Raw genomic sequence first — 72,089 nt, forward strand, 5'->3', positions numbered from 1 at the left:
TTTTTCTTTTCTATTTTTTTTCTTTTTTTTTTCATTTGCTGCTTTTTTTTTTCCAACATGTTGTGCACTTTCCTATGCATCATCAACAATAGCTCAAATAAAAAGATAAATAGCATGGCTTACCTATGGTGATCAAGCATGGTTCACCTATACTTCTCCTAAATTCTACTAAGTTATTTTCCTCCCCCACACTTAAACTTTTGACCGTCCTGGGCAAAATACTCATTATGTACATCCAAAAATATCCACATCCCAAGAGAGAGTAAGAGAGTGAAATAAATGGAAGAGAGAAAAGAATGAAATGACAAATGATATGAATTTATTCAAAAAACATGTGATAACAAAAGGAATGAATAAAAGAAAGTGAGATAGCCTTCATAAAAATCATGCAAACCTATGATAATGTGGTCTCGAAAGAATTAAGCAAGTTCTAGAGTAGCATTAACCACAAGTGTATCACACATCAATAGGAATAATAGGCTCAAAAATATCCTCGCTAGGTATATTAAAAATTATCATCTTAATCTATCAACATGAAATCCATCATCAAGTTGTAATCACATGCAATCCAAGATAATAAATTATCAAATTCGACAATCAAATTTAACTAACTTTCACAATTTCTAAGATGATAAAAAGAACACATAGAGAATTTATTATAAAAACTGACAAGACAAACTAAAAATGAACTACTAAGCAAAAGCAAACCAATCAAACAAAGTAAAGAAATATATACAAACAGAAAGAAAAGTAAAAGTGAGATGAAACAGGCTCCTCTGAAATTCTGGTGGTCGGAGTAGATTCAGTTCCAGAAGCCATTCTGGAAGTGGGATGAATGTAGGTGAAGCTAGGGTTTCGATTGTGTAAAATTTTATAAGATTTTTCTTGTATTTGCTTCTTCATTTCTTCTTGCTGTATTGAGAGTTTGTACAAGGCTTCTCCGCATTCGGAAATTACCGAGAAAAAGTGTTTTTATAGTGGATGAGTGTGTGAGGGTCGGATCCTTGAATTAGTCACTTCTTCTTGAGGTGAATATCAAGTAAATCCTTCGTGTTAGCGTTGTAAGTGTTGCTTCAAGTTCATTCCGCTGCATATTATCATCACGAAGCAAGACAACGAGTACAACGAGCTATTCACCCCCTCTAGCTAAAAATTGACCCTAACAGGAACATCCATGGCCACTTAGTTGAACCTCTTAATATAGGCCCGCAATACTTCCTTGAGCCCTTGTTTGACTGCGAACAAGTTGATGTTCGTCTTCTAATAGCGACGGTTGCTTGCAAAATGCTAGAGGAACGTTGTTCAGAAGTCTTTAAAGTTTCATATGGATCCAATTGACAAGCGCTTGAACCACCTCTATGCTGATTTGGAGAGCGTGGTGAGAAATACTCGGCACTTGACTGTGTTGGTATACTGGCGGAGTGTGGCTATATTGTCGAACTTGATCAGATGATCCTTGGGATTGGTTGCCCCCGTGTACTCCACGATCATCAGTGGTCTTTAGTGAGGTGGCAGTTAGTCGTCCAGGATCTCTTAAGTGAATTGCCTATTGATCCACTTGAGAGAATTGTCGAGTCAGGGTGCTTTGCCTTTCCGCCCGTCCTGGACAGGCGTGTCCTCTGAAGAGGACCCTTGTGTCCTTTCCGCTCGACCTTGCTCTTCCGAGGGTGTGCAGAATAGCGCTCGGTGATATGAGATTGACGCTTTCAGCTCTTTCCAGAAGGTGCTAGTTAGCTTGTTATTCGACTTGCGGTCAGTGGGGTCTTCCTCTCAGGTTCTTGGGTCAACTTGTTGACCCATCGTTGATACTGTCGGGTTGTTCGACACTAGGTAGTCAACTGTTATTTCTTGCTGTTGTTGCATCATCTTTGCAGCTTGGGTGCTTATCAACATCTCCAAATCTTCTCGAGTTAGCATCACAGTGGTGAGTTGTCCAGTGTCTTCTATCCTCACGTTTCGGCTACAGGTGAAGTTTCCACAGACGGTACCAAATATAATCATTTTTGAAAGTGGAGAAGATGACAGACTGGGGATGTGACTCTAAGGTTGATGAGGCGAAGACTCCACGCGATCCTGCAACACAAGAGGTGTTATGCCGGGCCGGGAAGGGATTCCTGGCATTGATCCTCTGACGCTTAAGTCAGTCCTCAGCGGGGAATAGTAGAAAGTTGTAGTAGTGAGGGTGTTGAACAGTAAAATAACGCATACCTTCACCTATGGATGGAAACCTCCTTTCATAGTGTCACTGTAGTGTCTGTGCACGTATCTTAAAGCATGCACACGTTTTTCCAAGCATCCTAGGAAAAGAGGTCAAAAAATATCCCTGACACATTTCCTTAAGCGAGCATGTAAATCCTTTATGTGACAAGCTAGAAGCTTCTAAAGTACGATTTGCATGCTGAACATGTTCTGTTGTCAATGACACAAACCTCCAAAAAAGATACTATGAGATATGTAGGTGGGTCCCGTTATAAGCCAACCAGCGGTCGCTTGGCAGGGACGTCCCCGTTCGATCGTGCTGAACAGAGGTAGCTTCCTTCACTTGGCTTTTTGTTGTCGGAGGGTTGCCTTTCATCTGACCGACCATAAAGCCTAGTTGGATGGGATGGTAGTCCGGGAGATTTATGACTTATTTCTAAATCACAGTCACAGGTTCTCCACGGACGACCGTCCGGACCGCCATGTATGACCGACCCTCTAGCCCGTTCAGCTCACTACACCCGGTCGGTGGACTTTGGCTTTGACTGTCTTGACTTTGACTTTCACGTAAATTATTCTTCCCTGCTTTGACCCATCTTCGATAGGGCCCTCTTTATCACCATATCACACATAATAGAACCTTCCTTCGCCTAGAGGAAGGTTGTCATACATTCTCCACCACCTTACATATTCTGACACAAGACATTCTTTGTCGTCTCATTATTACGGAGGTTATAAGAGGTGGTATAAAAAAAGGTCCTCTCCATTGACCAAGTACGTGCGCACGCATACGCATCCACATTACTGTTCTACTATTCATTTTTTTACTATTTTCACAGAGCTACCATTTTAACTTGGTCCGTGGCTCTCAGCACAAAGTCTTTTCTCCTTCAACATTCTTGCCACCTTACCGGTTGCCTATCTACTCGACTTTCATAAGGGATCACTCATCGTGATAAGCAGTAGATATATAAAGGATGTATGCATACACCAGAAAGAGGATGGAAAAAATCAGTAACTAATTTCCCTAATTTTTTTTCTTGCAATTTGTTGTAGTATTCAAAGCACCATTTTTGGTACCTGAACTTGGAGTTACGAAGCTGCACTTCTTCTCTTCCTGGACGCTCACGACCATGCCGGACTCTCAAACGAACCCGTCATCTCCCCCAGCTTCGCTGGATAATAAAGAGTCTTTTTTTTTATCCAAAATTAACTATCGTACAATGTTAATTGTTGTACAAGGTTTATGCAAGATCTTATTTTTCCCTTCTTTATTGGGAAAAAAGGGAGCTTCTAAATCTAATTGCATGTGAAAGTTCTTGAGAGAAATTAAAACTAGAAAAGAGGCATCCATTTGAAAGTTGATTATTTTTAAATTTGGTGATTAATTGAATAAAGAGGGCCCCATTTTATTTTATTTTGCGCGTTGCTACTTCTCAATCGCACTGGTTTTGTTTGTCTGGCGGCCGTGTTCACGGTGGTCCTTTGGGATTCAAGCGCTTCTCGCTTCCAGGAATGCGTGGAATTCCTCGATCGCCTTCTGCATCGTCGGACTGATGGAAGCAGAGGACGGGGACGGAGGGCACGACCCCGGCGACGTCGAGAACTTGACGTGCCGGTCCGACTCCGAATCCGCCGACAGCTTCCTCAGCGCCGCCTTCCGGTCTCTCTCGAACACGAAGGCCGCCGTCACCGGCAAGTGGGTCGCGATCTGCCCGCTGCTCTTGATCAGCTCCAAGGGAAGGTCGAAGTACGACTGCGCCGCGCCCTCCTCGTCCCCGTCGAGTATTGCCGACGACGACCACGACTCGCACTCGAACCGCTCGAGCGAGGCCGCCCTCGACGCCGTCGTCGTGACGCTGCCCTCCATCGACGCTTCTTTCTCGTCTAAGTTAGCTTCCTCCGGAGGAGGCGGTGGGTGGTCGACGTTGACCAATGGCGAAGGCGGCGGTTTGACAGCCCCCTTCTCAGGAGCTGACACGTCCCCGGCCGCCGGGACGTAGAGGCAGCCGCAGTAGTTGAACATCTGCCTGCCGCGGCGCCGACGTTGCGCAATCCCCTGCTTGACGGGGTCGACTCCGGTGATCCCGTCGCCGCTAGCACAGCCGTAGCGAGGCTGCTGGCGGTTTTGGTCGTGGCGTTGCGGGCAGTCACAGAAGGCGAGGCACCTGGGGCGGGAAAGGAGCGGCAGGATGTGCCATTTGGTTGGCGCCATGGTCGCCGGAGATCACTCTGCTCTGATCAAATTCTTCTATAGATACAAACATGTAAACTTGCAGGCACGAAGTAGTCTATAGACACTGTAGTGGGGAACATGATGAGCTCTTTGTTGATGAGTATATATATATATATCCTGGAGCACAAATCTTACAGATACAAACACCCCATCTCTATTATTATTATTATTATTATTATTATATATATATATATATATATATATATATATATATATATATCCTGGAGCACAAATCTTACAGATACAAACAGCTCACTCCCATCTCTATTATATATCTTCGTTCATATTTAAACAAATTACAAAAATCATTTATATTTAAACAAATTACGAAAAGAAGGTTGAAGGCATGATCAAGATGCAACTCCTAACCTGAGCTATTTGGATCAGTTCAACCTACCTCACCTTTAGGTTGTTTGTGCGTGGCTGGCAGCCGAAGAAAGCCAAACCCTCTCTTCTTTCTATTCCCTCCTCTCCATTCCCTGCACGTGAGCATACCTTAGTGAGAAAACAATCAGATTTTAACAATCTACAAATCATCTCATGACAAATGCCAAACAAAGAGTTTGCTCTACATTGTTCATTCATTGGGAAGCAAGGTCCTACAGGATAATTAACAATCTTTAGAAGCAAACATGAAATTCCCAGTTTCTTACTCTTCACACAGTCAAAGAAAGTAGCTTTACTCACAAACTTGCAATTGTTCAGTACAAGAAGAAATCTGTACAGTTTGTGTTTTGGTATAAATTGTGTGATACATTAAGAAATGAGTGAATTGTCTTTCGGTTTCTTCATCAGCCTTTGCAATAGGCAGCTTCTCCAGAAAATAATTTAAGGCTTGAGAGGTACAAGTTGTGCCTAACAATGTGTTTCGACATAACTATATGATTCAGAGCAAGGGTCACGGTCAGATCAGGTCTATGCAGGGGGAAGAGCACGCCTGCATGTCGGGCATTCCATCTTTATATCCATCCATCTCTGTAAGCACACCGAGTGGAAGCAATGGTCACATGGTGTCACCTGCATGCCCAAGACACGATGGATATGTTCTTGATGAGAAAGAACGTTGATGTAGATGCTATGCACAAAATAAAATTTTGGTTGAACAATTATTATTACCATATAGCGATTTGAGTTCTCTGTGAAGTCAATTGTAGTCATGCAAATGACACAATCTGTCGCTTGAGATGCATAACTTTCAAACTTCCTGTAATAGCAATACTTTTCAGGGAGCATCTGCCAATAACCAGAGAACAATGAGAACTCAAGATGTTTAACTATCAATCGTTAGAATCATAATGTTCTGAAGATCCACACATTTTATATGCATCGTCATTCCAACATGAACGATAGGCAAACTAGTTTTTGTAATCCTTAAACTAAAGGCAACATGGTCAAATAACACATATCAGGCATGAAGCATTAAAATTACTCATTAAGAAGCAATAGAGTATAATGAGCAAAAAAGATTGGCTCCAAAAAGCACTTTAAATTCAAGGGAATTGGCAGTTTATATTATCATGCCCGAAAATTATGAAAAATCAGTGTTATCATATTTTGCTGACAATATGATAGAAAAGAAAGAAAGAACTCAAACCTGACGGGGAATGAACCAACGGGATCCAAAATAATGCTGAAGTAGGAGAATCAATGATTGCAATCCCAAAAATACTCCCAAACATATGCACCAATAGTTATCAACCTCTATTCGCAAAAAGTTGCTTGGGCAGCCAAATATGTAAAATGGTATGGCGAGGCGAGTAACAGACATTCCGATTATATAATATGGGTGCAAGGGCTTTCTTGTATCCCGAATGACATTAGTCACTATCTGGGGAATCCAAAATGAGTACATAATGAAAATTACTGGCCGCAAGAAATTGTGGAGATGGTATAGTAGCAGAATACCACCTAACAAAATCCCATCTGCAAAGTAGCATAACTCGATTAAGCAAGCAAAAAAACTAAATAGAGTAAATAGCAAATATCTGGAACAGTGGAAAACCTAGAGGATGAAAATTATTATATATAATTAATTAAGAGGATGTAGCTAATATTTGAAGGGGAGCCTTGGCGCAACGGTAAAGTTGTTACCATGTGACCAAAAGGTCACGGGTTCGAATCCTGGAAACGGCCTCTTGCAAAAAGCAGGATAAGACAATGTATAATGGATTCTTCCCCGGGACCCCGCATGGCGGGAGCTTCGTGCACCGGACTGCCTTTTTATGTAGCTAATATTTCAGGTCAAGAATAAAGGCACTAAACTTTTGAATTTGTAGTGTTAAAACCCAAGTAATTGACATCTCCCATAGAAAATACACTAAGACTGCGAATAATGGGATGAGCTGCTCAAGTAGCAACAAGGTGTCAAGCACACCTAGATGGCATAATACCTTCTCTTCCAACATTTTGCTCGCCTTTGTAACTGCCTTATTGCATCTGCAGCCTCCACAACTCCCTGTGATGGTATTGTTCACGTTATTGAATGAAGTCATGAGATTGGTGGGTGTCCTCATGGTTCATTTCCACCATGAGTTCACTTTGATCTGCCAACTATCCATCACAGCATTGTTCGGACAAGTTATGGTGACCTTCACTTCACAACCTATTGTTATTTCAAAATCTTCTAACTATGCTTCTGCATCTTCTATTATTACTATTAGTTAACCTAGATAAATAGTTTACGGTTTTACTTCAGAGATTTTCTGTCAGTACTTTCACATCAACTTGTGCTTTATGGTTAAGCACAAGGCTCCTGTGGTTGGTTGATTTTGGTGTCTTCTCATATGATAAGTTACCATGAGTTGTTTTACACTACTCAGCTTTCTTCTGTGCCACCTATCTCCATAATTGATGGATCACATATCCCTGGTAAAGGAAAAGGTTCTTTACAGATCTAGTTAGTCTTAGTTTTGATATATTATAAGGCTTGGGTAATACATGTATTTTATCTTGTTATTGATTGATAGTAGAAATCTTTAGTTTCAATTAAGTAATTGCAGCCATTCTCAATGAGTCACATCAAATATTTCTATGATAAAGTGAAAGATGAGTGCATCCTAACTTTTTTGTATGACAAGAGAAGTAAAATTGGTTGATATAACTTAGTATGCATGTCGTAAACACAAAGAAGAAAAAACTGAAGTATAGTTTAATTAGAACTAAATACTACATTCTAATACAGAGACATGCATACTAAACAATAAGCACTCACAGAAACGGCTATACAGAACAGATAACTCCCGCCTCATGATTTCCCAGCTTTCACCATTTTGCAAAGGTCTACTTGCTTTCCATATAGCAAGGAGATATCTCATCTCAAAAATTGAAAAAACAACAAACTTGAAGAAAGCTGCAGTGGCAAAAGCATTGAACAGGGACTCTGCAACAAAATACCATCCAAGTTACACAAATAAGTCTATCCATGGTAATATAGTTATGGCTTCAGAATTGATCAGCCAAGTTATTGAAGGAAGAGAGTAAATGGGGAAAAAAATAGATATTAACTAAATGAGAAGACAATTTGTCCAAGACTATAATGGTATGACTTCAATGATGTATTGTGCTGACACTCTGCAAACATTTTCCTACTCTTTTTCCTAGGTTTCATTTATTTAATTATCTATTGTGCAATCAATTGGTCTTCAATTCAAGTTATTTTGGCTTAATCACATACGATTGTTGAGCCATAAATTGACAAATTAGACCAACACTTCTTAGCTTTGGAGGTAAGACCAAGGTTTTTAAAAAATAATGTTATGTGCTTGAGTTTATGTCTCAAACTAGAATGGTATAATATCAGCACTATATTGTGCCAACACAACAAATACTTTGACATTTGTTAAAAAGTGCTCAAATGAATCAAAATACGTTTTACTCATTTAATTATCTTTCACTTAAATTTTTAGGTTTTAATAGTTACATAGTTAAATTAAAAATAATCTTTTACTTAATTTTACTACAATGTGTTTCAAGACGAATTCACAAAAATGCTTCTCCTATATATTTGTTTTCTTAACTTGTTGTTTACTTTAAAACAAACTAGATCAATTAGATTATAATTGAATTAGAATTTTGAATAAACAAATTATAAAGTACAATAATCATTACTTAAATTCATCTTGACACACATCAAAGCATGCCAAAATATGTCAACACAGGATGGTACTAATCTGGATTGACAGTGCATTAAAGATCACCCATGCTGATCTGTATTGGTTTTAATAACTTACCAAAATGATACATATCGACTGTGCCATTAAGCATGGCACAACATTTCAAACCCACCAAAACTTAATGAAAAATCAAAGACAAAAAGAGTTTAACAGCTCTTCATGTCAAATCTACCATGAATAAATTAACATCACAGAGTATAGTATTAGTCAAGGTTAAATCTAACATGAAGTCCAAATAATAGATGTAAAACCAAAGAATAAGATCTACATACCTACTAAAATTCCAGCAGTTAAATTCAAGAGGCATAGATATGCATCCATAATAGCTTGTTGGCCAATCATTAAAATAGAAACTTTAGCAGCACCCTATCAAGTAGAAGAAATAAAAAATAACCAGATTAAAAACATACGATTCTATGAATAATCGACAAGTGCAATAAGATGATTATAAAAAATGGAATAATGGATAAATAAAATACTCACAGATTGAGTATTGCTATGCTCCATTTGTCTAATCAACAAAAGAACTTGGAGAAATGACATCTATATGATAACAAATAAAGGATTCCAAGTGCAACAGAAGATTTATAAGATGAGAGCCACTTATTTGATGAAGGATACAAAAGTGACCATCAACGTATAGTTAACTGCTTTGTTGTAATAGGCCTCAGTATTCAAAGAAGTTGCATTCAACAAGATTGAAGGAAAGCACTCGCCATCACCATCCATTGCTGGACCCTCCATCAACCCCTCTAAATGGTAAAGCTCATGATTTCCATCTATTAATAAAATAATAGCTTAGCAAGTGGAAGCTGGTGTACAATGGAAGTTAGTGTACAATCTTAGTATTATTGGATAATAAGAGAAAAGAATGCCCTGATATTCAACTAAGATAGCAGGAGGCTGAGTCCTGGTTGCAATGGCAATGATTGAGTGCAACACATGCTTGAGAAGGACATAAAAACCATATTTCTACTTTCTTAAACATAACAAATTGGTTAAGATGATAAACCATGTCTGGAAAACGTTTTTAGTACATCAAACAGATTTTTTAAAAGACATGGAAATGGTTATTATACATATGAAGACACTTTTGATTTTTGGTTTAAGCTTAGTGAGGATGATATGCTCTAGTAAAATCAAAATTTAAAATGACCCAAACATCAATGAATTAGACTGTCTATATCCTCTGATATTTCAGTCTCCTTGAGATGTTCCAAGTGAATTTAATCATAGGAGGTTGCATCAAGAAGTTAACTTAAACTGAAATCACTTGGTGACCTCTTGATGGTCAAACGCATCAGTGGTTCAGATGCCTTCACAATTTTTAGTTTCCCCTATGACCAACTCTCCACTTCTAAATATGCTCTGGACAGGATTTTTTATCCATTTCAAAGATAAAAGAGGTACTGAAACATATACACATATTATAATTTAATAGATGCATAAGAAAATAACTTGCGCTCACAAATAATTCCAGAATATTAACTTTACAGCAAATAACTAGGCAAGACATTATCAGGAATTATATCATGGCTAATAAGAAGAAAGCTACGAAGTCAAGTACCATTTTGTCTAGATGAGATCTGTGAAACTTGAGCAGCAATCTCTATGTGACAATGTTTCTCAATATCGTTAGTCAGAGCTGACAAGATACATTAACAAAGTGAGAAAGAAACATAAATAAAAAAATAGAATCCAAATAGTAAAGGTTATCCTACATTTTTTTCTAGGGCGTTTATCTTGAATCGATTCCTGAAGAACTTGGGAGGAGAAAACTCCAATCTGTCAGCAAAAGAAATTTTCAAAAAACAAATAAAGCCAATTAATTTCACGTGAAAATAACTAGGTCCCATTTTTTTGGGGGCAACTGGCATATACAATTGTGTTCAGTCATTCAAATGATGGCAGTGAGCTCAACTTCATTTCTATACTTCCAGCAAGAACGTTTACATTAATTGTAATCTATGTTCCACTTCCATAGTGTGGCTTTCATTTATTATCATTTCATGTAATAGTCCCATGTCTCCTTATCCAGTCAGCATAAAGCAATAACAAAGAAACCATTGATCATACAAAAGAAAGATATTTATTAGAAAAATAAGTCTACAACTGCAATGCCAAAAGTAATCCAAAGAAATCATCCATTAATTATTTTGAAATGGGCAATCCCTTACCAAAAAAAATCCGCTATATATAATTATATCATCCAATTAATTATTTATGACTAGAACGATATGGTTTCAATACCGTATTGTATCATGCTGATATGGTTTCAATACTTTTTATATATAAATATATTAATTAAAAATATTTTTATTAATATTTGTAACTTACAGACGCTTTATTGAGTTATATTTGATATGTTGCTCAAAAAATGTTTGATGTTTATTGAGAAAAAATTAATTTAGGGATAGCTGATGTGTAACAAGTAGATATGATAGGATCAAGTAGGTCTTAATAATTTGTTTCTTCCATCTTAAAGCGATTATGTTCACCTAGTGACTAATAGATAGATGCAACAACAACCAAGTCTTATCCCACTAGGTAGGGTTGACTTGAACGATCTTTTAGGAGGTTTTTTTCCCCTTTATTAATCTTGTGGACGGATAAAGGAGGGCAATAATTAACCATCCTTAAAGAGATTTTTTTTCCTAACTATTTACTCGGGTAACTCCACAGTTGCCTCTACATCCTTATGAGGTCGCCATAAGGCTGTGTCTCCGTGTCGGTGACAATTGGCCACCAAAATAGTAAATTCCACCTATTCCAACCGGCACAACATCTATTTTATACAGTGAGGTGAAGTTGATTAACCTATTGTTTAATAAAGATTACTTATCTTAAAAATGCAAGGCTTGAGGAGTTCTATTCTTGTCTTGCCAGAAAAGCAAACATATGTATTGGGGAAGAACACAAGACCGCAACTAGTTACAAGGCAAAGGTGTTTGGAGGTTGAATAAAAACTCAAAAGGGGATATAAAAAGAAAAGAATTAATACAAGGGCATGCTATATAGAATCACCTTACTATTTTCTAGGGGCTTTGCACGACTTGTTGGTAGGATATACATGAAATTCTTAAAATGTCAATTGATCCGTTAGCTTGTTAGACCCATGTCCAACTACTTTTGCCAAAATTCGTAAGCTTGAGTTAGAAATAATAATGATAAATATAAAAATCATTGTGTCAATCTAACTCCTTCATTAGATCACAACTCTCTGTTTCAAAACTCCATTAGATCACAACTTTTCGTCTTCAACAAACAAAAGGGTGTGATGACCTTCCCCATTTAAGATTTGATGCCCCTATTAAGGTGGAAACTCCACCTAGGAATTGCAAGATCATCCTTCATTGACAATATAAGAAGTCCAGTGGTGGATTCCCTTAACACGGCTAACCTTTCCAATCATCTCATCGTGCTTAGGATTTTAACAAGGGCAACTTTGTTAACAATTGTAATAACTCATTTAATTGACTCATTAACATTTTGGAACGACCACTTGTCCAAAATGCTTAAGCCAAGTTAATAATGTCCCCTCGGGGCGGTACGGTAGTTAAGGCATGGGGTGTTGCCACATTAAATCATGGGGTCGCAACTCGGCACGTCTGAGTATGCCTTCCCCTATGCCTTGGCCACTACACTAATGGCTAGTAGCCATCTGTAATTTACCTCCTCCATGTTCGCCTAAGGACGGGTTGGCGGGGGCGCTCGGGACGAGTGAATCGTCTTTTGCCACATTAAGCCAAGTTAATAATAGTTCACTGATTTAACCCTATAAAATATCTCCAACCCACTACTGTCCATGTGGAACTAAAGTATGATGTCATATTACACATTTAAAAAATAACAAGATGTTGCATTGCATAGAAACTGTTATTTCCTATGGGCTTTACTTAATGCACCATAGAATCTATTTAATGTCAAATCATCTACCAAGGTTATTTAGATCTTGTAAATTATGTCAAGTGAAGCTTTCTTTAGTCTCTAATTAAATTAGACAAAAACAAAAACAAAAAAAAAACTAAAAATATTCTAGGGAAGAAATAATGCTATACCTAAAAAAGACTCGATCAAAATAGGAACTAGGAAAGATACTAAATCAAATTAAACTTACCAAAATTATCCAACATTCATAATAAGACTATTAACTTAAAAATTACATTAAACAACCTATCCTCCTGTACAAGAGGATCTACCAAATAAACTTCTCAAAATCTTAAACTTTTAAAACTTAAATTCCTAATTTACATTAGACACGTAATTAGAAAGTGAGATTAACAAGTATATGAGGGGTAATCAGAAAGTTAGACCAACAAGTATACAAGGGGTAACACCATGTTGTAGAAAAAAGTGCATACTACTGAAACGAAACAGGGTAATTAGTTCACTTAAACAGAATGCATAAACTGAGAAAACAAAAAACGTCTCAGATCTCTGAGCTGTGTATAGCATTCATTTAAATATGAAGCACTAACAAATAAGAGGTCTACACCTTATAATACTTAAAGAATGTAAGGTTTAGTTTCAGACTTTTTCATGGAAGGTTGGATTTATTGATTAATTATACATCTTTTACCTTCAATACAAATAGGCTGTTGATAAGATGAAATATCAGTCTTTCATGATGCATCAAACATCCAAATAGAAATATAGAAATCATTTTAAGGAATACAAAACAATCTATTTCGAAAGAAGTCGACTAAGGCTAACTATAAAGACTGCTAACTACTTACCAAATGATAGGGATTGGAGAAGTAATCCTGTTGAAGTGGCTCATTATTAGGAACACTACAGGGGGCAATGCAAAACAGAATCATCACTTACATGCACATATGAATGGGGAAAAAAGTCAAATAAATTAACATATATGTATGCTACCATAATAATTCATGTAACAATAAGAAGAAAACAGGAAGTTAAAGCCTGGAACAACTAACAGGTTGTGTATCTAATGTAATATAACTGAACTATGAATATGCTGGCATAAGTTTGTGTTGAATAATTACTGCACATAAGATATGTCACGTTGGCAAAAAGATAATCATCAAGCCATTCATCTTTCAGTTGGCATTTGGCAGTACAAATCTCATTTGTGAATCAAATTTTAGTTATTAAGATTTTATAAGATTTTCTTTCATTGGCAAGTGGTACAGTTCAAACAACTCAATGCTGTGTTAACCACAAAAAAGACTAGAAATGTGAATAAATCAAAGAAGTTATTCTGATATCTTCAACAAATAACTAGACTGCAGCGAATTTTAAGTCCATGGCACGAAAATTGAATTAATGCTCAACCAAGTCAACTAACTCCTCTAAACCAAGAAGAATAAGAAATAAACATGAAATCATTTCCACAACCAGTAGTATCTCTCACCACTTGGGAATTTGAAAAGGCTGCACATAGTTTACCTTGCAAATGCAGTGTCAGTAAAATGCATTGGACATGAAAAGGCAAGACAAGGAGTTAAAAAGATGTAAAGATAAAAAAGAAAGAAAATTAGACACAAATGACTGTACCAAGTACTAGCAATGCTGAAATTAGTTGTAGTTCAGTATGATACTAGACCGTCCACCGAGCAGCAGTGTGGTGTATGGAGTGATCAATATTTTTTGTGGGTAAATGAAATGGTGATATTAAGCCAAGCTTCCCATCATCAACCAAATAAAAGAATATATAAACTGCCACCAGAACTACAATGCTAAACTGGTACAAATTCTTGTTGGGCTGGTAGACAGTACATGTTAGTCTACCCACTATTCATATCCATCATTGGAACTATACATGAAGTCAGATAATGTGAGCCAAGATAGTCCACACAAGGAAATGCTAAAGGCAATAGGTATGTGTCAGTAAGTGTTAGATTTCTACTAATGCAAACATCGTTTCATGTTTGTATAACATTTGCATGTTGACTCAAGGAGAAGTGACACAACATCAAAATCGAACCCTCAACTCACCAGAAGATTGGGACAAAAATAGACAAAGTGAAGAGAATTAATATCTTACAAAGAGAGAACAAATCCTTACCCAGAGGAGAACTATCACCACTGAATAAGAAGATTTACATAGAAAATCAAAGGAAAATTTATTAATTAAAACTTGTATTAATACATGGAACCTAAACTTTTTTTATAAACTGATGACAATAATACATGGGATCCTATTTTTTTTTTATATAAATTGATGACAATAAGACTCTTCTTAGTAAATAACAACTTAGTTTACCATACTAAAAATCTTAATTAACTTTTTCAAAAATCTAAACAATGTTCACCAACTATTTTACTATAAATATAACAAACTACAAAAATTGTAAACTACTTCAAAATTTTCAACAATTTTAAATAGAATTTAAAAATTCCGCTTGCATTAGGAAGACTATGTCATATAATATCACTCTAGTCAGTTTTCATGTGATGGATGGAAATAATTGCCTCGCTCTAAAAAGGGATAGCACATATCATTGCACTAGCACATCAAACCAAAACCATTGTCAAGATAGAGGCACTACTCAAACACAAAATTACTATGCCTGATGGGAACTCTAGAGTGCAAATTGTGGTGGGGGCATCAAGAAAACAACAACAAGAAGTAGGAAGGCTAGTCGAGTGACCTCTAGCAAACAATAGAATCATAGACTTGTTATCTCTTCTTATTCTTTTTGTTCTTCATCTTCTTCTCCTTGTTATATTCCTCCTCTTCTTCCTCTTCCTCTTCCTCCTCTAATCTTAGTCGGTGTCAACCAACACCACCTTGTACCAATACATTATGATAAATAACAGTCTCTAATGCCATCTCATTTTGGCAAATTAATGAAATTTCAACACATAAGGAAAATTTAAACCATTATGAGTGATAAAGGCATGTTAACACTACATTGACTAGTAGTTATCATGAACATCATACTTATACATGTTGATAGGTTATTATCACTTCGTACACAAAAACAAAGGGAAAGGACCAAATTTCAAACACTTTATTATGGTAACCCTATATAAATGTAGTATGCAATGTCAAAAGCCAACCAAGATTCAAAATCTCAAGATGTGCCGAACTTTTGGCCTTTGAGTGTCGGTAATGGATTGGAGTTGAAGAAGGACAGATATGAAATATAGAAACGAGATATTGTCTGTGTTTGAGCATGGTTTTAAATATTATATCATGATTGGTAAAACGGTCGAAACATATCATTATGGTAAATTAGTGAAACTCGATACCACTTAGGATAGACAATATCTCCTTCCTTCACTTCATTGTCTTCAACCTCCAATATTGTATCGTTATATTATATATTTTTATTAGAGTTATTTGTTTATAACCTTTAGGGCAATTTAGTCTTTTACCTTTTTAGTTTAGGGTTTAGGATTTTTTAGCCATACAGTTTTGATTAAATTTCTTTTGTTTTTGCATTAACTTGGTTTTGTTTTTCGCTCGGTTATTTGTGAGCACAATGCATTCTGTCATCATGAAGGGTCGCACAGATGATTCGCTTCAATCAATTAGTATCTGATTCGATGGAAAAAATTATTCATATTGGGAATATGTTATGAAAAACTTTTTGCGGGGAAAATCTATGTGGGGATATATTTCAAGTGTGCAAGTTCGACCTATGGATAACAGCGCTGATGATTATGCAAAAGTCGTTGGATGTTTAGGAGGCTGATAATGTGAAGATTATTACATGGATAGATAATTTTGGTTCACACTCCATTAGTGCTCAGTTGGCCAAGTACAAGACAACCAAAGAGGTTTGGGATCATCCGACAATATTATACACGCAGTCTAAGTTTGTGAAACAATATCAATTGGAAGTAGATATCCGCGCACTTCGGCAGCAAGATCTGAGTGTCCAAGATTTTTATTCTGCCATGTTAAAACTATGGGGCCCGTTGACACTCATAGAATCCTCATAATTGCAAGCATTCCTAGCTTATTTCACTTGTAGAGAAGAAGAACATCTGATCCAATTCTTGATGGCTCTTCATAATGACTTTAAAAGATCACGCGGAACAATTTTACATCGTAGTCCTCTTCCTTCAGTTGATTCAGTAGTACATGAATTGCTAGCTAAGAAGATTCGCCCTAAGTCTCAGGTTGATAAGAATGCATCTGTTTTTTCAACGCCATAGCAGTCTACACCTCATAATCAAAGTAGGTCGACTTCAAATGTTTCTAGTGATGAGTGTGCTTATTGCAAAGAGGGGCATTAGAAGTCTTAGTGTCCATTATTGTTTAATAAAGGTAACCTACCGCAGTAGAAGAAACAACCACTGCAGCAGTATCAACAACCACCACCATTACTACATCAGAATGTTTCACATAAATTTGATAATTAATCACAACAGTTGTCATATGAACTACCTCAGTCTAGTAATGAAGTAGCTATCACCTCTTTAGATCCACATACACTTGAGCAGTTTCAACAGTTCCTTACTTCACAGCTCTCTGCCATGTCTAATTCTTCTCATATAAGTTTGTCATCCTCTAGTACATCAGATATATCTTCCTCTTTATAGATCTTGGATTTTGGAGCCTCTCATCATATGTCACTTGACTTGTCATCTTTTATCTCCTTGTCTTCTAATTCATCTTTATCAATTGTGACTACTAATGGTACTCCGATATCATTAATAGGTGTTGGTTTTGTTGTTAGAACTTGCTTATCTCTTCCTGATGTTTATTATATTCCTAGTCTTACACTTAATCTTGTTTTTGTTAGTCAATTGTCTCGAGTCTGGATATTCAATTTTTTTTTCTTCATTAAATTGTTATGTGTATAACCCACGATCTCAAAAGGTGATTAGGGCATGTTGTAGGCAAGGGGACTCTATGTCTTGGATAAGATTTAAGTACCAGATGTTGCAGCTTCTAGTGTTGATTGCCATCTTTCATTCTTCTTCTAATTTTTATTTGTAGCATACTTGTCTAGGTCATATTTCAACGTCTCGTTTACAATTTTAGCTTCATCTGGGGTATTAGGAACTCTGATTGTAGTAGTTGTAAACTGGCGAAATTTTCTAGTTACCTTTCAATAAAAGTCTGTCTTTTTCTCATAGTCTTTTTTATCTTGTTCATTCTGATGTGTGGGACGTTCTCCTGTTACTACTAAAGGGGATCAAGATATTATAGTTTTTTATTAATGATTGCACTCGTTATACTTGGATTTATCTTATAAAACACATATTTGATTATCCTACCATCTTTAAAACTCTTGTCAAAACTTAACATTCGGCTATTATCAAGTATTTTCATTGTGATTTAGGGGGCAAGTACACTTCCAATGTTTTTTCTCGTTAACTTGCATAAAAAGGTACTATACATCAAACCTCGTGTCGAGAAACATCTGAATATAATGGGGTTGCGGAGAGAAAACATAGACATCTTGTTGAGACACCTCGTTCGTTCTTATTGTATGTGGATGGTCCTAGTGTATTTTTTTTGGAGAAGCAGTTCTTACTCATACTCATGTAATTAATAGGATTTCAACTTCTCACAATTCAAATTTATCTCCTTTTCAAAAATTATATAGTCTTGCTCCTGATTATTCCTCTTTACGTGTTTTTAGTTGTACTTGTTTTGTTCTCCGATCACACGTTGAGCGTGATAAGTTGTCCTCTATGTCTGCTTTATGTGTTTTCCTTGGTTATAATGTTGGTCAAAAGGAATATCATTGTTTTGATCCAGTTAGTAAAAAATTATAGGTCTCTTGTCATGTTGTGTTTCTTGAACATATTTCTTTCTTCTCCGTACCTCTTCTACCGCATGGCATGACTCATACAAATCTTATTCACATTGATCCCTTCAGTACCGACATCGACGAAGCCTCCCCCACGGCTACTCTTCCACGTGACGGTGTCTCTAAATCTGGTATTCTCAAAACATTTCCTCCCCTTCTCCCTCCTCCTGTGACTATTCCATCACCTTGTGAGATTACGAGCAATCCTACTCGTCGGTCTACACGTCCTCATAAGTCTGCTAAACTACCTGATTTTGTTTATTCTTATTATGTTAGTTCCTTTGCTTCTTTTGTTGCCTCTGTTCATTATCTTTCTAAGCCTTTGTCCCAATGTTCTAAAATTCGCTAGGCGCTAGTCGGGCGGCAGACCAGCTCCTAGCGCCTAGGCCGCCTAGGCGGGGACTAGACGCCGCTAGGCGGATTCCTCGGTATCCCTTATTTCATGTGGACTGTGGACAATGTCATATGCAAATCTAAATGTTTTCTTAAACAATTTCATAGCAATGAAGATCTAACTATGTATGCTAAAATAAATACATACTTTCCAATACCAAAAAATGAAAAACTATAAAAGAAATACTGAAATAGTTAAACAATAGAATATGCAGTAAGTTAAACAGTAGAACATGCAGTAAGTTATCATAATCATATAGTAAACAGTAGAACATTGGAAAACAGTAGCAATAGTTCAATTCAAGATTACAATGCATTGTGGACTAGTAACACTAAGCAAAATATAATTGTTAAATAACATAAATCATGTCTTAACAAAATGAGTTCAAAATTACACAACTAATAGACTCATATTTATTCTGCTTCTTCTTCTCCATAATTTTCAATAACTTGTTCTTCATCGGACACAAACTCAATATCATTATTGTGATCCTCGTCTTCTTCTTCGAATTCAAAATCATCTTCATGAAGTTCTCTCACTCTAGAGCTTCTTCGGGGTTGTAGATTTTCATCTGCTCCACTTGCTTCATCAACCATTTGCCAAGTGAGCCCGGAACCTAGTTCAACTTCATCATCTTCCCCACCATCCACAATCCAACCTTGTGCATTTGAAGCATCTTTTGCAAGAAGGACATCAACATTTCTTTCTTTTCCTCTTTTTTGTTTGTTCAACAATCTAGCATTAAATTGGACAAATACTAGATTGTTCAACCTGTTGGCATCCAACCTATTTCTTTTCTTTGTGTGAATCTAAAAAAAAACAGAAAAAGTAAATACTATAGTTAGTACATGAATATAGAGTATAGACGTTAAGAATTATAACTAATTTAATTAAAGAGTAGGTTGAAAGTTTAAAACTTTCTCCTTCAAATGTACTCCAATTTCTTTCACACCCAGATGAACTTGTAGTTAATGAAAGTATCCTCAATGCCACCCTTAGCAAGTTAGGTATGTGAGCAACGTATGTACTCCACCATGCACATGGATCAAATGTATTATCATTTTTTTCACATGCTTTTGCTGCCAATGTTTTTCCAAATAACCCAGTCTTATTTCTATATTTTGGAAATTCCTTGTTAATAATTGTATCTTGTAGATCTAACTCATTGGCATGCAAAGTTTCCATGCATTCAAAAATCCCCATCGCGACCTCCTCATAAAGAGCAATAGAACTATCTTTGTAGTAAAAATAAGGATTCAACAAAAATGCAGTGGTATGCAATGATGTATCAAGTCTATCCTTCATTTTTGACTCAATAATGACTATGATAGGCTGATAATTTGATTCCACGTTATTCAGAGCCACCTTGATATCTTCTTTAGCTTGAAGAAGCTCCCCATATAGAAACCCCATCGATGGCTTTCTATCTCCATCTACCAATCGAAGAACTCTTACCAAAGGAGCAAATATTTTTAAACACAGTGTCACACCATTCCAAAAACTCATGCTCATCACTGTAGAGTAAGCCAATTTTCCTTTGTTTGTTTTTGACCATTTACATTTCTCTCACATATCACTTGTAAACATAGCCCTTAAACTAGCTTTTTTTTCAATCAAACTTTGCAATGTGAGGAAATTTGATGCAAACCTGGTAACTCCTGGTCGAACTATGTCTCTCTTCTTCGTGAAACTTCTCATCAATGATAAAGTCTTATGGTGAGCATAGATGAAAATGGTAAAAGCCTTGGATTGCTCAATCACCTTTTTATATCGTGGAAGTTTGCCAATACTTTCAAGCATGAGATTAATAGTGTGAGTTGCACATGAACTCCAAAAGATCCCAGGTCGTTTTTCTCTCATCAATTTAGCTGCAGCCATATTGTTGGTGGCATTGTCTGTAACAATCTGAACAATATTCTGAGCTCCTACTTGTTCAACACACTTGTCAACATACTCAAAAATAAGTTCAGCTGTATGCGCCTCCTCTGAAGACTCCTTAGACTCTAAAAATGTAGTACCCTCCTTGCAATTAACACACAAATTTAAGATGCTTCTTCTTTTTCTATCACTCCATGCATCTGTCATGATCGAGCATCCATTCTTTGCCCATTCTTCTTCATGTTTCTTCAGCAATTGTTTTGTTCTTTCAACTTCGGCTTTCAATAGTGGCTCCCTAAGTTGATATTGAGTTGGAGGCTTGAATCCTGGTCCAAATTGACCCACTGCCTCCATTAGTTGCTTGAAGCTATCATTATCAACAGCATTGAATGAGATTCCATTTTCATAAACCCATCTCCCAACATATTGTTGAACTTGTTGAGTTCTCTCTTTGAAAAGTGCCTCATTTATATTTTTTTGGCGAAGCACTTTACTTCCACCGGAGCCTGCATTTTCTGGAGCAATTGCCGATGCATATCTATCCATGGGGCCAAGTGGAAGAGGTTTCTTAATTCCATCCATCCCTTCAATTTCAAGGCCTTCTTCTTCATCTAGAGAAATAGCCACCTCTGCTCTACAACTTTGTTCTTCCATTATTTTGTCCTTCTTTCTGTTCCTCCCTTCTAAAATAGCCTGTTTGCACTTATTTTTGTCTTTTTGAGATGCTTTTCGACAACCAGATACATTTCCAGGTATATTTCCAATGTGCTCCTTTATCCTATACACTCCTCCTGACATTGTTTTTCCACATAGCTTACATTTAATTTTGTCGAGGTTTTTAGGATCAATCAATATCCCAAACTCCCATCCGATGTCGTTTGACTTTCTTCTAAGCATTCCGGTTTCGGGTTGAGTGACAGATGCTGTCAAAGATGGATTGCTTGCCATTATGATAACAGATAACCTGAAAAAATTATATATAACAATATAACTTAACAAGTTAATAACAAGTAACCTAGCATAGTATGATAATAAAATTTAATTATACATTTTAACTATACCAAACGATACAAAATAATGAAATATAACATTAACAAGTCTGAGAATATTTTTTATATATCAATATATCTTAATCTAACTAATAAAATTTATTAGATAATCATAATAGATATTTGTTTAAAAAAATTAAATTTAAAATATATTTTTTATATTTTTTAAATCTATAATGTGTAGCTTTTCTGGTTGTTTGAAATAATCTTATTCATGTTCAATTTCCGATCTGTAGAAAGGCAAGGCTTAGATGATCCAACTATTATCAGTGGCTTGTTTGAAATTGAAGATGAATAGAATTTTTAAAAAATTAATTTAATTTTTATATTTTTAAAACTGATTTATATAAATTAATAATATTAATTAGAATTTTTAAAATTTTAATATAATTTTAATATTTAATTATTTATAAATCTGATTAATATAAATTAATAATATATAAAATTTATAAATACAATTTATATACATTAATAATATGTATTATGATTTTTTTAATTTTTTTTTTATATTTTTAAATCTGTTTTTTACTTTTATAAAATTATATATAAATTAATAATATTTATTGGAATTTTTAAAACTTTAATATAATTTTCATATTTTTATAAATTATAACTGATTTATATAAATTAATAATATTTATTAGATTTTTTAAAATTTTAATATAATTTTAATATTTATAAATCTGATTAATATAAATTAATAATATATAAAATTTATAAATATGATTTATATAAATTATTAAAATTAATAATATGTATTATGATTTTTTAAATTTTATTTATTTTTAAATTTTTAAATCTGATAAATGAAATGATAATTGAAAATATTTATAATAATTTTTATTTTTTTTAAATCTGTTATATAAATTAATATTTAATAATATTTATTAAAAAAATTAAATCTATTATTATTGAATGATTTGAATCCAGGTTTTATGAACCGAACCCTACCCTATTATTAAAATTATCCCGTTAGGAATTGTTTTAATTTATTAATTATTAAATAAAATAAATTCGTGAAAAAAAAACGCCGTCGCGGCAGCAGGCGTCACGCGAAGTTGCGACGCCACCGGCCGCCACCGGACTCCACCGGCGCCTCGCGAGAGGCCTCCGGCGCCGACGGAAGTGTCGCCGGACAAGTCCGGTGCGTCCGACGAAGTCAGGCGTTGCTTCCAGCGGCGCCGGTAGCGTCGCGGAAAGCGTCTGGCGCATCGCTATGCTACCGGCGTTGCTCGAAGGAAAGCCGGACTTCGCCTGACGCGCCGGACGCGTCCGGCGACCCTTCCGGCGGCGTCTGATGCCCTGCGACGCGTCCGGTGTTACCGGAGAGTTGTCGCGACGACGAAGAAACAAAAAAAAAAAAAGAACAGAACAAGAAAACCATAAAAACTCACCGGAAGCTGCTGCAGGGCGAAGACGCAAGTCGGCGAAGCACGAAGACGAAGCACGATGAGAGAAGACGAAGCGCCAGCAAATCTGATTTAGCGAATCGCGATAAAAAAACATACCTAAAATACATAAGCCGCCGAAGCTCGCGTTGGCCGCCGAAGCCCGCGTTGAACGCGGAAGCCCGCCGAGGGCCGCCTAGGTCTTCCGCCTGACTGCTTTCCGGCGCGGCCTATTGCCGCACAGCGCCGCCTAGGGCGCAATTTAGAACACTGCTTTGTCCTATAGAGAAACTGTTAGTAACCCTCTTTGGCAGAATGCTATAGATGAGGAATTAACTGCTTTGCATCATACTCATACTTGGGATTTGGTACCTCTACCACTAGGTTAGTGCGCCATTGGTTATTGTTGGGTCTATAAGATCAAAACTAAATCTGCTGGTTATGTCGAATGGTACAAAGTTTGTCTTGTTGTTAAAGGTTACTCTCAGGAGTATGACATAAATTATGATGAAACCTTTGCCTCTATTGCTAAAATGATGACCATCATTCGCACGTTAATTGTCGTTGCCTCTGTTCGTCAATGGAAAATATCTCAGATGGATGTCGAGAATGTCTTCTTGAATGGTGATCTTCAAGAAGAAGTGTATATGGTGCCTCCTAGAGTTGCTCACCGACCTGGTGAAGTTTGCAGGCTTCACAAAGCTCTCTATGGACTCAACAAGCACCACGTGCTTGGTTTGCAAAGTTCTCCACGGTGATTACCTCGCTTGGCTTTCGCCCCAGTAATCATGATTCGGCTTTATTTGTAAGTGCACGCGTGCAAGTCGTATACTTTTGTCTTTGATTTTGATGGAATCAAGTCTTTGAAGTTTGAATTAGCTCGTTGTTTCGCTATGAAAGACTTGGGTTTACTACACTATTTTCTATGGATCGAGATCGCCTCTTCAACAAAAGGTTATCTTTTATCTCAATCAAAGTTCATAGCTGATCTATTAGAGTGTGCACATTTCATTAACAACATACTCCCTTTGAGACTAATGCTCAGAACTCTCCATCATATGATTCTTCTTTCCCATATCCTAATCTCTAACGTACAATTGTGGGAAACTTGGTTTGTCTCATGATGACTCATCCTAATATTGCACATGTTGTACATGTGGTTAGTCAGTTTGTCACTACACCGATTACAATTCATTGGGTTGTTCTTCGCAGTCTCCGGTATCTTTAGGGAACTCAGTTTCAGAGTTCTTATTCCCTTCTACTTCCTCATTAGAGTTGTGTGTATACTCTAATATTGATTGGGCGGGTAACCCTACGGATCGTAAGTCGACCACCGGCTTCTGTATTTTCTTATAGATTCTCTTATCCGAAAAATAAGAAGCAAGATGTTATTTCCAAATCTTCTATATAAACTAAGTATCATGTCATGGCTACTACCACTTGTGAGATTGTTTGACTACGTTAGTTGCTTGCAGATATAGGAATTTTTCTTCGGAAACCTACTGCTCTTCAGTGTCATTCAGATTGCGTGTAATACAGTTGTTTATGAGAGAACAAAGCATATTGAAATTGATTGTCATCTCATTAGTCATCATCTACAACTGAGCACTATCACACTGTCTTTTGTTTTTTCTTCGCTGCAGATAGCTGATATGTTTACCAAGGCTCATTCCACTTCGCGTTTCCATTTTTGTCTGACAACCTCTCAATGCTTCTAGCTGTAGCATTGTGAGTTTGAAGGAGATGTTAAGTGTTATATATTTATTAGAATTATTTATTTATAGCCTTTAGGATAATTTAGTTTTTTACCTTTTCAGTTTAGGGTTTAAGATTTTTTAATCTAGCTATATACGGCTTTAGATTTTTTATTTCTCAAACACTTTTTGGATTTATCAAGACTACTTTTTTCTTGTTGTCAATTTCTATAGTATCATGTCAGGAGAAACGGTCAAACTATATCTTTTGGTAAATTATTAAAATTCAATACCACTCGATATAGACAATGTCTTATTCCTTTATTTCATCTCCTACCTCCTTCAACATTCAATTTGTCGTCAATACCATACATCAGAGTGTCGATACAATACTAGAACAATATCTTTCCGGTCACAAATCGAAACTATGGCATGACTCTAGATTTTGAGCCTTGTGTTGAGCATCCCAGCGTGGGTAGTTGCCCACACTAGGCCTAGAAATTTTTTTAAAAAATAGTACATAAAATTAAAAAAAAAAGGAATAAAAACATAATCATTAAATATGAGCTCGGAGAAAAGAGTATGCAAGAAATCTCCAAGGTCAAACACAATCTATAAAATCTCGCTCCGTTTATGAAGAAGGTATTTATCGAGAGCTATAGATAGATACAATCACATTAAAACTGATTTTCTACTGATTTAATCTACCAGAAGTGACAAATTTACATATTATCGTGTTGATTTATTCTATGGTGTTATTGACATGCAACTTCAAGAGTTAAATGCTTGTTTCTCAAAGGTAGGTACGAAGTTACTTCTTTGTGTAGCTTATTTATGTCCACAAATTTTATTTTTGGCTTTTGACAAGAAAAAATAGATGCAACTAGTTGAGTTTTATTTATAAGATTTTTCAAGATTTGATCTGATCATACTTGATGATCAACTTGAAACTTATATATGTGATATGCATTCTAATAAAGTATTTCAAGGATTGAAAGGCCTGAATGATCTTTTAGAGAAATTAGTTATGTCAAAGAAAAGTATGGTACATTCATTGATTAAGCTTTTGATATTGACATTAAGTGTATCGGTTGTGATTGCGACTCTAGAGAGAATGTTTTCTGCCATGAGAATTGTGAAAGACAGATTGCGAAATTGAATGAGTGATGACGGGATGAATGATTGTCTTATTTTCTCTATAAAAAATATATATATTTCTAATAATTGATAATGAAGTCCTTGTACAAAGCTGTCAAAATATGAAGACTCGAAAAGAAAAATTATAAAGTAATTATTATGTGGTGCTTTATGATTATAAACTTTTATATATTTTTTGATTTATCAATTATATTATATTGTTGTATACACTAAACGAAGATCCTAGCTCCGCCCCTGGTGCCGAGTTATATTGAGTTTCATTGATTTACTAGAACCATACGATTCTACCATTTTGCCTAGAATAGTATGAGATTTCAAACCATAGAGCCATTTATTGATTTTTGTTTTTGTTCTCTTCTCTTTCTAGCAATGATAATGCATTATTATGAGTTTTGGAGAAAGTGAATAACTTGAAAATGAAACTAGGTAAGGTTAAAACTTTAGAAACATGTGTCACTCACAAGAACAAAGATATTTAAAGACAATGTTTCAGAAGCACACATGATAGCCAATTTGATCACAGATGACAATTCAATTATTTCTATAAAAGCAAAATCAGTAAATAAAATAGACAGCAACTACCACAACAATAATTAATATGCATGTTCTCCTACTATACTAATTCTTACATAACGTATAGATTTTATATCATAACAAATAAACACATGCATTGCATGACATTAAAATATAAAATGATTGGATAAATAATAAAATAAGGAAGCTAATAAGAATTGTCACCTGTTTGCCACCATCCGAAGTTTGTGGAAAGGCCATATGTGCACTCCATCTAATCTCATCTGAGCGAACCCCTGATCGTGTTCTTTGTCAAGAACATCATGGAAAGTAATGGATCCCTGTTAAGATATAAGATGTCAATATTTGGCAAGGTATGAAATAAGTCAACAAATGACATCAAGTGATCAGCACACTAGTTTGAAGTTTGAACTGCCTTAAAGACTTATGGACTAAACAGTGAAGTGACACTGGAAACAATTCCTCAAGCTTAACTAATAGCTCAACGTAAGAAGTGGGTTATCTTTCAACATAATTATATCATCTTTTATGATCTATTTCCCATTATTTCATCATTTGTTCGAACTACTCTTAATTGCTAATAAATTGCACACCAAGTACAGCAACTAAAATGGGTCATTTTCTTTTTGAACAATAAAGATGATTCTCACATATATCTATAAAATGATTCTCCATGGTAGCACTCCAATTCATTGTATCAAAATCAATTCTTTGAGGAAAACTGATACAAGCGTGCTCCTTTCACTATGCATTCCTATTCTGCAACTATTTTATTAAAAAAAAAGAGGCAATATACAGTAGAAATTGTTTCAGATTGTTCTGTAAATTCATGCATCCATTGTGTTAAAATCTTAACTATAAATCTACTAGACAAATAGAAGAGCCATATGTAGGAAATAACACTCAACATTGGGCCAAAAAGTAAAATATGCTTGAGAAATGCATATAAATGTACTTTGATTTGAATGTTTGATTGAAAATGTTGATAATGCACAATAAATAAAATAACATCATCATCAAAGAAAAGACACTAGATTTGTAATTTATGCAGGTTTGAACGTCTTTCACACCTGAACATAGTGTACGCCACGAATCTTTGTTTGAGTAGTCACCAACTCTAGAACTGATACACCACTAGATTTCCCAAAATCTAGGAATCTGGAAGAACCATTTGCTACATCTAGAAAGCTCCATTGTCCTGCAGCCCAAAAAGTTAAACATCATGACAAGGCAATATTTTTAAAGCATATATCAGTACTGATTCTCTTGCTTTATTTTTAAATTAAAAAATATTCTTCAAATTGGGTATGATATTTTTCTCTACTATGTTCATAAATCAATGCACTTTTTCCTTGAACAAGAGGCAGATGTTAATAAATGATGGCAATATCTCATAGTAGCCAGAGGGCATCACCATCATATAAATGTATCATCTTTACAAGTTAGCTTATGAATACAGGAAAGGAATGACTTTCTTTATTCCCAACTTCATACACTATATACCAGTGCTGCTTCTCTACTTAATTCTACATTTCTTTTTCTTCTTCTAATTTCTGAAAAAAAAAAGAAAAAAAGTACACAACCTCTCAGATTACCTAGCTCTAATACTTGGATTCTTCATCAAACTCTTTCTACTCTACACTGGCATTGGATAATGACACAAGGACTATGACGCTGCGAGTAGCCACTTAGAATCTCTGTTGATCACATTTAAACAATTTTTGAAATAACTATGTAGGACACTTGGATCCACGCCCACGTTAGATACCTGTACCTGAATCCAAGTTACATAGAATACCAGTATTTACATTACCAAAATGCATTCATGTTCTCAAAAGAAATACTCGGATTAAACAAATACTAAATATAGAAAAAGGAGTTCCAAGTGGAAATTACAAAACAATATGCACAATTAAGCAAAACTATCCCTATGGCAATATCAAAAGTCAAAATTTCATAATTAATTATATTGATACTAGAAATTTAAACTGCATACAAGATGCAAGTATGCAACCACCATCCTATAAAGCAAAACTGAGTCCTGAGACAATTCAGTTTCCTCATTTCATGATTCTTTTGCCTTGAGAAGGATCCTGGAGGTAAGATCAAGCTACAACTAGCTAGCAAAAACACATACTGAAAGAAACTCTAAATTTTATACTTTATTATTAGTGTACTTATTCTACACCTTCACCTTCTAAAAAGAACATACATCTTAACGCCTTCCTTGCACATAGGTAAAGCCATCTTGAATCAACTATTATGCACTTAGGGAATGTAGCATAGTGCCTAGGCATGCCTCTTATTAGCACTGATGGTAATGCATAAAACGACCACAATTATTTAGTAGGGATAAAACCCCACCCTCAGAATAAAAATTCAAGACATTGGCAACAATTTCTAAAGCCCTTAAAGAACACCATAGTTATAGAGAGGAAACAAGATCATAATCATCAAGCCATGCTTATCATGAATTTTACTCCCCATTGAGATTTATGTAAACTATATCACTAGAGAGGAAATGAGATAAACAAAGAAAAAATGCAGATTAGATGACATATCACAGATATTTTCTTAAATATTAATCCAAATAAGAAAAACAGATTTAAAAGAAAAAAACAGAAAAATAGGCAAGTGAACTTGCTTAGTTTTCTATTAAACTGAGAAATAATATTTGACATTTGGACATGGTCTGTTTCTTTCCTTGAGACAATCAACCAATAAGAAACTACAGCATGACAACTAAGAATAATAAGCTAACCTTTATATGTTCCTGTAATATTCCACGGAGAAAAAGAACTGTCGCTGTCATCTCTCCTAAGGAAAAGCTGCTAAATTGAAAAAACATAAATAGCCAAAAAGTAGAAACGCTAATCAAAGTGATATTAGAATAGAAGAGTCAAAAGGGAACCAATTATACAGCAAGTAAAAGTACATTAAGTGCTTGTTGAAAAAATTATGTAGAAGACTAGCATAAATTCACTTTTTGAGTCATTAGAGATACTTAGCGAGAAAAATTCAGAATAAAAAACTTATCCTAACACTTTATCTTGCAACCAGTATGCCTCTTTATAGCATCTACCAACAAATCAGGTTATATTTGTAACGACAAATTCTTACAAGAAAAAGGAAAGATCTCACAGTCCTACTAATCCAGAAAGATTGAAAAGGGTCGTAAGGAAGTCAAATAATCATACCATTACAAGACTAGATATTTAGTTTGCAGCTAGAGCAGTGACCTAGTTCCTAGATGTTTCTTGTGATGGCCATTGGTATGGAATGATCCACATCCTAATGTTTTCGAAATGTTCTTGGCCATATGTGTTTATTGTGTTCTTTGAAAAAAGGGCAAAGAAGGAAACATACCTCCTCGCCCCAAGCTCCATCAACCGCAAAAGCCCTTTGTTTCAGAGGCCTCAGAGCCATCAAGGGGCTGACCAGCCCAAGAAACACCGCGACCGCCGCAGCACTCCACAAAGACCACCTTTCCCCTCTCCTCCCTTCCATGCTCTCCGTAAGCCAGCCGCCAAGGCAAGAAATAGCCCCTGCCCACAAGACGCGGATGATATCTTCAATATCACAGCCGAAGACGAGTCAATTGAAGACGAAATGGCGTGGAGCCCGAGTCCAGCGGCGCAGAAGCCGTCGAAAGCAAAGCATCCTGGGTGAATCCAAACGTGAAGCGATCAATCTATCTGGGGAAGAAAACGACGGCACGGGGGGTCCTGGTGGAGGTCAAAGGCGACGAGGAAGAAGCAGCGTGGAATAGTAAACGGCATCCACGTCCGGCTGGACCATTAAGTCTACCGCCCAGCCAACACACACTTCAATAGTGAATTTGTTAGGGCTCGCCGAACAAAATTTCTATATAATCTTTAATAATAAAAAAAATTGATAAACTTCTACAATTTAGAAGAAGAATTCTTAAAAATACTATATCAATCGAGACATATAATTTTTAATTTATATTAATATCTTTTAAGACTTATTTAATATAAAAAATATGCACTTTCTCTTTAGTCCACAATTGATAATATTATGAGTAGAGAAATTTTTATAAATATTTTAGGTTAACTATATTTATTTTTATCATGTTAATATTTGAATAAAAATTTATTTTTTTTTACAATAGATTTGATTGATTATGTTAAAATGAGTTTAAACAAGTTAATTAAGTTTGATAAAATTAATTTTAAGTTCTAATATAAAAATACTCTCTATATATACACTTTTTATAATTTAAATTATATAGTTTTTATATATTACATCATTATATGGTAAAAATAGATATTACATTTCATCTTAATCAAAAGATCCAAAAATTACTAATCCAATCATATAAGACTAAAGATAATCATATATATTTTATAAAAAAAAACAATAATCATAGAAAATTACTAATAAAATTAAAAATTATTTCTAATATAAAAAGAAAAAAATGATATTAACTTAATTTAATTTTAAGCTTCTCTAAAATAAATTATTAAATAGTCTAAGTTCTTAAATAGTAAGATAGTTGATGAAAATACGATTGGACACCTTTTTTGTTTTTTTTTAAATACGTTTTTTATAATTAGGGGTATTATTATTTTTACCCTATTTCATTATCAAAGTGTCAAAGTTATATCCTATTTTATTTTTCATCGCTATAATTTTAATAAAATTACTATAATATAAAATGATTTCAGCTAAATTATTAAAATATAAAATAATTTTAATATGTAAAATATTTCTAGCTAAAACTATTATAAAGTGAAGAAATTTTAACAACTACAAAATTTTTAAACTAAAATAATTTATATTAATTTAAAATTATCTAATAATTTTGATCAAAATTAATAAAAAAATATTAAATAAATTGTAATCGAATTAAAATAATTTTTTTTTATCAAATTGAGTAAATTTAACTAATGTTAATTAAATTTAATTAGTTCTGAAGCAATTTTAAACAGTTTGGATTAAAATAATTTTATCAAAATTTTATGGTATAATAGTTTAATAGAAATATAATAATATTGGGAAAATATTTTTAAAATAAATAAATATATATATATATATAGGAAATAAGGGGTGATTTTTAATTTTGAATTATTATCGGTATATTTAGCATGCCGTTTTTCAATTGTTAATTGCTCTATAAAATTGGCTTCTTTGGTTTTAGGACCAGTCGGCCACACAGATATGAAAATATTTAAAATCAAGAGTGTTTTCTGTAAATCTTATTAAAAAAATTACAAATTTCACTCGTTTTAAAAACATTCCGCCACTATCATCACCTTTCTAATACAAATAAATAAATGTCTAGTAAAAATATAAATAAATAAATAAAAATTAAAAAAAAATATTAAAAATCTATTAAATATGGCAATGGACTTGGCTGCGCGCAGTTTTTGGATTTTTTTTTAACGTCTATGGATTTATGATTTAAAATTTAATATTTAGAATTTAGAATTTATATAAAAAAATTATAAATCCAACAGATGAGATTTATTCGGTGTAAATGAGTCAAACTACTCGTGAATTATTCGGATCTTGATTAAAAAAATTTATTCGATTAAATTAACAAGCCAAACTCAAATTTTATTTCAAATTTAAAAATATTATTAAACTGAGCTCGAGTTTTATAATATTTAATTTATAAATTTACAAACATAGTTAGAGACTCATAAATACATTTATTAAGAGTCTTATGAGCATAGAGCTCGTTTACCTTCTTCTTATTATAATAATAATAATCATAAAAATAATAATAATAATTATTATTATATAAATAATTTATATTATTATATAAATAATAAATATAATAATATATTATTAATTTTTAAATGAGGTTTTTTTAAAGACGAGCTCGAACGTAGGAATAACGATCCAAATCAAACTCGAGCTTCTTACGGCTCAGCTGGGCTTACAGCCCTCAGCTGCCCTAATTGATCGAAACGAGAAGCGGTGAGAAGACAGAGAAGCCGGGCATGGCGACCGCGGCGGTGAAGATGATCGGCGTGGTGGGAAGCGGTCAGATGGGGTCGGGGATAGCGCAGGTGGCCGCTGTCGCGGGCTTCGACGTCTGGCTCCTCGACTCCGACCCCGTCGCCCTCCAGCGGGCGGAGAAAGCCATCGCCGCCTCCGTCCAGCACCTCGTCTCCAAGGGTCAGCTCTCCCAGGTGATCTCCTTACCTAATTTCCCTTTTTTGTTTTTTGTTAAATAAAAGAATATTTTTTACCAGAATTTGGAGTGAGGATTGAGCTTCTCTCAAATTTCACGAGGGATAGAAATGGGAAAATTTTGTCATATTCATGTGGAGATGAAACAAACATGGAATCTCAACAAATATATGAAGCAACAAAACTATAACAGCATCAAAATGTAGGTGAAAAATAAGAAATCAACGGGCCAATGAGGAATGTGAGAGGAATTTAGAAAGTTTTACATAGTTCTATAAACTTGTAAACTAGTCAAAATAGATTGAAAGAGAATGATCTCATTGAATATTCTCTCTTATGTAAAAACCTCCAAGGATTTTTACCAGAAGATTATACGACAGTAGCAGCAGCTAACATGGCACTCTCGGTTGATGTGGCATTTAAAATTAGCACCAAAACCACTAGAGGGGTGTGTGCATCGACCAAAATTGTGAAGGGATAACCATCAGTATTTAGTTTTAGATAAACTTTAACCAAGCAAAGTAGAGGGTTTTAGATTAGCCTTGACTTAGCAAATTAGTGGAAGTAATGGATAGTTTAACTGTTTTCTTATTGATTAAATGGTTTCGCTTTGTGGCTATCTTATCGGCTCAGTGATTGTGTTGGTGGTACTAGCATGCATAGTTAAACTTAGTAATTTGCATGATGTTTGGGTACAAGTGCAAAAACAACGTATAAAATCTGGTCATCCAACTATGATTGAAAACACAAGATGATTTTTATCCTCCAAGTTTCTATTTTCTTCTTTAAATCCGAAGATCGTGTTCTCTCCTTTCTTAATGAGAAACTATTGTTCACCATAGGTTGAAAAAGAAAATCTATGGGAGCCAAGAGGCTGACCAGATCTACAGGTGAGGATGGGGTCATATGTCATATCAACTTAGTATTAAAGTCAAGGATGAAGGATTTAACAGGGGAAATATTGGAATCCTTCATGAAATGACATAATGGTAGTAGGCCACATAATTGCCAACAACTCGAGGAATTATCCCAACGGTTGGAGTCGTTAACATAGGAAGCTTAATACTTAAAGGATCTTGCAGTTGAAGGGGATCCCAGGTGAAGATAACAATTCTTTTGATCATGGAAACTAGCCAACAAAGACTCAAATGGCCTACACTCTTGTTGACATGGCACAACAGCTAGGTTCTCCAAGCTAGAGTTTCCTAACTATGGAGGCATGGAGGATCCCATCTATTGGATTAGCCGATACAAATAATATTTTCACAACAAGCACTTCATGAGAAGGTGCACATTGTGTTATTCCACCTAACTTATGATGCCTAACATGAGTTACTAAAACTTGTCGTGGAGCATCCTGAACTCTCATTGCTGCATCGCTCCAGTTCAAGGACGAATGGCACTTACCCTTGTAACTGCTAGCCTAGAGTAGCGAGATGGGTGAATTATCCAAGTTGCGTTAAAGGGGTTGGTGCTTAAAGAGACTTTGAAAGACTTCTTCCTTCAGCGGATCCCCTAATAATAGAACAAGGGGTTGACATCCTTGTGAGTTGTGCTTATCCTTCTCTGCGGGTGGAGTTTAAAGGACGCTAACCTAGGAACCTCATCGAAGCATGAATTCGGTCCCCCTCTTCGAGTGCAAGGCTCTATCACTATACTCGTAAGCCAAGCATGAGTTCGGTCCCCCTCTTCGAGTGCAAGGCTCTATCACTATACTCGTAAGCCACCCAAATCACGAAGAGGTAACGACATGATAGTCATCCTTAGGCTTGCAACCTCTTGTCTATCCATCATCAAATGCCTAAATTGCATGGAAATGGTGAAGTGGCAAGCAACAAATTACGCTTCAAATTTGGTTGGAAGGCATGGATGAGCGGGGTCCCACATCTGGAGCCATTTAGGGTCTGTTTGCTTGCATAATAAAAAACTTGTTTGTAGAAAATATTTTTTAGGATTTTTTTTAAGAAGAATAGATTATTTTATGTTGTTTGGATTTGTTACTAAAATATGTTGGTGTGAATATAGAAAAAAATCCTTATCAAGACAAGATCAGGTTGATAAGGCAGCTTGGTGCAACTAGGCCCTCCCAAGCCAAACTGTGAGGCACAACATTATGGAGTTCATTGGCTCTGGAAGTGTTTGAAACTTCCAATGGACTGCTGCTCTCCAAAATCAATCTTATGAGATCATGCTATCAAAAGGAATGGACCTTATCATTGTCTGGCCATCCTACTATCAGTTCTGCTACCCCTAGCACTTTCTTTCCAGCCAGCTTCTTTTACCTAAGGAAACCCCAGTCAACAATGTCTAGGAAAGCCTTTTCCCAGGTGCATTCATTGTTCATCTTTATAATTTTATTTATCTTTTATGCTTTGATTTTCTTTGTGTGTGTGTTTCCTTAACGAAAGATGGTGGGTTCATGAAAAAAGAATAGTCCCTTTACTGAATTATTATTTAACTTGTGTGCTTAATCCTTGTATATATAATTTGCATTTGAATACATTGAGCGTTTAGTGCCACCATGGAGGGATCCTAACTTGGCTGTATTGAGATAATGGGAAATACCTTTTCTATTTGCGATCAATTTTTATATGTCAAGTAGACACAATAAACAAGAAGAGTGAAAGGATTATTTAAGTTTCTGATTTTTTTTTCATTCAAATGGAAGAACATGATTGATAAGTTCAAACTTCAAATTTCACTTTTGAATTAACTGGCAAAATGTGGAAAAAAATTGTTTCATTACTCTTCTTTTTCTATGTTTTCTCCCCGTTTATACAATTATTATGTTATCGCTTCACAGCTTGCAGGTACTAACTTATTGAACCACTTGAGATACACATCAAGTTTAGAAGATCTTAAAAGTGCAGATGTCATAATTGAAGCCATTGTGGAATCTGAAGTCATAAAGAAGAAGTTATTTTCAGAACTTGACAGGATTGCAAAAGTTTCTGCAATTTTGGCATCTAATACTAGTTCCATATCCATTACTCGCCTTGCTTCTTCAACTAGTCGGCCAGCACAGGTTCTAGCTATCAATTTTCTTCTTCAGTGACAAATAGGCTGATACTTGACTCTTGATTTATTCAGGAAATGCTTTAAATATTTTTTGCCTTCTAATTTTGTGATCCTTTTAGAAGTATTTGTATCGCAGTAAACATCAAAACATTTGCATAGAAGTTATTCTAATCACAATTTTTCTGAACCATTTTACCTGAATCATATATCATAATGCTTTCTGAGAAGTATAACAAGAATTCGTACCAAAACAGTCAGTCTTCTACATTGATAGTGGCAATTTGCTAATATATCAAAGAGCTTCCTCATCAACATGCATTGCTACTGTTCTGGTGACTATTAATATTATCTTCCATGGGATTGAGGTAGTTATCAATGCTCTGAATCTAGATTATATGATTTGCTCGTCAATCCAGCCACAATTGTCTCTTGTTTGACTTTAACTGATAACCACATGGTTTTGCATTTACCAAGTCAATGTGTTCACTTGAATCAATATTAGCTTGTTTTGTTCTGAACCCCATGGATCCATTAACTATAAGCTTAGTTTAGATCAAAATTGAATGAAAATTTGTCAATATATTTAAGTGCATATCATTTTTTTTCTTTGTAGGTATTTCTACTAATAAACACAGGAGGAGACAACCAAAATGAATTAAGCGGGTTTTCATGCTAAAGTGTTTTAGGTTCATGCAACTCTTTTATAGTAGATAAGCCTCTTAAAATCTTTTACACTATAACACTGCCTAGATTTATTTGGCCAAAGTAGCAAGATAGTTCTTTGGGAACAGAAGATTTCTATGTTGTTCCCACATAGCTGATGAGTGAACAGAGATATACGTTAGTTCCCATAGAATCGCCTTTATGGACTTCATAACTAAATTCATACTTGTCTGATGATTTTGGAAGAGTTACGAGTGTTGGGAAAGAAGAGGTATAAATGACTAGTACTCAGAGGTCATTTTACCCCAAATTGTGCTTCTTGAGCCCAATGGTTATACTTGCTTCCAGCATGGCTCAATTGGCTGTTGAAGCTTAGTAGCCGGTGAAGCGATAAAATATTAGTGGATCGATAGGCAAATTGAATGGTTTAATGTTTATCCTCAATAGTTTGTGCTAGACTTAGGTAAACTTCCTTCAAACTTCAGATGATCCAACCATGCCATGCTCTTTCTTTCAAAATGTGGAGAACCAATCTAGGCAGATTATTGTAGATTTTTTGCAGATTTATTGCACAAATTTGATTATTACAGATTTGATTTGATATTGTATAATTACTTAATTAGGAAGATTTGATTTGATAATAACCCTAATTAATTAGGAGATATTATGTGATTTCAATTCCTTAAATAGGAGTATGTAATTTGTATATAAAAGGAGGCAAGTTCATTTAAATAAATGTAAAGTTTTATGGAGAAAAACTATATGGTATTAGAGTGAAGTTTCCTTCTGTTGCTCAGCCACCTCTAGAGTTTCGGTCTTCATAAGATTTTTGACGACGACAACTTTCGGCCATAATGTCTCTTCTACCTCTGTTAACTAATTGAGATTGCAACCAATCATGTCGGACTTCGAGCAGATGTCGACAAACTCTTCCTCAGTTAACTTTGCTCCAAATCATACCATGATGCCGGCAAACTCTTCCATAGTCAACTCTGCTCCAAATTATCCCATGACGCAACACTTTCGAATTCAATCCGAAACTATCTCTGGCTCAATTACCATTCACAAACTGAGCGACCACAATTATCTTTGGTGGTCATAATCAGTAATGATGTTCATCAGTAGATGAGGAAAAGATGATTATCTCATGGGCATTCCCTAGAAATAGGCAGCCCGAAGTATCAAGTTTGGAGGGCCGAAAACAACCTTATTATGTCATGGCTAATCATCTTTATGAATGCAAAAATCAGTGAAAGTTTTTTATTGTTCATGATGGTCCAAGATATATGGGAGGCAATTTGTGATACTTTCTTTAGCCAAGACAATGTTGCTAAATTATTTTATGTTGAAACACTCTAAGACATTAAGCAAGGTAATCATTCAATAACTACCTATTTCACAACTCTCAATCGCTATTAGCAACAGGTGGATCAATTTGAAACCCATTACTTCTAAAGACCAAACGTATTTCAAGAGATTTGTGAAGACCAAGAGAGTGTCTAAGTTTCTAATGGGACTTGATCAGTCTCTGAAATACAGCAGAATCCTTAACACAAAATCACTGCCAAGTCTTTGGGAGGCATTTTCAGAAGTTCGAAGTGAAGAAAGTCGCATGCGGGAAATGTTGGGACAGCTAAACGTTGAAATTGAGCCTCTCAAGCCAACTAAAGCAAGTGCTCTAGCAGTCCGGAATCTTGCTCACAACACGAATGGCAATTGGCCGAAGAAGGGGCACTCATGGTTTGACTACTATCAAAAGCAAGGACACACCGAAGACGTGTTGTAAGCTTCATGGGAAACCGATGGATTGGAAGCCCTCCCGGTATCGTGAAGCAAAGGGAAATGTTGTAGTCACACCTAGGGGTGTAAATGAATCGAGCCGATTCGCGAGCTTTTCGAGCTGGCTCGATAAATATTTGATTCGTATTCAAACTTATCGAATTTGAGTCTGACTCGAACATGTTCGAACTTTTTTTTAAGCTGAACTCGAGCTCAAATTATTTAGTTTGATAGTTCGCGAGCCGCTAGCGAACCTTAATATTTTATTAATATAATATAATTATATATTTAATAAATAAATTTCGAGCTTCTTGAGTACTTAGTTTTAAGCGATAGTTCGAATAGCTCACAAACATGTTCGAATCTTTCGAGCCGAACTTGAACCTAAGCTTTGATTCAAGCCGAATCCAAGCCAAAATTTTTAAACTTTTCGACCTTTGAATCGAGCTTGAACTCGAATATAACTAATTCGAGCTGAATTCGAGCCTTAGATTTTTTATATTCGGGTCGATTCGATTCGCTTACACCCCTAGTCACACCCATGACATAGTGTGACAACTTGGTTCCTTTTTCTAAGGAACAACATGATATTCTCCAGAAGGCAAACAGATCGCCTCCGTCAGCAATGCACACATCTGCCCACTTTTCTTGGATTGTGGATTATGGCTCTTTAGAGCACATGACAGGTGATAGATCACTTTGCTCCACCTTTTCACTATGATAAAACCCAATCGTGCATAAAGCAAAGGGGAGGTGCTAAAGTAGTTGGGACGAACCGTTCATCTCTTAAGCACGCTAGCTCTACATTCTGTGCTATTTGTGCCTAACCTTGATTGTAATTTTGTGTCTGTTAGTAGATTAAATAAAGATATCAACTGTGAGACTAAATTCTTTTCTAACTCGTGTGTTGTAGGATTTGAGCGCCAAGAAGACGATTGATAGTGTTGAGTTTCGTGAAGGCCTTTATGTAATACCTATCTTCCAGCCATTTGGTTAGTCACAAATGTCAATTGAGTCTCGGTGATAGTAGTCAGTGCAATAAAGAAAGTGATATTATGGTGTAACACTTTTGACTTAGTCATCCCAATTTTTCATATTTAAGGTATTTGTTTCCCTCACTCTATTAATAAAAATCCGAGTTTGTTTCAATGTGAAGTTTGTCAAATTGCAAAATATACTCGAAACACTTACTTTCCCGGACAATATAAGCCTACGTATCCTTTTTCTCTCATCCATGATGACATATAGGACCATTTTGTACCCCGAGTCTCATGTAGAGCTGTCAAACAGGCCAACCCATGGAGGGGCGGGTCGGCCCGTAGCGGGCCAACCATTTGGCGGGGCGGGGTGGGCCGACCCGTTAACTTGGCGGGTTGGGAAATTTCCAACCGAACTCAATCCAAGACGGGTTGCAGGTTTGGCAGGCCAACTCGCGGACCCATCAATTTTTAAAAAAAAAATTAAAAAAATATTTCAAATTTTCAACGTTTTACTTCGGAAATGTTTCATTAATCAAATGTATTCATAAATATGTATTTGAAATATAAATGGACACAAACGAGTACTTATGTTGGATGAAAATTACTATTTTTATTTTAAAATTATAATAAAGAAAGATAATAAATTGACATAAAACTTAGTTTACATATATTTCTTAACTCGCGGGCCAACCTAAGCCCGTCGCGGGTCGACCCATGCGGGTCGCGAGCCTAGGCCGGTTGGCCCGCGGCGGGCTTGGGTTGATAAAATTCTAACCCAACCCGCTTAAATTGTTTGGCAGGGTGAGCCAATCTGACGGACTCAACCCAAATTGACGGCTCTAGTCTCATGGGCTCAAGGTGGTTTCTATTATTGGTTGATGATCACGGTAGATTATGTTAGACATTCCTAATGAAAGACAAATCAAAAGCTAAGCACATCTTCCAAAACTTCCATATTATGGTCAAAAATCAATTCAAAAGTGATATTCAAATACTCAAGACCAACAATGCTAAAGATTTTATTAATTCTGATCTTGGCTCATATATCAAATCTAATGGAATTATCCAACAAATCTCATGTGTTGACACACTGCAACAAAATAGTGTGGATAAACAGAAAAATTGCCACAATCTAAGGTAACTTGATCTCTACTATTTCAAGCTAATGCCCCAACTACATTTTGTGGAGAAGCAATTCTCACTGTTACATACAAAATTATTTCCCTAGTCTCGTCGTATCTTTGACCTTCCTTAAACTCTTCAGCGGTATCACTTTTGTGCATATTCACTCTCAATACCGAGGCAAGTTTGATGCTCGGGTTCATAAATGTCTCTTTCTTGGTTAATCCTCTAGTAAAAAAGGATACAAATGTTATTCACTAGTCACCAAAAAGTTCGTCAACACTATGGATGCTATTCTTTGGGACTTTCCCTTACTATAACACTACACTTCTGGGGGAGAACACTACCAATGAATTGCAGTATTGGGAGGGCATCCCTTTTTGGGCCATCATCGTTTGAGTCTTCGTCATGGTCTGAGTCTTCCATTCAACCTTTCCCAAAATCTGGTGATCCACCCTTTCCAAATCTTGATAGTCACCCTCCTTATTCTCATATTCTACAGGTGTATAAAAGATAGAAACATCGAGTGCCAATACTATCTCAGTACTGCCAAGAGAATTCCCCAAGCTAAGTTGAATCTGAATCACAATGGGTGACAACAAATTCTAGTCCACAGCTGGATTTTACACAAAATCTACCAGTTGCACACAGGACAGGTAACACACTCTACACAGTTGCATTTCCTATGTGATGCTATCGCCATCATTTCATGCATTTGTGACCTCTTTAGACCGAATCAATATTCCTATATCATGAATGGAAGAAGGCGACTATTGAGGAATGTAATGCACTAGAAAAGAATGGCACGTGGGTGATAACAAAGCTACTATCAGGAAAGAAAACTGTGGTGTGTAGGTGGTTGTTCTTAGTTAAACAAAATGCACATGAGAGCATAGACAGATACAAAGCACGCCTAGTGGCGAAAGGATATACTCAATCATATGGAATTAATTATTAAGAGACTTTTGCGCCAGTTCGTGTTCTAGTGTCCATTGTTGCCAATTTGGTCACAGTATCAGCTTAATGTTAAAAATGTTTTCCTTAATAGAGAATTGATTGAAGAAGTATATAGTCTATCCTAGCTGGCTTTGAGGCAAGTAATACAAAAGGAAAAGTATGCAAATTCGGAAGGCATTGTATGGGCTGAGAATAATCACTGAGCATGATTTGATAAATTCATAGAAGTCTTAAAGAATGATGGATACTCTCAGTCACAAACTGATCACAGTTTGTTCACTAAGTACTTCTCAGATGGGTAATCATAGTTTTGATTGTGTATGTTAATGACATTGTCCTTTAAGGAAATCATGGTGATGAAATTAGAAAACTGAAGTCTCATGTTTAAAGCATTCGAGATCAAAAAGACTTGGGGCACTTAAAGTATTTCTTGGAAATGAAAGTGACACGAAACAACAAAGGCATATCTGTTTCCCAATGTAAATATGTACTTGATCTATTGTGTGAAACTGGAATGAGTGAGTGCAAGCCGACTGAAACTCACATGAATCCCAATACTAGGCTTATGCCTAGAACTGATGAATTAGTGATTGACAAAGGATAACACCAACAACTAGTGGATAAGTTGATCTACTTAACTTATACATGTCTGTACATAAGTTTTTCAGTGTCAGTTTCTAAGTAATCCATCTATGGATCACATGGAGGAAGTGAATCGTATATTAAGATACCTGAAGAAAGATTCAGGAAAGGTCTTATGGAAAGGAAATTAGGTAGCAAATCTTTAGAAGTATATATTGATGATGATCAGGCATGGTCTCCAAATGATAGAACGTCTACATCAGGATATTGTTCTTTCATCTGGAAAACCTAGTAACATAGTGAAGCAAGAAGCAAACTGTGGTCGCTAGAAGTAGTTCAGAAGCTAAGTTTAGAGCACTAACCTCAGATATTTCCGAGGGGATATGGCTAAAGATGTTGCTAAATGATTTCAAAGTTGAGACAACAGGCCCTATTCAAATCTTATGCGACTAGTGAGCCATCACAATTGCCAAGAATCTTAACCATTATGATCGTACCAAACATGGGGAGATTGATCAACGTTTCATCAGCGAGAAAATTGAAGATAAGTCAATCACCCTCAACTACATTCTCTGAAAGCATCATCCTTACGAAGACATTATTCAGACCTACTCTAAGTGAGATGAGACCATCCTCGGGTTGGAATGCATCTACCGCCTAGATTGAGGAGTGTGTTGTAGATTTGTTACAGATTTATTGCACAGATTTACTACAAACTTGATTTGATATTGTATAATTAAGAAGATTTGATTTGATAGTAGTTGTAATTAATTAGAAGATATTATGTGATTTAAATTTCTTAAATAGGAGTATGAAATTTGTATATGAAAAGAGACAAGGTCATAGAAATAAATGTGAAGTTTTCTAGAGAAAAATTACAGAAAATACTTAGACCATAGTGTGTATTCCATATGTTTATCCTCACCTGCGAATTTTCCTGATTCTTGCCATCTAATCCATCATATCAACAAGAGACATGATGACCAAGCTTTATGCCACTCTGATCGCAGGTGATAGGCATGCACTTCATGAATCCCCCTCCGGTTATGAAACTGATCGAGATTGTGAGGGGAGCTGACACTTCAGATGAGGTCTTCATAACAATAAAAAACTTGGCAGAAAGGTTGGATGATACATGAATCGCTCCATTGTCTTGATTTAAATATAGTTTTATTGTTTTTAGTCATAAGCATGCTTCATTCTATCATTTGACAGGTTCGGGAAGACTGTAATATGCTCTCAAGATTTCCCAGGCTTTATTGTGAACAGGATCTTGATGCCGATGATCAATGAGGCCTTTTTTGCTCTCTACACTGGTGTGGCCACAAAAGAAGACATCGATACTGGAATGAAACTGGGCACAAACCATCCATTGGGTCCATTACAGCTTGCAGACTTTATCGGTTTGGATATATGTCTTTCCATTCTTAAAGTGCTTCACGAAGGGCTCGGAGACAGCAAATACATCCCCTGCCCACTTCTTGTTCAGTATGTTGATGCTGGTCGACTAGGGAGAAAGAGAGGGATTGGTGTCTACAACTACCAGAATAGAAGTCCATTAGCTAAACCATTATCCTCGCTGTAAGTCTCTCAACGGAAAAGACTCGCGGAACGGTATTACGTGAAATAGAATAAAATTGTGGACTTGATACTGTTAACTATGAAATGTGCTATGGTACATTCATCAAGACTTTCAAACTCAACTTGCATTAAAGAGTGATTGGCTGGCTAGTTAGGCTCTAGTTCTTGTCATATTTTGGTTAATTCAATTTGGAAGCAATTGATTTTGGCCTTCATGTTTGATGTCTTGAAAATAATGTTGGCCCAGGGAGTAGCACATATCCATGACATCTCTGACATAATCTGACGTAATAGTTAGGGATTGAGTTGTGGAAACTCAATAATAATGGCAATTAATTCTTTGTCTAACTAAAAGCATCCACAGTGAGAGCTCCGAAAGGAGCTCCCACTGCGGATGTGATAGTATGGAAGAAGCTCCCTCCTATAGCTCATTTGGCAAGGAGCGGCTCCATACAGATGGAGCCGCTCCTTCATCGTTTTTTTTAATTAAAATAAGTTTTTTTTTAATTTAAATATAATATTAGATATGTTTTTTTTTTAATTAGGAAAGAAATATATATGGTTTGGAGGTTTAAAAAATATGGGATCATGAAGTTCCATGTTAGCAATTTATAAATTTAAATTTTATAAAAATTTAATAGTGTATAATATAAAACATGGAGAAATGAGAATTATATATAGTGAAAAGTGTAGGACTCATGAAGGAGTTGTTGAGAGGTTTTTTGATAGTGAAAAGAGGTATGAGGTTTTTAACTTTTGATGTGACGTAGACGTGACAACGAAAGAGCTCTCAATGAACTCTAACCGCTGTGGATGTCCTAAGGTCAGCTATATATTTTCTCCTATGGCGTAATTTTCTAGTATTATTATTATTAAATAAATTTTAATTTATTTTATAATTGTTAATTAAATTTTCTTTAATTTAATTTTTATCTCTTAAAATAGGGGCAATTTCGATTTCATCTCTTATAATTTTATATTTTATCATATCCAGTCTAATATATTTCCACATTCTAATTAGTTGTGAACACTCAATTTTATTATTATTTTTATAAAATTAAAACCCATTTATTTTAGAACAAATAGGGTATGATTCAATTCCATGGTGTAAAAGATATTCGTTTGCCCAGCGTCTTCGCTAGCCTGTTATCAGGTTAATGCGAAAGAGGAAAATTACGGGTGACTATTAGTCTCGAGTAATTGAATAGTACATGGGAGCACAGGCACCCGATTACTAGTCGGAATTTGACTCCTAAACTTCATGGTGATAACACCATCATGCACTAGCCAATTCTCCATTCCGAGGGACGGATATGATTCAATTCCAAAACCTAAATGTGAAGGATAGAATACAAGAGACGTTGGTTGCATGCACGGACATTATATTGCTAGATTTCTGATTTAGTGGAATCTGTCACCCTAGTGTCTTACGAGGTTAGTCCAACAGTTATCTGTAAGGAGGTAAATCAAAAAGCTACAGTTAACCACTGTAAGGGAGGATTTTTTTTTTTTTTTTGACTTTGCTGAAATAGATTCAGGTTTTGGTTTTGGTTTGAAGAGGATTTTCAACCAAAGAACCCGGTCAACTCTAGACCATATCACCAACTTGTCACAACCCAACCTCTCAAGCACTGACACGACGCCACTCGGTAGCTTCTGTCGTGCCAGTACAGTCGTCGGCCTGAAGAAACCCGAAGTGACACGTCTATCGGTGCCAATGCCACCGGACTCCGAGTCGATGAACTCTTCTCAACTATAGGAACCTTGAACCGTTGGTGATCGACCGCCTGCTCCACGAGTCCTTCAAACATAGCATCTCATCCTTGGGGAGGTCGACGGTCGTGCGTGCGACACCGAGGTTGCGGTAAGTGGCGTGTCGACGAGGCTTAACCATCAACACGTAGCTCCCCATAACAAAGTATGCTGGTTTCATGGTGAAGTCGACTTATCGCCAAGATATAAGCTTGCAAAGGGAGGGCTCGAGCCATGTAGCACGCACAAGGTGTCTCCATCCGAAGGCCAGTGGCAGATCAACAGCCGCTTAGTTCTTACCCTCTATGAACCGAGAAACTACGAGGCATGTCTACATACAACAATGGTAACATTGACGGAGGTACCCAAGGACACTAGCTACTGCGCTTCGTCGAGGGTGGCTAGGCGAAGGTAAATGGAAAGGCGAAGGATGAGTTTTTGGGCAACCGTGACTCAGGGCCAGCTCAAGGCTTTAAGGCATATGTCTAGGGCTCCTATTATACTGGGGCCACCAAATATATATATTAAATCAAATATGAATATTAGTTTAGAAATATAAGAGTTTGGATATTAAATATCTAAAATTATGACTAAAATAAATTATAGTTATTTTTTTAATTTGTTATATTTGACCAATAATTTTAAATTTTTTATAGATTAAAGTTAAATTTGATTGTTTTTATTTTTTTTACTAGACTTGATTGATAATTTTAATTTTTTATTACTAGATTTGGTTGATAATTTAGTTTTTATTTTTTATTAAAACTTGATCCATAATTTTTAATATTTTATTGATAAAAATTTAATTTACCTACCAAAATTAAGTTTGATTAATAAATTAAAAATATTTATTAGTTATACTTATTAGTAATTAATTTTTTTATAAAAATATTTTTGAAAGTTAAAAACATATTTAATATTACATTACTATTTCTCTTTAAATTTTTTTTTTCTTCTTTATTATCTTTTTTACCCTATTGTTATTGTCTCCTTGCCCTAAGTTATTATTTATGCTTTTTTAATAATTCACCGTCATGTTTAATAGCTAAATATTTTTGAATAAATTAATGTAATTGATAATTTATCGATGTTAAAATTGATAAAAGACCCATGATTATAATAAATTTGTTATCTTAGGTCACATAATAATAATTTTATCATTATATCAAGACTTATTTTTATCATCAAAATTAAAGTTGATTGATAATTTTTTTAAGAAAAATTACAATTAAAATGTAAATTAATGTTACAAAATCCGTTAGTATTTTAATATTTTATTAGAGAAATTTAATTTTATATATTTAATTTAAAATATTTATTAAATAAATATATTATTTTTTAATAAATTATGTTGAAAAGTTTAACAAAAAATAATTTTTATTTTTAAAATTTTTACTAATAAATAAATAAGTGAGGTTTAAGAAAAGCATGACTTAATTAGTTTCTGCTTTTCAATTGCATAAATGATCTTTTACGATATATGATACCCTCTTTTAAATTTTACTTAATATATATATATTAAGGCTTTAACTTTTTTTTTCCCTATCTGGGCGTAAGAATGGTTGAGAGGGCGACTGTCACTACTTCGTGCCTGGGCGGATGTCCTAAGGGACGCGGGCCGTACAACATGGCACAGAATGGGTCCCTGTCCCCTGTTCGACGAAATGCTTGTGTAGCAACTGTCACCTTTCAAAGAAGATGATCACATGGACGAAAGGCTTCACACTGCATCAAGTGAAGAGGCCTTCAAAGCCCAGATATTGCTGTGTCTTCTTCTTCTTTTTTTCTTCATTTCAAGGTAATTAGTTTTTTTAATTTGATATCGTCATCTGCTCCTCCGAGTGCTTTGTTTATTTGGATGAAAAAAATATGTTTTTAATAAGTAATGAGTTTTGCAATCTGAGCACACTACACTATTCTTCTTCGTCGTCTTGCAGATGTCTTGGATTCAATCAAATCTTATATTTAAACATTAAAAAAAATCATGAGTTTAAAAAAGATGTATGATATTTTTATTAGTATGAGATATTTTAGATAAATTCTAATAATAAAATCATAAGAGTTTAGATTTAATGTGGATAATATCATATTATTTTAGAGATATGTGAACATCTTTTAGGCACAATAAATGACATCAGAGTCATAGTCCAGATCAAATGTCATGTAGGGCAGTTTTGAACGAAGTTATGGGTGGATCCGGAGCAGGTTAAGGTGACTAGATGATCGTGGGGAGGTCCGAAGCAAGTCAAAATGATTGGATACTTATATAGAGGTCTGGAGCAGGTCAAAGTGATTGGAAACTCACAGAGACACCCGAATCAGGTAGGGGTGACCAGATGTTGATGTTTGCGAGGAGGCCCGAAGTAGGTTAAGATGCCCCGGATACTTGCAGGGAAGGCCCAGAATCACTCAGAATGATCAGATGCTCACGGAAAGACCAGGAGCAAGTCAAGAGTGATCGGACGTGGATGTTTGCTGGAAGGCCTAGAGCGAGTTAGGGTGATCGGATGCTCATAGGGAGGCCTAGAGAGGGTCAGGGTGATAGGATTCTTGTGGAGAAAGTCCAGAGCGGGTCAATAATAACTAGATGCTTGTTGGAAGGCCCGGACCATGAGAGTAATAATGTTCACGAGAAAGGCCTGGAGCAAGTCAAGGTGATCGGATACTTGTGGGGAGAATTAGAGAAGGTTAAAGTGACATGCTCTTGGCCACCCTCATCTTTGTTCAAAGCCACCGCGCATGGCATCTGATCTAGATCATGACTCTGATAATATTTATTATACCCAAAGAATATTCACATATTTCTATAATAACTCTGATACCAATTATTAAAATTAAAAGAATTAATCATTACCTTATAAGACCATTATCCTTTTCAAATCTTTCTAACTGTCGGATTTAATCAAAGCCATATTAGAAAAATTTAGAAAGGATAATGAATTTATAAAGTAAAGATATCTTAATTCTTTTGGTCCTAATAAAATAGAATTACTCATGAAAATGTAGCACATGGAGTCCCTCAAACTCGATGAACTTACTGCTTGTGATTTCTTTTCGTCTCTGCGACGAGGACATGCTATGCATTGTTATGCCATTGGGAATGGTTTTGAGCTGTAGCTAGATCGAGATCAAAGTGTTAAAAATAATATTTTATTTTTTATTAATGACACACATATATGATGGTTCATATTTTTTGATTTTATTATAATTAAATAACATGGTTGAATAGCTATAATTATTATTAATGGCTACATTCGTATTGGTTAATGAAGAAATAATTCTCTTTATATTCATGTAAATGAATGTACAGGAAGATGAAAGATCATTCTCATATTCATGCATTATGAGAATGAATGAATGATTGGAATTAAGAGACAATTGAATGTGCACATTGATGGAATGTGTAGATAAAAGGTCGCACAATGGTCCTCCCTTTACCCTATATATAGACCTTTGCTCTATCAAAGAAGCTATGAAAGTAGAGGTCAAGAAGAAAAAACACAATTGTTTAAAGGATTCTAGTTTCTTCATACTTGAAGGTCATCATGAGCCAACGTATGTTTTTTAAGTATTGTGAATCATCTAGTTCAAAATCTTGGGCATTAAAGAATATGCAATAACTTAATTTACATATGCATATTCATATTTATGAAGATATATATTAGACTTACACAAAGAGTATGCAGTGTCAATGTAAGCAAGCTCGTCGCCACTGTAATACCCCGATTCTGATATTCTAATTAAGTATGGCTTAAAAGGTTAGATGGTACTATCTATATCACCAAGATGCACATTCCTTTTCGGAAGCCCAAACTTAAGAACTCCAAAGTTAAATGTGCTTGGCTTAAAGAAATATGAGGATGGGTGACCTCCTGGGATGTTTTCCAAGATACGTGCGAGTGAGGACAAAACACGCTGAAAGGACCTCCGGTGGTCTGTGGAACTAGTCGTCAACTCGATGGGCAATTTTGGTGGTGTTCCCGGTTCGGTCCGGGTGGGGCCCGCCCAGTCGAGGCGTTACAGCCGCAGTGGGCATAGTGGGGGTCGTACGTGAAGGCAGACCTAGAGGTGATGAGGATGCCACCGGAGGGAGGCGTCGACGCTGGCTGAAAAAGATGGTGACAAAATAAAATAAAATGATAAATTAGGTAATATTGAATTTGGGGCGATCCACTTTATAAAATTTTTCACCGGTCATACAATGTTGGACTTTTAATTACTTTGAATGACTTTTATGGATTTTAAAAGTCTAGATGTATTCAATCTAGACTTTTATAAACTCTATAGAAATCTAATGGTATCCAAATTGGATTTTTATAGAGTTTTAAAAAGTCATGTGGTATTCAAACTCGACTTTTTAAAAGTCCATGAAAATCTTTTGGTATCCAAAATTTTAATAGATTTTCATGAATTCTTTTAGAATTCCTTGGATATAAATTTTAACCAATGAGAGCTCTCCAAAATACTTGGTACAAGTTTAAATATAAAATAAAAAGTCTTCTCCTCACCCTTGAGATTTCTATAGACTTCAAATTATTTTAATTTTTTACGAATAAGTCCTTTCTCTTTCTGCTCCTCGATTTTGATTATTTCTTTGAGCCCCGTCCAGAGCCTACCAATATAATAGTATACAGTCCAACTTGACGCATATTCAACAAAGAATTTTCACCATCTTGATCAAATTTAACACTGTTCTCGATGTTATTCCTTCACCACCTTGATCACGTCGGCGGTCTACCATAGAGATTACTTTAGGGGTGTGTTACCCTCTGTTACAAAACTAACTATACATGTTTTTTTTTTACTTTATTATTATTATTATTTTGAATTTTATGCTTTTCTCTATTTTTTTTGTTTTTAAAGTTTATGTTTTTTTTTAAATTTATGTTTTTTTTAGTTTAGGGTTTTTTTAAAGTTTTGACTTTACGTTTTTTTAGTTTAAGTTTTTTTTTTAAAGTTTATGTTTTTTTTCTTTACATTTTTTTTTTAAGTTTACGATTTTTTTAGTTTATGTTTTTTTATTAGTTTACCGTTTTTAATTTTTCTTTAATTTTTTTTAAAGTTTACGGTCTTTTTTAAAATAAATTTTTTATTATAAAAAGTTTGGTTTGTGCCGGATTACATAATTTTCTTCGCAAGGAGTGTCATTATGATGAATTTCTAGTTGAACCAGATAATGAAGCTTCATCATCCTTACCAGAACAAGTTCATGGTGTCGATTGCTTTGATCAATTATTTGATACTCAAGAACAACAACGAGCAAATGTCAATGCATGGAAAGATACAATAGCGGATTGAATGTGGAGCGATGTTTATCATATTAGCAATAACGAAACGAATTTTTCTTTTTCATAAATCCACAAGTTTCCATGAAAAAGTTTATAAATGTCTGTAAAAGTCTTGCAAAATAGTCTATAGAACTCCATAGAATTCTTTTCACAACTACGCGAGATTCTATACAAGTCAATAAAAATCAATCAACTCCACAAAAGTCTATCATTAAAAAGAAGTCAATAAAAGTCATTCAATCTCTTGATTGAATACACCCCCTATAAAATTGATCAAAATTGATAACAGGCTAAATAGAATAATTCTGAAGGTAATCGATTCAGACCTATAAAATTTGCTGCAATTGATCAAAATTGGTTTAATTTAAGGGGAAGTATGGTTGGAAGGTGAGGAATGAGAAATGTGTTAAGTACTTGAATCCTCCAAACATTTCTCTTCCCTTCTCTTTCGTTGTTGAGCTTTGAGATGCTTTGCCAAAGTAAAAGGTCAAATTAGTTAGTATAATACGATGAACTTAATTTGAGTTAGGCTATCTACAACTAAAACATTCATAAGTGGATCGAATTCAAGTAAAGCTGGACTTATGCGCCACCATGTACAATACTCTTAGCACCCCTTAATCTAAATGATCTATCGTGCATATGAGAATATATCTAATTAACCCAAATGATTATGAAGTAGATGACATCATTGTGTAGCATCACACCAATCTACCTGGTATCACTAAATGATAATGCATGAGCTCCCAGGGCCTAGTGGATCCGGTAATCATGTGACATATTTGCAACATAAGACAATATATGGTATAATTACTTTACATTCGCAAGGCAGTTCGGGAATTGGACTTTCCATATATGATTGACCTCTAACAATTTCTCTATCTCCGTCCGGATGATCAGGTTTTGCTCCGTGCCAAAGTCCTTTTTCTTTTGCTTCACCGGCCGAGCGTCCGGTCGGACATGAAGCTCGTGCTGAGCCACGCTGGGCGAGATTCCGGGGAACTCGTGAGTCGACCAGGCGAACACATCATGGTTTCGCCTACGGCAGGCAAACATCTCTGCCTTCTAAAAGAGATAAAACAGAATTACTAGAATTGACCGGATCAAATCATCAAATCAAATCAAATTAGTTTTAGGATTATTCTAATAATTCTGTTATAATTATTAGAATAATTCTCAGAATAATTTTTAGAATTATTCTGTTATTTATTAATTGGTTAATTGACCGAGTACTTGTTTAAACTCTATATATTGTATTGTTGTGAGGGCAAATATCAATGAACAATAAGATTAATTATTACTCTCATATTTTTATCTTCTTTCTATTTTTCTCTAGCATGGTATCAGAGTCATGATCCTTCGTTCCTTCTCTTTCTCTTAATTCTCCCACCATAACCGTTTTCTCTTCTCTCTCCCTCACAAATCCTCTTCCCTTCCTTTTTCTGCCGCTGTCCAAGACAAAAGAGGAGTTTCTTTATTTTGAAACCGCAAAACAAGACGACAAAAAGGGCTTCTCCTTTTGTGCTACCACCACTGTCCACCGAACGCCGGCCAAACCTCGACGTCGACAACAAGTGGTTGCTCCAGCCAAGACTTCTATTTCCTCCAAGGGGAGTTTCTCCAGGCGAAAGGCCCCCTTTCCGGCGATCCAGTCTCTCTACAAGATAAGTTATTTTACTTTAGATGTCAAATACTCAACACTATCAAGGAGGCCAAAAATAAAATTCAGTCCGATGTCAAATTTGTCGCATCATTTGTCATACTGGAAATCTATGCCCTAAAAGACTTGATTGCTCTCGGGTAAAATGTCAAATTTGTCACATCATTGGTCATCCGGGAAATCTATGCCCTAAAAGATTTGTCTCAAATTTCATTGGTGGTTCTACAGCCTCAAGACAACCGTCTATTTCACAAGCATATCCTAAAGCTCTCTCATCTGTGCCTACTTGCGGTAAAACTCCGGAGTTTTCATCTACTGATTGGTATATTGACACTGGAGGAACTCATCATGTCACATCGGATTATAATATCCTTACAGACGTAATGCCATATTATGGCTCAGATACGGTTCAAGTAGGCGATGACTCAGGTTTGCAAATTGTTAATCTTGGAAACACATATATTCATTTATCTAATCAAACTTTTCAAATGCGCAATGTCTTTCATGTTCCATCTATCACTAAAATTTACTTTCTACCCGTCAGTTTTGTCTTGATAACAATGTCATTTTTGAGTTTCATCATAATCATTATCTTATAAAAGATAAAGGAACAAATGCTATTGTGTTTCATGGGAGAATCAAAAATGGCCTCTACTATCTTCAAAGTTCTTCAATCAAAGCTTTTGTTGGTGAACGCACAAATAAACCAGCTTGACATGCTCGACTTGGTCATCCTTCTCTTCATATTGTCCAGTCAATCATCAATAGGTATGGTTTACCTACTTCTATTACCTCCTCTCCATCTCATTCATGTAGGGCCTGCATGGAATCTAAAAGTCATAAGCTACGTTTCTATTCATCCGATTATGTTTCTAATTTCCCACTTGAATTAATTCATTCTGATGTTTGGGGCCCTGCACCTATTTTTCTAACCAAGGTTTCCAATATTATGTTACCTTTATTGATCATTTTAGTAAACATACTTGGCTCTATCCTATGAAAAGAAAATCTGATTTATTGGATATATTCTATAAATTTCAAAATCAAGTTGAACGATATTTTAATCGTAAAATACTTTCTTTTCATTCTGATTGGGGAGGTGAATATCAAGCTCTCCATCGTCATCTTATCTCTTGTGGAATTGTTCATCGAGTCTCTTGTCCTCACACTCCAGAACAAAATGGCTCTGCCAAGAGAAAACATAGACACATAGTCGAAACTGCCTTAGCTCTTCTTCATCATGCATCAGTTCCACGTGAATTTTGGGATGAAGCTGTTACCACTGCTGTATATCTCATAAATCGACTCCCTACTCCATTGCTCAATCATAAATGTCCTTTTGAAACACTTTATAATCAAACTCCTAATTACACTTTCCTTCGAATTTTTGGTTGTGCATGTTATCCATGGTTACACCCCTACTCTAAACACAAACTTGACTCTCGCTCACTACAATGTGTTTTCCTTGGTTACAACAATTTGCATTATGGTTATCGTTGCTTACATATACCAATAGGTCGAATTTATATTTCACGACATGTTACTTTTGATGAGGCTCTATTCCCTTTTTCAATGTCTTCTTCGATCTCTCCTCCAGATACAGGTGGCACCTTCTTAATACCACCTAATATTGTCAGAAATGATGACATCCTAGGTCCTGCTCCGCTCTCTAATAACTCCCCTATACCATCAGAATTACCTCAGGATGCTGCTCCAATCTTGGAAGCATCGCCGGTCGAAGATAATATGCTCTCTAGTTCTGGATCATCGGATAATGCAAGTCCATCATCTACATCACCATGTCAGCCTACTCCCTCATCACCATCAACAAGTGATTCAGATGATAATGCTCCTCGTCGCATGCTTCCCATTAGTGACATTTATGAACGTTGCCCACCAAATGCGACTCGATATCCTCTTCCACGGGCTCTAGTGGTCTCTTCAAAATCTATTGAACCAACTTGTTTTACGCAAGTAAACAAGGATCCAAATTGGCGTAGTGCAATGACTATAGAATTTGATGCACTTCTTCATAATGGAACATGGAGTCTAGTTCCGCGCACTTCCTCAATGAATGTTGTGGGCTCTAAATGGGTATTCCGTCTTAAGTATCGAGCTGATGGTTCTCTTGAACAACACAAAGCTCGACTTGTAGCCAAAGGTTTTTGTCAGCAACCATGTATTGACTTCAATGACACTTTTAGTGCAGTCATCAAGATTACATCTGTCAGACTATTATTATCGATAGCTGTTAGTTCCAATTGGCATGTACGCCAATTGGACATCTCAAATGCGTTTCTCCATGGTCATCTTGAGGAAACTGTATTTATGGAGCAACCACCTGGGTTCATTCATCCACAATTTCCATCTCATGTTTGCCAACTTAAGAAATCCTTATATGGTCTTTAACAAGCTCCTCATGCATGATTTCATCGACTATCCAATTGGTTACAAGCTCAAGGATTTTCTGGATCAAAGACTGACTCGTCTCTATTTCACAAATATAATGATGGGTCTATGATATTTTTTTCTTATTTATGTGGATGACATCCTGATAACTGGTAATGATCACAAGGGCATCATAATTTTATTAAGTCTTCTCAATCAAGAATTTCCTACCCGAGATTTGGGCATTGCTCGTTTTTTTCTTAGTATTGAGCTTATTCCACATGAGGATGACTATCTTCTTTCTCAGAGCAAATACATTATTGGACTTCTTCAAAGAGCCAAAATGGATGGAGCATGTCCGGTCTCTATACCAATTGCTATAAACAACTCTCCATCTTCATCCTCTCCCGCTCTGTCTGATCCATAGATTTATCGAAGGATTGTTGGAGCCTTACAATATGTCACTATCACACGCCCTGATATTACTTTTGCAGTTAATCGTGCTTGTCAATTCATGCATGCTCCAACTGAATAAAATTGGGATAATGTAAAAAGAATACTTCGCTATCTCAAAGGTACTATTCTACATGGTCTTCTTTTATATCGTCAATCGTCTCGAGATTTACATGCCTATAGTGATGCGGATTGGGCAAGTTCTTCCGAAGATAGACGCTCTACTAGTGGATATGCAATATTTCTTGGACGAAATCTTATCTCATAGAATTCGAAGAAGCAACCTACGGTATCTTGTTCAAGTACTGTGGCAGAATATAAAGCTATAGCAAATACAACGTCTGAAATTATTTGGCTTCAATCACTTCTCTCTGAACTTCATCTTGCATCAAATATTGCACCAAAAATTTGGTGTGACAATATTGGAGCAACATATCTCACAGCAAATCCAATCTTTCATGCTCGTACAAAACATGTGGAGATTGATTTTCATTTTGTTCGTGAATGTGTGACAACTCAACAATTATCCGTCTCTTATATCTCTACTGAGAATCAAATTGCTGATATCTTTACTAAGCCTTTATTCAGACAACGTTTCACCAAGTTAGCAAGCAAACTCAACGTCAAAGATCTCCCGTTAAGTTTGTCGGGGGGTAAAAGAGATAAAAGAGAATTACCAGAATTGATCGGATCAAGTCATCAAATCAAATCAAATTAGTTTTAGGATTATTCTAATAATTCTGTTATAATTATTAGAATAATTCTCAGAATAATTTTTTAGAATTATTCAGTTATTTATTAATTGGTTAATTGACCGAGTACTTGTTTAAACCCTATATATTGTATTGTCTTGAGGGCAAATATCAATGAACAATAAGATTAATTATTACTCTCATATTTTTATCTTCTTTCTATTTTTCTTTAACACCTTCTTCTTGCTCTCCAGATCGGTGGCAATAAAAGTGGTTACTTCCGACCGACTGGAGTGGATCTGGATTGCCTCTTTTTCTTCATAAACCAACGTAAGAGGTTTCTCTGTGATAGCGTTCACCTCCAGACGCGGGTTTTTCCGAGCGATCCTCGCCTCAGACTTGATCATTTCCACGTTGCATCGCCGAGCGACCAGTCCCCTTTGACTTCCCCCACCATGTCGTCCACCGGAAATTTAATCTTCTGGAAGTAAGTGGACACCACCGCTCAGAACTCGTTGAGTGTCGGTCGGCTGCAACTGATGCCGCAGGCTCTGGTGCTTGGCCCTCGACCAATGCTTGTTGTTGTTGTTGCTCAACTATCTTCGCTGCTCGGCCTTGTATCAGATCATCGAGCTCTTCTTGTGTTAGCGTCATCGTATGGTATCGTCCGGCGTCTTCCATCTGCTCGTTTCGGATGCAGGTTATGTTCCCACAGACAGTGTCAAAATGATCCTGTCCGAAAGTGGATGAGTGGAAAGTTGGGGGTGACGACTTCGCTGACGGATGAGCTTTTCTGAGCCCTAGTGTTGACCACCTTGACCTCCACTATAACAGTTTACCCGTGCCAAGTGGCCTCCTCTTCGCTGCATCATTATCGATGTTAAAATTGATTAAAAAAAAAAAAAGACTCGTGACTATAACAAATTTGTTATCTCTAGGTCATATAATAATAATTTTACCATTGTTTGATCATCGAAGTTAAAATTGATTGATAATTTTTTTAAAAAAATATATAATTAAAATGTATATTAATGTTTCAAAATCCATTAGTATTTTAAATATTTTATTAGAGAAATTTAACTTTATATATTTAATTTAAAATATTTATTAAATAAATATATTATTTTAATAAATTAGGCCGGAAAGTTTTAAAAAAAATTAATTTTAAAAATTTTACTAACAAATAAGTGAAGTTTGAGATAAGTATGATCTAAAGTTTCCTCCCAATTGCATAAATAATTTTTTAAGATATATGAAACTATCTTTTAAATTTTACTTAACATTTATTTTAAAAAAGATATTAAGGCTTTAACTTTTTTTTAGTCTGGACGTAAGAATGGTTGACACTGCTGTCACTGATTCGTGCCTGGGAGCACGTCATAACAACATCCACCATGCTAATTTATTATAATATTCATTATCTCATTTAAAAATATAAACTCCACTGTCACATACTTATTATAACAATATATCTTTTTAATCATATTCCTTTTAACATTAATATTTATTATTTATGAGTTACACAATGTATTCAATTATTTTAAAATTAATATATATTAAATAAATATAATTTAAATATATTTTAAAGTATTTAAATTATTATTATTATTTTTAATAATATTATTATTTTTTCAAAAAATAATTTTACCATTTTTAAAAAGTAATATTAATTTTTTTAATAAATTTTTTACCATTTATTAAAAAATCAAAAAACACGAAGAGAGAGATGAATCCTTCTCAACATGCTCCTCTCTCTCTTGTGAATGAGTACTCACACATAAAGGAATGGATATTATAATACTTAAGGGATACGAGACGTACTGTTGAGTGTTACAGGAGACGAAGGGGTTTGTCTCTCTCGTTGCTGCAAACATCTCGTTGCTGCAAACGCCAAGGAGACGAAGGGACGTCCTTCCCCTTCGTCTTCCTTAGTCTTCTTATAAAGGTGCGTCCAAGCCTTTGAGAGGAGATCACAACAGAAGGTTTGCGAAGGTGATCAGAGAGTGCAGCAAAGTTGTGAGGTGATCAGAGAGCGCTAGAGAATGTCCAGAGGCTGGGATTTGGTTTATGGAAAAGTTCGAGGAGGTTCCGAGTGGTGATCTTCTCGACGACAGCAGCAGCGACTTCTTCGACGATATCTTCAGCAAGTTCATCAGGAGATCCAAGTAAGTCATTTACAGTTTACTTTTCGATTGTATTTCATGCTATCCGAATCTACAATGGTATCAGAGCATAGATTTGAAAGCATGAAAACCAACGCGGAAAAGCTTGCGTTTTTTTCTTCTTCTATCGCGAAGAAGAAGATGAACAGTGAACACTGTTCATCAATTGAATCAATTAACCAATCGATTCAATTGAATTTAATCAATAGAAATTTCATTTCAATCGATTCAAAATCGCATGGAGTTCTTTAATCGATTCATGGATCAATTGAAGAGAAATTCAAAAACACGAACAGTGCAATTTTTTTTTTGACGGCACAATGCATTTGTTTAATCGATTCATCAATCGATTGAATGAGATGCACAGTGAATAAATCGATTCATGAATCGATTGAAGGGAAAAAAAATTGACTTAATCGATTAATGAATCAATTGAAGAAGGAATGAATAGTGCTTCGTCAAAACGAAGCACTGAAAAAAATTGAAACGTTTTGATGAAATAAAAAATTCGAAATGTTGTTTTTTTTTGAAAATTTTTTTTTAAAAAAAACACAAACAGACTGAGCAGTTGGTTTAAATTAATTAGAAATATTTATTGATTAATTAAATCCATATGTATTTAATTAATAATAAATATTTAATTAATTTATGATTTAATTTACTGAAAATGGAACTAAACTAACTTGTCCGATCAAACCCAGGTCTGGTTTAAATTATTAGTTGATTTAAGTATACCAGTTTGATTCAATGATACCTAAAGCTGATTCAAATTATTTGTTGGTTTAACCAGCTCGATTTATTATTGAATTAATTAGGGTGATCTTCATTACAGAAGTTGGGTTGATCAAATATGACCGGATTAGTTCTGTTGTGTCAGATTTGATCATAAAAATTAGATTTGTTCTAATGGGTCCGACTTAATCCAATGGGCAATTGGACGAATCAAACGAACCTGAATTTGATCAATAAGTCTGAGATTGACCCAAATGGGCTTAAACAATAACAGAACATAGGTCAGAAATCTCTGCCCAATTAGATTAGTTCTAATGAGGACAATAGATTAAGCTTAAGATCCGGATTCTTGATCGACCGATCTAATGTGTCAATCACATGAGACTCCCCAAAATAAGGAAATTTATTTTTCTTAATTGTTTGTGCATTCTGTATATTTTGTTCCATATGTGGAAATTGAATTTGACTAGTTTTTGTTACTGGTCTGTCGATTTTGTACTGACATCATGATTTTCAATTCCAGATACAAACACTACAAGAAAAAAGCTAAACAACAACGTTTTTTTGGCGTTGTCGTATGTACTTAAAAAGTGATGTTGTAGATGGTGTTGTAGAAAGTCATATCAAAGACAACGCTTTAAAAGCGTTGTGGTTGGTCACAAAGACAATGCTTTTTAAGCGTTGTCTTTTCGTTCTTAAGAAGCGTTGTTATAGATGCTGTTGTAAAAATGCACATATCAAAGACAACGCTTTAAAAGCGTTGTGGTTGGTCACAAAGACAACGCTTTTTAAGCGTTGTCTATTCGTTCTTAAAAAGCGTTGTTAAAGATGCTGTTGTAAAAATGCACATATCAAAGACAACGCTTTAAAAGCGTTGTGGTTGGTCTCAAAGACATTATTTTTTAAGCGTTGTCTTTTATTACTTAAAAACGTTGTCTTTTTAAATTTATAAAAATAGTGTTTTCTTAATAATCAAAATTATAAAAATACTCAAAATTTACATATAATTGAATATCCACAACCACAATCATTTTTATAATAAGACTATTTAACAAATAAATAAAACTTTATATTATACAAACAAAATGTATACATATTGATCCACAAATTAAATTTGTATCATACAAGTTATCCTTAACTTCATGACAATAATTTTTCAAACACACAAGTTTTACAAAACCTCATCATTGACTAACTGCTGTTGTTGGTGTCCATCGCATGGAATTGCTTCTTTAAGTCCAGCAATCTCTTCTTCTGAAAGGCTTTCAGCTATCACTCTTAGAGCCATCTTCTTCAACTTGTCATCAAGACACCTGTGGTTGTAGGCAATCAAGAAATTTTGTATGAAAACTTTCATACATGTAAATCTCGTACTAAATAATATGTCAATGTTATATATACATGTAATTCATACCGTAAGTGTGTTTATATCGTAACTGACAAGTTTTCTTTAGGGCCAACTTCTACTCAAGCTCTTTAAACACTGCATCAAAATAAAAAAATTGGCATTAGTTCTGTGCTAAATGAAAATCATATTTAGAGGAAAAAGCGGGAGTGTTGTAGATGGATATATTAACCAAGCATATTAATGTTTGACCTGTCTTTACAAGTTCTAAGCATATATATTAACCAAGCGGGAGTGCTGTAGACTCCGAACCAAGTAAAAATAAACTGTGTTAGCAATTGTTTTTACTTAACTTATATTCTGCTGCATTTTACTCAATTGTTTTTAAACGAACGTGAAAAAGCAACGAGTGCTATTGACATTAATTTTGAACTAGAATTAATTTTGAACTAGAATTTCTGTAATAGAATCTAACTTAAGTTATACCATGAGATTGACAATTATTTACACAATTGAGCTGAAGCAAGGTAAAAGTTCAACTTGACATGACACATTCACAGTCCCAAAATCGAGGACGACATTCTATTCCCTTCCAACACCCATGCGTCATGGAAATATATATATTAACAAACTGTAGACATTATCCTACTATCAAATTCTCAGAAGTCAGAAGTTGGCAATGGAAATGTGAATGCAGTTCAATTTATGAATAGCTAATGATCAACTAAGTTGATTTTGGTTAGCTTTCCAGCGAGAGCTTGAATAAGAAATCGCATGCAGTTTACAAGATTCTTAGTTCACGAAATTCCATAAAAACGGGTTAATTATAACAACATTAACTACCCATATTAAAAGATATATTGCATCTTTCAAAATAGGTTCACAAGAAACAAATCATCTAAAGAGGTCAATGCATGAAAACAAAATTCAAACAGCACACACCTAAGTTCGCTAACCATTGAACCAAGTGTACAATAAGCAAGTGGATTACATTTGTTATTTCAATTTTTATTCAAAAATACGATAATGATGAATAAGGAGAAATGAATGAAGTGCTGATAAAGATTTACAACTAGGCTTTTTTACCAAAAAAAAACTTTTAATTAAATGGATTTGCCTCGTACAGTAAAAAAAATCTTATTAAAAGGTTTTTCAAAATAATCTTAACCATGGTAAATTACATTCACAATAACTTTCTAAATAATGAAAGTATGATACCTGATCCTCAAGGAATAATCTTGGCGGAGTACACCATGCACCGCGATGGAATTGATTGAAAGAACTGGTGCTGCTTAGTCCAGTAAAAGAGCTCACTTGGGACATTTGCGGACTTTGCTGCCCACCAACAGCAAGTTGCTCCTGCTCCTGATCTTGCTCCCTCAAAGCAATAATGTAATCATAGGTGCTGATTCCCTGTAAGCGCATCCATGTAGAGTAGCATGAGCTAGTTAAAGTGTCAATTTTCTCCAGAATTGATGAATAAACAACACCATATCGTTCAAATTCTACTATTTGTTTTCCACTATGGAAAATCTATCAGTTAAATAACAAGCTGTAATAGTTCAGTTGGATAATAAGTTTCAGTAATGCTCAGTGTATGGATGAATGCAAAGAATTTGAAAATATAAAAGATATATTCCTTGAAATAGAGATATTTGACCGGATACATAGGTTTGTTTTATATAAATGTAGGAGTTGTGTAACTGGTAGTGTTTGCTGTGTCACAAGTAGAAATATGAAAGTAGTGTACCTTTTTTATTAAAAGAATATGGAAGAAGAAAAGTTGTGCAACTGGAAGAGTAGCAACCATGGCTAATAAAGTGCACACAGCCTGCATTATAGAGACATTATCAAATTAGTATCAGAACCTTGAAAAATCCTCATTATGATGTGTGATTTTCATTCATTTTCTCTTCTGAGTACTCACCACCACAATGATAAAGGGTGCCAAGGAAAAGCTACTACCCAGCTTTGAAACAATTTCAGCAGAAAATCTCCTTCTCTCAACAAAACACAGTATCAGCACAAGCATCCCAACAGCCCACTGCAGAATAAGCTGGCCCAAGGTGCACAAAGCATGGAGACCAATCAATAGTCAATCAGAATGAAAAGGACCTGACATAAAATGCATTCTATGTATCAGGTCCTTCACGTACTAAGAAAATAGTATCTTCTAAGTTGATGCACACAGATGATAAATCTACACTAAGAAAATAGTGTCAATCACTATGATTAATGAATACAACTATTGGAATGGTAGGAAATATTTGTGCTTACCAAGAGAAGAGCAAACACCATGAGGATGAAGAACCTTTTGTAATTTTTTCTTCCTATGCAGTTATTGATCCACTACAAGGAAAGATGAATACTGCATATTACTACAAGATAACAAAACATATAAGGTTGTGAATGGAGAAAACCCTCACCCTGCAATGATGATCAAAGCCATCAACGCATTTGTCACAGACTCTACAATGCTTACTATATTTTAGAACCTGCAATACAAACAGATAGAAATCATTAGAGAAAAACCAAGTTAATATAAAGCACATAAGAACTTTATTTTCTTGAAAAGATTGTGTGGCTCATCGTAAATGAGATCTCTATCACCTTTCTCCCTAATAACCAATATTCTGAATTATCCATCTTTTATGGTTATGCATTTGTCCAAAGGCCATCTGATCAAGCAATCAAAAAAAGTAAATTACTCATCTTACTGTCCTATTCTTTTTAAGACATCCTACCACACCACATGAGAAGCACCCACATTGTTTTGGTTAGCCTAGAAATTTGCAACTTATCACCTCGAATCCCAACGGTGGCATCACTCTGAATTATTGCACAACTTCTCCATCCATAGCAATCCAAACATCAGAACACGAAATGGCGAAGAAATATTACCTTAGTTAAGATGGAAGATTAAAAGTATTGATCAGGAAGAGACCAACAACTTTAGAAGCCTCGAAGTTTTAAATTTTGTCCATGCTGGTTGGCACAGGGAAAAAAATTCATTCCATCTGCCAACTGGCACACGAAAAAGAACAAAACTGAAGTGTTCCTCTTTGTCGGTTGAAACCTACTATGTCACCTCATTGCCAATTGAAACCCACTGCATCCCCTCACGAGCAGTCTTCTGAACAGCCACCCACCGGATGAGGCCAATAGCTTTGAATGCCTTAAACACATGGTTTTAGATCTTGTTTGTGTCACTTAACATGGCCAATATATATGCTTGGAGAAGATGACTTGTTTCAGAAGCTTTTTAGATCAAAGATACGAAGATGACTAGAGGATCTGGCTTTTTGACTTGAAGCTGGTTCAAAGAAGACAAATCAAATATACAAATACTAAGATGAAAGCATAATGAAGTAGTTAACTTTTTCTACTTTACCTGATTATAAGATCTATAGCTTCTTGCTCAGTATTTTGCTGCACGAGTAATTATTAGAAAAACAAACCCAATAGTGGAACAAAAGCTAGATAAAGAAACTAGATAATTTACACGGACAGAACTTTACAGAATAACATATAATACAGTGCTTTGTACTTGCATATTAATCCAGAAAACATCCTTTCACCTAAGTGACAATTTTTCCAAAACATCATCATTCACAAAACATCATCATTCACTAAAAATTTTCACAAGTTTTTAAACTTCAGTGACAACTTTTCTTTGGGGTCAACTGCTCAAGGTCGATCTGGTAACTATGCACTGCATCAAAAAAATTGGCATTAACTATGATTCCACCAAAAAACCACCATTCCATGAACTTAAATCTAAATAGAATTATGGCAACTATCATTCCATACCTATTCATAAATATGATCTTGTATGCACTCCGCCAACTCGGACCGAACCTCATCAATTTGTTCACGAGAGTACCCTTTTTTTGTGAACTGTGAGCATACACAATTTATGTTAATGGAAAAATAATCAACACTGATCACTTTGCAATTTTAAATAGTTTATGTCAAATAATTTGAGATAAGCTAAATAATGTTACTATTGATTGCAGCGAATCTCTCTCAATAGTCTCAACTTCTTCAATAATTTCTCTCATAAAGCGCATCACAAAAAAACCACATTGTTTCGCATCCGGTTGTTGAGGAGCCTATATATAGTAATTAGAGTCAAATTGTTAATGAAAATTATACACATTACAATATATGTTAAACAAAAGTACACATACCTTAACTACTTCCCACTTAACATTTTTCCTACCTTTCCTTCCCTTGGTTGAATTAAACAATTTTAAGGCCCTTCATACGTTAAGAATATTTGTTAAATAAGATTTTTATTATAATAAATATTTACTAAAAGAAATCTGAACTCACATTTCCATTACGTATTTTGAATCATCATCGCGAATGCGGCAACTTAGGGAATCCAGCAGGTAAATAACATCCTTGTAAGGTTCAATAACACTAAGATTCCAATGGAAACTAGGCAAATACATAGGATTAGATCATAAAATTGAATAAATTATCGAAAGGAAGCAATTGAAAGTGATGTTTTACTTCTTGCTTACCCGACATTACATGGCACTAACACTAGTTGATCTGTTGATGCACTTGTCAGCTTATCTGCTAAAAGAGTTGCCCTTTGATTCAGGGTTTCAAGCTTAACTGATTTGTCTTGTGCCATTTTTGCCAGATATGGGAGTTTGTGAGGATTCATAAATCTGAATTTCTTTGTCTTGGTATCTTTCACCATCTTTTTATACAGACACCTATCATTGCAAAGAAAAAAATATTTAGATACTAAATAATAAAATTTAGATACAAAACACTCATAATAAGTTGGAAAAAATAATGATCACTCATAACACTAAGTTATGGCTGATGATAGTAACATCCATACATGAGAACTTACTATGAACAGTCTTGCATATTAAACATACCAGAAATGTATACATGCAAATTCTTTTATTTCTTGAGGACAAGCACATTTAAGATACTTAAAAATATACAAGAAAAAAGATATGAGCAAAGTACTTCCTGTCTAGAAGAACAAATGGCAGAAGGCAAACATTAAGGGCCGGTTGAAAATGAATGAGCTATATTTATGTAAAGTGTACCACATCAATTGATATTAGTAAACCTCTCAATAGAAATGATGAACTATTAACTTAATGAGAATAACATGGTATGAGAAAATTACTAGAAGTTGAATTTTTCAAGAGTAAACTTGTTCACACAACAATATTAGTAAACTTCTTGCAGTTCAAATTAGGGATTTTCTGTCTTGCTAGATATTAGAATTTCCCAGCAAACATAAAGCAATGCAGTAATTTCCCAGCATAAGTAAAGCAATGCAGTTGCAACCGAGAAAATAATATTTAGATACTAAATAATAAAATTTACTAACAAAACAATCATGTGGATTAAAAAATAATGATCACTCATAATAAGTTGGTGAAATTGTAACAATAAACCATAATAAGTTGCTAAAATTGGGAAGCAAACATGTGATGAAAAAGTTGCTGAAATTGCTTAAATAAACTTACTTACCATATGTAGGCAACGATCAAATTTCCTGAAATTGCCTCCAAATGATACAAAGAATTGATGTCCTCAAGGTCAAGAAAAAGTTCACAATCTTCATCAAACACTTCATTATCTAAGCACATTGATATACATTTTCCTCCATCTAGAGCATGCTTACTGTAACAATATAACATATGTAATGCTCTTGGGACACTTGTTGACAAAGTAGGTTTTGATTTTTTTCGTTCAAACTTCTTCCTTCTAGGCTTCTAATAATTTCAAATATAAACAAGTTAGATAGCTAGGTTGAATAATAATAAAGTGGCAATATAATTAGAAATATAATAATAAAGTGACAATATAATTAGAAATATAATATCTCATATACCTCATCTTGCTTCACAATCTGTTGTTCAGGCCAAGCCACAACAGTTCCTATGGCATCACCAATTACTTCACATTCACTTGGAATTGGATATGGCAAAGGAGCGGATTTGTCCACTGCTTGATCAATGGAGACTCGAATGCAATTCTTGGGAAATGGAATACCATGAAGCATTTTTTCCATGCCATTCAAACAAACAATTGTACCATATGCAACAATATTTGAGCAAGATTCCAATGTCAATGCAACTGATTGACCCTAAAATATTAAAAAAAACATGTTGATTATATTTAGTTTATAATGCTATAATAATAATGAATATCACTATAACTTGTATTTTACCTGTAAAACTTCGTCTTTACCCACAATCTGTACGTCATCTTCTTCAATATTCTTCTGATGAAACTTCACCGAGCAACTGCCTTTGTCATCAATTGAATTGTCCCATGCACCCCTTTTATGCATTAATGCTTCAAGTTTTTGGATGCGTACATCTTGTTCTAAAATTTGCATCTTCGCCTCCTTCAACTCCCTTTTATGCTCAGCGATTATATCTAGGGTAACATCATATTTCTTCCTTGTTCTACCAACATTGAAATAGATTGTTGGGTTGATATGACCTCCGATACCCCGGACACGCCCAGAATATTCCTGAGTTTCAAGTGCCTTGGTAAGAATATCCTCTTTTGCTCCTTCGCATTGCAACTTACCCTCCCTCTTTTGCTGTATATATTCATCCTGTAATGCAACATTAAAAAGAATTATCAGTACTTTACCAAGGATAATTACCAAGGATATGCAATATTGGTTTAAAAAATACTGATGTCCAGGTCGGTTCTTCCCGTGATAGCTCAAGTCAAGTGCTTAGTAAGTCATATTGAACAAATATGAAGTTGACTTTGAAATATTTTTTCCTTTTTTGGCATTCAATCATATATTTACTTCTGCACAGTTCTAAAAAAGGCACATATTTGATTGAGCAATTGACTACAAGTTTAATAAAATGACAAAATTTTAATAAATTTTCACTACACAAACCCATAAAGAGAGGACCACCACATAATTGAAGCTAATTGTCTGGAGTTGCAGGAAAGAATAATCAAAAGTAAAGTTGTTCCCAACCTCTCAAGTTCCGAATCATGAATCTTATGCTTTAATTCAAACTAAAACAGCACAAAGAGAATGCTCAAGGAGACAAGGAGCTTTATTTGTCACCAATCAAGTGGGAAAACATAATAGAAGCTTCAGAGCAGTGGTCTGGGGAACAACTTTACTGGCCCTTGGGTTACTGAAGCTTACAAATTGCTTACTGCCAAGAACGTTTCAAACCTGGTTGATTTATCTGCATCTGTTCTATAGAAACTCTAGCTATCACCTCTAAGTTCTCAATGCATTCACCATTAATTGATTGCAGCAAAAGGAAACCACTGCATGTAATAGACTTTTCGACTTGATCTCTTCTCCAAGTAAGAACATTTCAAACCTAGATACCTAGTAAATCCACATCTGTTCTATATAAACCCGTCACCTCTAAGCTCTCAATGCATTCATTCACCATTTACTTCCTCAATACATGCTCTAGTACTGAGAATTCAAGCTATGCAAGGAATGGCTGTTAAACTCCTCATTGCACTGCTTGCCTTGGCTTCCTCACGCAAAGGGTATGCATGCATGCAACTTTACTCTCGAAAACTAGAAGATATATTGAAGTCATTATCAGAAGAACATGAAAATTTACTTACAATCTTGTGTACTGTGTCCACCAAATCTTCACCTTCAAACTCTCCTCCTTTGTTGGCGCGTCCTTTCTTCCACATAATAGCTCTATTGATGTCATTATCATCACATAATTCAGTCCCCTACAACAAAGAAAAATCAAATAACAAATGTGAAATAATTTAATGTGAATCAATTAGAGGGTTCTTAGAGGAAATATATTTTAAAAATACTTACAATTTCTTCAGCAAAGCGTGCATACCCTTTGCGTGAGAGTCGATGAGGATATCTATTTTTTTCCTTCACTCTTTTTATTGATCACTGAGTTTCTAGTTATTTCAAACAGGCGACATATCAAATTTGAATAATACATAATGAATTATGATCGAATAGTTTCAAAAGAAAAAATTTAGAATCTTACAATGAAATCTTCAGAAATGCGACTAATGACAAACGCACGCCAATCTTCTCTTGTAATTTCAAAGCCAACAGGTGGCTCATTCAACTCCTCAGGTTTGTCACGCCTGCTTAAAATAAATTTTTGGGTGAGATGGGTCTTGTATTGCCTCCACTTACTGTTTGCAGACCTCAAACATCCCTTTTTCCACTTTGAGTCAACATTATAAATCAACTGTACATCAAATAAGTGGAAAACATTAATAAGATTAATTAAGACAAACATAAAATATATCTATCATTAGTAGTGAAATATTATAATTGTTAAAACATGCTAACTTGCTTACATTGACTGATTCCCATATTAATTCTTTGACAGCAATTGGGACTTGCTTCCATGTCTTGTATTTAATATTAACCTTTTGCCGAGCCAAGACACCAATGTAACTTTGCATGGCTACAGCAGCTGGTCCTATCGGTTGTCCAAAATTATTGAATGACACCTCATTTCTAATACCTTGCATTCTTTGCTTTGTAATCTTATCCAACTGTGTGCGACCTCTAGAAGTTCTTGAGGAGATAGTGTCTTTGGAATCCAACACTTTATCACCCTCGCAACTCTCTTCACGGGCAACTGTAATGACTTCTTTACCCTTGTCCAACTTTGCAAGTTGCCCTATTCTCTTACTCTTTCTAGTAGAATCCATTGATCTGTAACAACTTAGACTGATCAACATAAGTTTAGTTAGAAACATGCATAAACTCACAGCAAGATGATATATTTACACCAACAAATTCACAACAGTATGAAAAAAAATAAAAGATAAAAGCAGAAACTTGCAGCAACATCACAACATATCTGATTCGAATTAAAGTGAGGAATATAACATATTAATATTGTCCACAAATTCATCCTCATAGGTAAATTGTTTACACACTTATATTCAAAAGCAAAAATTCAGCAATTAAATATTGTCAATCCAACTTCCATCACAGTCTTCACGAATACATGGTGGTTCATTATCATCTTCTCTGTCAATATCCATTGATGGTAACCCCCTACTAAAACATTGATAGTGGATAGCAGTGTCCTCTAACTCTTCGCCCTTTAGGTATTCAAAGTAGTCTCTGTTTGGTGTTGCAAGTACAACACTCCATAAAGGATCTTCAGGATCTTCAATGTAAAATACTTGCTTTGCTTGGCTTGCCAGGATAAAAGCGTCAGATTTGAATCCAAGTCTATTGAGGTTTACCAATGTGAAACCAAGATCATCTACTTTAATGCCGTTATTATGCTCCACCCAATTACATTTAAACATTGGAAGTTGAAATTTATGGTAATCAACTACCCATATTTCTTCTATAACTCCATAAAAAACCATATCTGACACAATAGGATTTTTATCCTTTGCACTTGCAACTTGCATTGTCTTTGCAACTAAGCTGACTTCGGAGTTTTGAACAACTCGTATAGCATCACGCTCTTTTGTAGCATAAGTAACCCCATCAATCAAATAGCTAGAGTATTTTAGTACTTGCTTGTCAGGCCCATGAGCTATCCACATCAATCTTTCTGAAACTTGATGAGTGGAATGGTCAACTACATCAACAACCTAAATTTTTATGCAATAAATTTTAATTATGCATAAATATGAAAATGAATGTATGCCAATATGTAATACTAAAGAAACTTACACGATCACGCAACCAAGTAATAAACGTTCGATTATGCTCATCTTGTAACCACTTCTTGGACTTAGCCTTACGAGGAAATCTTGCATTCAAATACGTCATGTGTTCCCTAATCAAATTATTTGGTATAAATAAACCAACAGAATGTAAGCAAACCACATTAAAATATTAATAAGTTAGATACATTACTCGATATAGAGATCAATCTCAGCATCATTTGCCAATACATAACGATGTGCTTGCGTCAACTCATCGTGAGTAGTGGAGTAGACTACTGCACCTGATAAAGGCTTAGTAAGTTCTATTTGTCGATGACTTGATGGGATCCCAATTGTGTGCACACTAGACAGATAGTCTGAGCAAAATTCAACAACCTCTTCAGCAATATAAGATTCAGCCATACACCCTTCAGGTCGATTGCGATTTCGCACATAACCTTTCAAAATCTTCATGTATCTTTCAAATGGATACATATACCTATACCAAACCGGTCCACACAGTTTCACCTCCCGCACAAGATGAACACTTAAATGAATCATTATAGCAAAAAAAGTAAGGTGGAAATACTTTTCAAGTAAACACAATATTGTCACAATCTCTCTTTGCATATCATCCATCCTTGAAACATCTATCACTTTATTACATAACACATTGAAGAAGAAACACAAGCGAGTGATAGTGTCTCTAACATGTTTGGGCAAAACACCACGTATCGCCACAGGAAGCAATTGTTGCATTAAAGCGTGGTAGTCGTGTGACTTAAGGCCAATAAGTTTTAAGTCCTTCAACGACACGAGGTTTTTAACATTAGATGAGTAACATGATGGAAGTTGTATTCCAAACAAAGAATTCAAAATTTTCCTTTTCTCATCCTTACTAAGTGTATAACAGGCTGCTGGCAAAAATGTTTTCTTCTCCCCCATCCTTGGTGCCAAATCTGTCTTGACATTCATTTCCAAAAGGTCTAATCTCGCTGCTACTCCATCCTTTGTTTTTCCTGGAATATCAAGTAACGTTTCGATAAGACTTTCACAAATATTCTTTTCAATGTGCATCACATCAAGAACATGTCGAATGTATAGATGTTTCCAATACTGAAGTTCAAAGAAAATTGATTTTTTTTTCCAGCATGATTTTACATCATCATTCGACTGAGACTTTCTACTCATTTTTCCCCAATGACAATTAATTCTTTCAACTCTTTCAAAAACTTCATCGCCACTTAATGGTTTTGGAGCAGGGTTAAATTCTTGGTTCCCATTAAATGCCTTCCGTTGCCTTCGATAAGGATGAGTTGCAGGTAGAAACCTTCTATGACCTGTATAAGACATTTTCCTACTATGCTTCAACCTTGTTGAATAGGTATCTTCACCACAAATAGGACATGCATGATATCCTTTCACAATGCATCCTGACATGTTCCCATATGCAGGAAAATCATTGATCGTCCATAGTAAGACAGCTCTAAGCGAGAAAGTTTCTTGTCGATATGCATCATATGTTTCAACGCCTATATCCCATAAGCATTTTAAGTCATCAATTAGAGGTGCTAAGTAAACATCAATATCATTTCCCGGTTGTTTGGGACCAGATATCAACAATGTGAGCATCATAAATTTTCTCTTCATACACAACCATGGAGGAAGATTATAAGTGATCATTAAAACTGGCCAACAACTATATGCAGAACTCATCGAACCATGGGGATTCATCCCGTCAGCTGATATGGCCAATCTAAGATTTCTTACCTCAGTAGCAAAATCTGGCCACTTGTGATCAACTATTTTCCAAGAAGGTGTATCAGCTGGATGGCGTAAATATCCATCACAAAGTCTTTTTTCGGCATGCCAAGTCAACTCCTTAGATATATCTTTATTCCGAAACATTCTTTGAAATCTTGGAATAGGGGGGAAGTACCACAAAACCTTGGCAGGAATTCCTTCATTTATCATATTTTTTTTTCCCAACTTCCACCTTGACATCCCGCAAGTAGGGCAATTAGTTAAATCCTCATACTCCTTCCGGTATAAGATACAATCATTAGGACAAGCGTGAATTTTTACATAATCCATCCCTAATGCAGATAAGCTTTTCTTTGATCATACAGAGATAAAGGTAATTTATTGTCATCTGGAAGTATTTCTCCTAACAAACTGAGTAGGTCAGTGAAACTTTTATCACTCCAACTATATTTAGCCTTCAAGTTGAATAATTTCACAATTGCAGATAACCTTGTAAATTTAGTGCATCCCGGATATAAAGGTGTCTCGGCATCTTCAAGAAGCTTATTGAATTGGGTTGGATTCTCAGCATAACTATCATATGCATCATGAACCATATTTATTGGTTCCTCACGAACATATTCATTTGGCCCTACTTGGTCACTTTCATTTTGTGAAATCCCTATCGTAGATCTTTCGCCGTGCCATATCCATGTATGATATGTCATATCTATACCATTACAATACAGATGTGCCCTGATAGTTTGTATATTTTTCTTCTTTAGATTGCCACATTTTGCACATGGGCAAGATATTCCCATATTCGGATCATTAGTGTTTTCCATTGCAAATTGCAAGAAAGACTCAACTCCATTCTCATATTCACGTGATAGTCTATCCTTTGACATCCAATCTTTGTCCATTCTTTATAACT

The 72,089-nt window shown here is 35.2% G+C and overlaps 3 protein-coding genes across 3 annotated transcripts; 1 reads left to right on the top strand and 2 right to left on the bottom strand.

Moving 5' to 3' along the window:
• Nucleotides 1–5,098: 5,098 nt before the first annotated feature.
• Nucleotides 5,099–30,261, bottom strand: LOC122022641 (transmembrane E3 ubiquitin-protein ligase FLY1-like). The gene is made up of 14 exons (XM_042580681.1): nucleotides 29,809–30,261; nucleotides 29,204–29,270; nucleotides 27,513–27,640; nucleotides 26,647–26,762; nucleotides 13,344–13,398; nucleotides 10,329–10,392; nucleotides 10,175–10,252; nucleotides 9,229–9,386; nucleotides 9,091–9,150; nucleotides 8,880–8,973; nucleotides 7,647–7,814; nucleotides 6,030–6,358; nucleotides 5,552–5,668; nucleotides 5,099–5,452 (listed from the first exon to the last, which is right to left on the bottom strand). Exons 1-14 carry the CDS (start codon nucleotides 29,947–29,949, stop codon nucleotides 5,351–5,353), a joined length of 1,677 nt encoding a protein of 558 aa, XP_042436615.1. The 5' UTR covers nucleotides 29,950–30,261; the 3' UTR covers nucleotides 5,099–5,350.
• A 2,037-nt stretch (nucleotides 30,262–32,298) lies between these two features.
• LOC122022387 (3-hydroxybutyryl-CoA dehydrogenase-like) lies at nucleotides 32,299–43,419 on the top strand. Its single transcript, XM_042580362.1, has 4 exons — nucleotides 32,299–32,603; nucleotides 35,408–35,629; nucleotides 42,716–42,828; nucleotides 42,921–43,419. Exons 1-4 carry the CDS (start codon nucleotides 32,412–32,414, stop codon nucleotides 43,288–43,290), a joined length of 897 nt encoding a protein of 298 aa, XP_042436296.1. The 5' UTR covers nucleotides 32,299–32,411; the 3' UTR covers nucleotides 43,291–43,419.
• A 14,125-nt stretch (nucleotides 43,420–57,544) lies between these two features.
• Nucleotides 57,545–62,325, bottom strand: LOC122022924 (probable protein S-acyltransferase 22). The gene is made up of 6 exons (XM_042581029.1): nucleotides 62,185–62,325; nucleotides 62,036–62,107; nucleotides 61,686–61,814; nucleotides 61,509–61,589; nucleotides 60,940–61,171; nucleotides 57,545–57,657 (listed from the first exon to the last, which is right to left on the bottom strand). Exons 1-6 carry the CDS (start codon nucleotides 62,308–62,310, stop codon nucleotides 57,545–57,547), a joined length of 753 nt encoding a protein of 250 aa, XP_042436963.1. The 5' UTR covers nucleotides 62,311–62,325.
• Between the last annotated feature and the right edge of the window lie 9,764 nt (nucleotides 62,326–72,089).

This window comes from Zingiber officinale, chromosome 9B (assembly GCF_018446385.1).
Source record: "Zingiber officinale cultivar Zhangliang chromosome 9B, Zo_v1.1, whole genome shotgun sequence".
NCBI lineage: Eukaryota > Viridiplantae > Streptophyta > Magnoliopsida > Zingiberales > Zingiberaceae > Zingiber > Zingiber officinale.

What these genes read in the sequence shown, in the direction of transcription:
- LOC122022641 (XM_042580681.1), bottom strand. Translation starts at nt 29,949, where the DNA reads ATGGAAGGGAGGAGAGGGGAAAGGTGGTCTTTGTGGAGTGCTGCGGCG. An exon ending in TAAACGCCCTAGAAAAAAAT is followed by an intron (nt 10,253 to 10,328) that starts GTAGGATAACCT and finishes GTATCTTGTCAG; the next exon opens with CTCTGACTAACGATATTGAG. An exon ending in GATCTCATCTAGACAAAATG is followed by an intron (nt 9,387 to 10,174) that starts GTACTTGACTTC and finishes TTTTATTAATAG; the next exon opens with ATGGAAATCATGAGCTTTAC.
- LOC122022387 (XM_042580362.1), top strand. Translation starts at nt 32,412, where the DNA reads ATGGCGACCGCGGCGGTGAAGATGATCGGCGTGGTGGGAAGCGGTCAG. An exon ending in CCAAGGGTCAGCTCTCCCAG is followed by an intron (nt 32,604 to 35,407) that starts GTGATCTCCTTA and finishes ATCGCTTCACAG; the next exon opens with CTTGCAGGTACTAACTTATT. An exon ending in CAACTAGTCGGCCAGCACAG is followed by an intron (nt 35,630 to 42,715) that starts GTTCTAGCTATC and finishes CTCTGATCGCAG; the next exon opens with GTGATAGGCATGCACTTCAT.
- LOC122022924 (XM_042581029.1), bottom strand. Translation starts at nt 62,310, where the DNA reads ATGTGCTTTATATTAACTTGGTTTTTCTCTAATGATTTCTATCTGTTT. An exon ending in ATATTCTTTTAATAAAAAAG is followed by an intron (nt 61,172 to 61,508) that starts GTACACTACTTT and finishes ATGCGCTTACAG; the next exon opens with GGAATCAGCACCTATGATTA. An exon ending in TTTAGAAAGTTATTGTGAAT is followed by an intron (nt 57,658 to 60,939) that starts GTAATTTACCAT and finishes AACTTGCTGAAG; the next exon opens with ATATCGTCGAAGAAGTCGCT.